Here is a 71,811-nt window from a genome sequence, read left to right on the forward strand (position 1 = left end):
GAGCTGCCTGGCCTGACACCCTCCAGGGTCCCACCATCAAGGTCTAGTTGTTTTTCTCCATTTGCCTATTTGCCAGGGTGTTCCTGCGGTTATCGATGTCCGAAGTTCTCATTATTACAGAGACCCTATGGTTTACACCGTGGGAAAGGACCATTTGAGAGTGTAGGGAATATTGAAGAAAGCACAGAAATGGGTTTCTGTGCCCACAAGCCTCTGGGCTCAAGGGTCTTATTCCAAACTGGGATTTCCAAATAGGGCCGCCACATGAACTGTTCCCAGAAGGCTCCCGGACTTTTCATTCCGTCTACGAAAAGGGGGTCGCACCACCAACCTACCACCAACCCTGCCTGACTTTTGGGGATACTGTGAAGAGTAAATGGGACAAAGAATTTGGAAGAAGGTTCCAAACAACAGGCAATGCAAATGTGAAGTATCATTATTTGCATTTCTGCAAAATGGGAATAAGTAGTGTGTGCCTGAATCTTAGTTAGGTACTGGTTGAAATACAAGCCATCCTTGATCCTGTCATCAGATATGATATGGTGCTCTTTCCCCAGCCTCTCTATCTCTCACGTTGCTGCTGCCTATAAATGTTACATACTGCCTGCGTTATTGTCACTGTGCGTGTGCATGTGTGTGTGCGTGAGGGAAAGAAGGAGGGCAACGGGTGGCCGCGTTTAACCTCCGTGCTGACTGTGTGAAACGCCAGCGGGAGGAAGACCTGTCCGATCCAAGCCCCGACTCGTGCGAGCGTGCCTGTTCCCCCGCCCGCAGCCCGCGGCGGCGCGGGGCGCAGGAAGGCGGGAGGAGCCGAAGGTGGGGGTCGGGGCGGGCGGCGGAGGGGTGGGCGCCGCTCGGAGGGGCCGCCCGTGAGGGCGCGGGCCAATCGGAGCGCCCTCTGCCAGCGGCCAATCACAAGCCGCCTTGCCCGGCAAATCCGCCCGGCAGTGCCGGGCGGGGCCGCCGGTTACACTTCTGAGCGCCTGCTGGAAGCCTCGGGGCCGGGGGGACCTGTGCGGAGGAGCCGGGGAGGGCGATCGGGCAGGTCCGGCTTACGGGCCAGCCCAGGGACACGCATGAAAGCGTGAATCACGCTGAGGGTGGTGCGCCCGGGCGCTCTCGAGCGGACAGAGCCCCCGGCGTGTCGGTGTGTCGTGTGGGCCCCTGCCGTGTGAGTGGCTCCCGGCGTGGCTGCTGGAGCAGGACGTAGGACGTTCAGTTTCTGTCCGATTTATTTCGAGGGGCCTCCGTTTCCCCGGTCCCGAGCGGGAACGTAAGAAGTTTAAGGAAGCTGGGTCTGAGCAGATTAAGGGAACAGCGGCTGGATCGGAGAGGGTGGGGACTGCGGGGGCTGGGGAGCCTCGTCCTTGCCCCGCGTCTTCCCGGGGCACGAAGGCCTTTGGGCAAGACTGGCGTGACAGAGGTGGCCCGGAAATGCTGGAGAACCTGGGCGATGATGATCGCTGAATGAGTGGCCCTGGGCTGAGCTTGAACCGCTGACTGACAGAAAGAGATGCTAGCGTTTAGGAAGGTAAGAAGGAAACTCAGAATGGGGACCATCTGCTCCCCCAACCCCAGCGGGACAAAGACACCGGAGGTCTGCAATGCCGACTGGATGGCCTCCCTCCCGCCTCGCCTCCACCACGTCCCGCTTTCCTATCTGGCGATTCCAGGTATTCCTCTGTTCCTACTCCCACCCACTCTGCTTCTGCCATTTCAGTGTGGTTAATGGGGTTGGGCTCCCTTTCTGTTGTGCTGAGAAAATAATGGTCACTGACCTTAACTAAACCTCTTTTTATTTCCAACTAAAAGCTTAACAGTGAAGCAGCTGCTGTAAAGAGATTTAAGTGCGCTGCATCACTGGCGAAAAGGGGATTGAGAACGGAAGCCCCATTTCTGGTTTGTTTGTCTGTTTGGGTCTTTTGTTTTGCTCTTGAATAGACTTAGAATAAGAACATTACCTTCTTAATGTTGGGGCCAGGGTATGTGAGGGATGTGTTTTCTTGTATCACTCAAAATAAAAAGGAGAGATCGAGGTAATGAATAAAAAGTCATGAACAATTTTAGATCTGGCTCAAAATTCACACTGTAAAGTGTTTTCTGTCTCATTTATCTGACCTTGCATAGTGGAGAAACAAGAAACAGATCAGTATTTCAGAAGAGGTTCAGAACTAGGACTGGGTATCCAAGCACATATTATTGTTGTTGGAAAAGCCAGAAATAGAGAACACAGGTGCTTGTCACAGCCAGTCGCTAGGTGTGATGAAGAAGTGGTGTCTGAAGCTTTGTCTACACACACACAGGTGTCCGCCTGGCTGATCTAGAACCGAAGGCTTGGAACCCACTTCTGCACCAGCCGCTCTCCCTGCTGGGGGCTGTGTACTGTGACAACACGCTCGTTAGGTGTGTCCTTTTCCTTCCATCCAAAAGCTGATTAAAGCTGGGTTTCCAGGGAAGGAGGTTGACTACAGTGATCCTCGTATTGGATGCTGGGCAAGGTCTAGATTCTGATACTTGGAAAGCACTGCCAGGAGCAGGGGAATGGACCACTGCCAATCCTTTCTCTCCCCTGGAGACATAACAACTGCCTTCACCCCTAGACTACCAGGCAAACTCCCAAACATCCCTGGGAGCAGTCTGCCTTTTGGTGGCAGACAGGATGACCTCATGCAACCCCAGGTCTTTGCTTTCTATGCGTGAGGAAGAGTTGTGCCGGCTTCAGGTGCAGCCTTTCCCGAGTCGCCTCTTCTTTTGGAGGTCTTCCAGGTTCATTGTCCTCATAGGCTCTTGTTGCTTTTGAGCAAGGAGAGGGTTGCTAAATCCCTTTATAGTTTTGATCACTTGTGTTTTATCAGCCACTGACTACGGCTCTCTGGGAAATACCAGACGGTGGTGCCTCAGAACAGGTCTTTTCCTTATATAATTGATGCCTGTGGAGTCATTGCTGAAATGATGCACAGGCCTCTTTTAACATGAGTCATTTGTCATTAGGCTTTTTGACGGAATTGTTTTGTCAGGTGGTATGGCCAATAGAATGTGTTTGCAAACAGAATGGCATCTTAGGCAGGCACAAAATGACTCTGTCGTTCGGGGCATGTCCGGGTAGGCTCAGACTTCCTCCTTCCTGCTGTACTTTGGACAGTTCAGACCACAGCAGCAACTCTGCCCATGATGTGGCTGTGTACTCTGACCCCATGACTCCAGAAAGGAGCTGGGCATTTGTTCTGTAATCTCTAGGGTTTCTCCCAGTTACTAGAATTGCCAGAGTTAGCAAATAGTGGGGCCTGCTGCTGTAACTGGAAATTCTGTGGTTATCCACCAAGGGGACACAGAGATTTGTTCAGCCACTGCTTTGTGAAGTCCTGTCCTTCTAAGCAAAAAAAAAAAAAAAAAAAGTGCCCTTGACTGCTCAAAAGATATTGAACTCATTGCTGTGAATGCCCTTTTCCCAGCAGCGGATGGGACTTGAGTGTATGTAAAGATATAAAGCTCGGAAGATGAAAACCACATATTAAATTCTAGCCATTTGTGAACCCTTTCCCCCTCCTCCCCGGCCCCTGCACCCCTTCCTCGACACTAGTTCTCCTTTCTCTACCTTGAGCTTCATATTCCCCAGCTAAGGACTAGCAGTCTAGTTCTGCCAGGCCTTGCTGAGAGATTCTGAAACACAGACAGCCATTCGGGGAGTGGAGGCCACCATCTTCCCCCTTGTTTCTCTTTTCCTTTCCCCTCCTCATCACCTTCATCATAATAGTTATTATTCACTGAGCACACCCACATAGCACCTTCTGGCATGTACTACCTCAAGCCCTTACACCTCCAGGTGGGTAGTAACCTCATTTTAGAGATAAGACAATTATTGTCCAGATAGATTAAGTAATTTTCTCAAGATCACTCAGTAACAAACAGCAGAAGTAATATTTAAGCTCCTATGTAATTGGCTCCAAAACCCATGAACTCTCCCTGTGCCCCTAAGGAGGCCCTGGGAAGTTCAGAGCAGCTAGAGGGAGGGAAGGCGGAGAGTTCTGTAACTGAAAACTAGTTTTCAGACTGTCCTGTGCAACAGATGAAGGAACTTTTAAAACTGGGTGATTTTTTTATCTGACCAATTATATATCACTGTCTAGCTAGATATATACATAGATATGTATACATATTATATATATATTATCTATTATATATATATATATATATATCAGTTTAGTCGCTCAGTCATGTCCGACTCTTTGCAACCCCATAAACTTCAGCACTCCAGGCTTGCCTATCCATCACCAACTCCTGGAGTTTACTCAAACTCATGTCCATTGAGTCGGTGATGCCATCCAACCATCTCATCTTCTGTCTTCCCCTTCTCCTCCTGACTTCAATCTTTCCCAGCATCAGGGGCTTTTCCAATGAGTCAGTTCTTCACATCAGGTGGCCAAAGTATTGGAGTTTCAGCTTCAACATCTGTCTTTCCAATTAATATTCAGGACTGATTTCCTTTAGGATTGACCGGTTGGATCTCTTTGTAATCCAAGGGACTCTCAGGAGTCTTCTCCAACACCACAGTTCAAAAGCATCAATTCTTCGGTGCTCAGCTTTCTTTATAGTCCAACTCACAACCATTCATGACTACTGGAAAAACCATAGCTTTGACTAGACAGACTTTTTTTGGTGAAGTAATGTCTCTGCTTTTTAATATGCTGTCTAGGTTACACACAAATGTATGTGTACATTGTTGTTTAGTCGCTATGTCATGTCTGACTCTTTGCAACCCCGTGGACTATAGCCTGCCAGGCTCCTCCATCCATGGGATTTTCCAAGCAAGAATACTGGAATGGGTTGCCATTTCCTTCTCCAGGAGATCTTCCCAACCCGGGAATCGAATCCGTGCCTCCTGCATCAGCAGGCAGATTCCACAGAGCCACGTGGAAAGCCCAATTTACATCCCTGTCCAGAAACAGAAGCCAGTAAGATATCCCCACTTGGAAATGGAACCCAGTAAGTTTTAAATTCAAATGTAGTGCTTAGACTTATTCTGTATGTGCCAACCCAGGGTGTCTTTACCGTGGGTCAGCTCTATCAGGGTGGGAGTGGGGCAGCAGTGACATGGGAAAGGGCAGGGAAAGGCAGGGGTTCTGACCTCAATGGAAGAACTGGGATGCAGTTCACTGTGCCAGATTTGAGTGCATCTGTTGCATTTGCCTAGATCATGATGGGAAAGAGCAAGCATGAACGTGCACCTCTCAGCAAAGCCTTGATGTGTTATTTCGTGCCCACAACTGTTAAGAACACCTGTTAATGACCAGTTTCACCCAGACATATTGACCTATCTTGGAGAAGAACCTCAGAACAGTTCTCCCTGCCCACTGCATAGAATAATTTGAGACCTTAAGGGTGAAAAATCTGGAAAAGTCAGATTTTTTAATTAAAGCTTTAAACTCTACAAACAATTTTGTTCATGTTAGTGAAAGCATGATTTTTTTCTATGGACTGATAGGAAAATTTTTCTCTATAATGTGTGTGGTTTCCAATGAATTCTTCTCTATATATTTTAGTGCTATTTCTTTTTTTAAAAAAACATATTTTCTCTCTTTTTAAAAATAATCTATTTGGTCTATTGGAAAGCGCGTTGAACATAAGGGTCTAGAAATTTGATGTTGTTGATTCTGGAGGTTTGATACTGTGGAAGCATCTGGATTTCTTAGGGCTTAGTTTCCTCATTTGTAATTAAAATGAAATGTAGAAAAGTGAAAGTGAAAACCCTTCAGCCATGTCCAACTCTTTGCAATCCCATGGACTGTAGCCTGCCAGGCTCCTCTGTCCATGGAATTCTCCAGGTAAGAATACTGGAGTGGGTAGCCACTCCCTTCTCCAGGGGATCTTCCTGACCCGGGGACTGAGCCTGAGTCTCCTGCCTTGCAGGCAGGTTCTGTATCGTCTGAGCCACCAGGGTAGTGTCCTTTCCAAATGAAAAATTCTTTGATTAGTTTGAAGGTTTTTTGTTTCTTTTTTTGCCTATTCACCTACAAACACAGAAAAATGACTAGGTCATTTTTGTCTGAAGGTTATAACTTTTTTATGCCTTGCAGAACAAGAAATTATTTTTGGCATGTGCAGACAAGGACTCACAATTGCTAGAATGAAGCAAAGTCTTCTCACTTTAGCATCCTAAAACAGACTATCAGTCAGTCAGTTTAGTCGCTCAGTCATGTCCGACTGTTTGTGACCCCATGAATCGCAGCATGCCAGGCCTTCCTGTCCATCACCAACTCCCGGAGTTTACTCAAATTCATGTCCATCGAGTCGGTGATGCCATCCAGCCATCTCATCCTCTGTCGTCCCCTTCTCCTCCTGCCCCAAATCCCTCCTAGCATCAGGGTCTTTTCCAGTGAGTCAACTCTTCACATCAGGTGACCAAAGTATTGGAGTTTCAGCTTCAACATCAGTCCTTCCAATGAATACCCAGAACTGATCTCCTTTAGGATGGACTAGTTGGATCTCCCTGCAGTCCAAGGGACTTTCAAGAGTCTTTTCCAACACCACAGTTCAAAAGCATCAATTTTTCGGTGCTCAGCTTTCTTTATGGTCCAACTCTCACAACCATACATGACTACTGGAGAAACCATAGCCTTGACCAGACGGACCTTTGTTGGCAAAGTAATGTCTCTGCTTTTTAATATGCTGTCTAGGTTGGTCATAACTTTCCTTCCAAGGAGTAAGCGTCTTTTAATTTCATGGCTGCAATCACCATCTGCAGTGATTTTGGAGCCCCAAAAAATAAAGTCAGCCACTGTTTCCACTGTTTCCCCATCTATTTCCCATGAAGTGATGGAATGAGATGCCATGATCTTAGTTTTCTGAATGTTGAGCTTTAAGAAGTAGAGTAGTTCAAATTGTACATACTCTGAGTACATTTAAAGAAACCTCATGCTCAGGCCTGTGGGAGAATCAGGCATCAAACCTACTGTCAAACAAGCTTACAACTTAGAGATATTTACACATACACACAGACACACAAACACACACACACACGTGTATTCACCATATACAATTTTAAAAAACTAATTGGGTTAAATATTAAAACAGAGATGTAAATAGTGTTACAGATGCACATAGAGTGGAAGGATTATTTTCAGCTTTTAAGAGTAGCAACTCGGTCTTCCCTGGTGGCTCAGATGATAAAGAGTCTGCCTGCAGTGTGGGAGACAGGGGTTCGATCCCTGGGTCAGGAAGATCTCCTGGAGAAGGGAATGGCAGCCCACTCCAGTGTTCTTGCCTGGAAAATCCCATGGACGGAGGAGACTGGTGGGCTATAATCCACAGAGTCGCAAAGAGTTGGACATGCCTGAGCACATAGAATGAAGAGGTTAATTTCAGCTTTTAAGAATAGAAACTACTTTAAAAAAAAATAATAATAACATTTGACTTGGAATTTGAAGAATGGTCAGGATTTCAAGAAATATGGCCTGGTCAGGATTTCAAGAAATATGATCAGGGTTGGGAAGGAAGCTTTCCACTTGAAATAAAAGAGTTAAGCTTAGGAGTGGAGGTGTGTTTGGGAAAAGGCTGGATGACTGCCTCTGCTGCCCCTCAGGAAGGCTTCGTTAACATCTGTATCGTTGCACTTCTCCACCCGTCTTCTTCCGCATTATCTGGGTACAATCTGTACCCAGAGAATATGGCTTGTTGCCCTTAACAATCCTAAGTCCTAGCACAGGACAGCGGCTCCATCACTGATAACGCTGAGTCAGTCGTCAGCGCATGGAACAGGACAGTAACAATACTGGAGAAGTGGCTTGCAGCCCCCATCATGTTCAACTGTGATCAGAGCTAAACCGAATAGGCAGGTTAGGTTCCCCTTCTGTGAATGCCGTATGGAACACTCTGAATGTTTTCCAATCGGTTTCGTGTTATCTTTGCATAACATTACTGTAGCTCCAGATAAGGCTCATCACTGAGCCCCATCGGACACGGAGATTCCGAGTCAGAGTCAGACGGTCAGCAGGATCAGAAGCAGGTCTCTGGTGTCACCGCTGCCCTGGGAACAGTCCTTCATCCCGCATCCTTTCTGTCTTTCCTCTTCTCTGGTCAGGTGTGAGCGGCTTGTGTTTCCCCTGTGGCTGCAGCCTCAGCCTGCTGCCCTTTCTTCTTCACTCTTCCCCTTCCTTCCACCGACCCGCCTGTGTCCCAGCCTGTGTCCCTCTCCAGCACCAGCCCTCGTGCAGACCTCACTGCTCTCAATTCCCAGAGCGTTCTCTGCGCTCATCTGGCTCATCTGTGCCGCCCTCTCCTCTTTCATCCTTCTGGAATCCTGTCCTTTTCCTATGCAGTCCTGTCCGCCTTTGACTACTGACGGTTCCTATAGCTCTTCTCCTGTGGCCCCACACTCACTTCCCACATGTGTGCAGGGAGACGGAATCCCTGTGAGAGCAGGACGGAGGGAATCACTACTCCAGTCCTGCATCTGGAAGTTGGGTCAGGTCTGGTGCATCTCACCAGGATGGGGACCCTAAAGGGCGCAAAATCCACTGTGGACCAGAAGGGTATGTTGGCGCCACTCCGGGGATATCACAAACCCTGAGCTGGCCCTCAAGCAACTCATTCGCCTACAGAGGCTGTGGAATCTGAGGCTGTGGAAAACCAAGGACCAAGCCGAATCTACCAGGGCTGACCCAATCAAGGAAAAAAAAAAAAAATCACACGCAACCAAAATCGTATCTTAAGTGGGAGGACATTTTTGTTGCTGTTGTGTTTCATTTTCTTCTTCCAGGTGGTGATGGTGAGGAATAAAAAGAGGCTGTGATTTAGTGTTTGTATTAGTAGGTTTCTCTTCTAAGAAGGTTTTTCACTTCCTGAGATCCTTTCCCTGCCCCAGTCACACGAAAGCCACAAGAAATTCAGGAATCCCGTGTATCTGTAAGAAGTGGAATCATGGGTTGGTCTGGAGTCTGAATGCTAAAGCCACACTGTCTGGATTTGAATCCCAGCTCTGCCCCTCATGGCTCTGTGACCTTGCACAAGTTACTTTACTTCTTCATGTCTCAATGCTCACTATTATCTCTTCAAAACAGAGGTAATAGTGGCACTACCTCATCTGGTTAGTTTGAGAATTTAAATAAATTCATAGAGCATGCTAAGAACAGCATCTGTCACAAAATAATGCATCTTTTTAAAAAATTAGTCATGATAGTCATTTATTGAAAGCCTGTGTCGGGAATGGACAGCAAAAAAGAGTTGTAAAATGCTGTCTGTTCCTTCAGGTAATCTGCAATCTCGTTAAGGGGCTGACCTTCCGATTAAGCCATGTGGCTGCATGTTCTCTGTCTGACCATACCAGGGTAACTTGAATGGTCCTCCCTTCAAGGGGACTTGGAGTTAAGGGAAGGCTACCTGGTGGGTAGCCCAGATTGTGAGTACCAAAAGAGTCTTAAATGCAGTCTGTGGGGAACTGATCAAGAGAGCCAGAAATCCTATTCAGCTACTTTATCCCCCTGTCCCAAACTTTGTCATCTCCAGCCGTCCAAAGCCTTTGGGAAAATTTGACTCTCTGTGACAGGACCATGTTGCAGAATGCTCTCCTCGTGGCCCCAGAACTTATACTCCTAACCCAGTCATTTTATCACCAGATAAAGAGTAGGAATATTGCAAAATACTTTCCTTTAAACAAATCTTTTCAACACCTTCCCCAGCAGTGGAAAGCCTCCTGATCCCTCCAAACACATGCATCATCCACATATGCAAATGCACACATCCTGCCCACCCCCAAACCCATACACAGCCGTGCCCTCAGCCTCACCCCCAGGAGAGCCTGCCATCGTCTCCCCTTTCTAAAAATCCTGCAGGACTTGCCCACTGACGTTTCAGATCCCACGAGCCTGCTGCCGTCACCTGCATGCTGCTGTTTCAGACCGCTTCTGAGGCGGGGGAGACACGTGCTCTGACCTGCTCTCTGCTGCTTGTGACAGGCTGGCTCCACAACTCTCCCTGACACAGGCACACTAGAGGGAATGGTCGTGAAGCGCTCTAGCTCCTGTAACTTCGCCTCGAGAAAAGCACAAACCACTTTGTAAATGCTGACTAACCCTAATTAGAGTTTCATACCAGGCCTGCAGAGGAGGGATTATTTATAGAAATGGTAATAGGTGGGTGTATTTGTGTGTGTGAAAAGAATTTGAACACACGTCAAGAACCAAATTTAGGTGGAGGAGACCTGTGACTAAATCTGTCTGAGTATTTACACACACGTGATGAGTAGGAGTCCTTCCACCTTCTCACATCTACAGAAATGTGGGAGTTAGGTTGCTGAATGCCAGTGAGGCTCAAACAGTCCCTGGGAGGATGGCATTTGTAGATCTCTGGGTAGTTCCCAAGTCACGTGGGTTGGCCACAGAGACCTATACCACTCTCAGGGGATGTCTAGCTCGTGTTATCTATGAGACATCGGCAGTCTTTTTTGGATTCCTTGGCTACTAAGCAGTTGACATTTTCTAAGAAAATAACAGGGTTTTGAAAAGTAATTTCTGGTTATTCTAGAACTATTGGCTGGAGGCCATTATATCTTCTCAGAGAATATTCTATCACTATTATTTTTTTCCTCTGTACAGACCTAACAAAAATCTAAGTAAAGAAAAAAAAATACAGGAAGCAGTTGTACCTCATAATGCAAATGTCTTGGAGCTTGGAGGTGTAAGCAGTGATGGTGAGAATGGGCCGTCCTAGACTCTGGCGGACTGAAGGCTTATATACTGAAAGCAATATGCTAAAGTACTGAAGCCAGACAAAAAACACACGCTGAGCAGATAAAGGTGAAAGCAGATGGCAGCATCTGTCCATCCACTCCTCCCTCCCTGTTCTCTCTCTCCCTCCTCCCCTCCCTCCCTCTCTCCTTCCTCCCTGGTTTGAGTTTAGGAGATTGCCCCGGCAGGAGGTGTCTGCATAGACCACCATAGGAATAACATGAGCACATCATGTCAGTTTAGCTAAAAAAAATTACTGGTGTTTGTTTTGCTTCTCCTTCTCCTTTTTCTTCTCATTACCTGTATTTTTAAAAAGTTTTTCATTTAAAAGGAAAGTATTCAAAGGATATTAAGTGGCCCTTTTGTGTCAGGTACTGTGTTAAATTAGGTGATAGAGAGATAAATAAGATTATTCTCTCTGCTCCTAATGAAGTTCTGATCATAAAAGTAGAAAGCCAAAGTTCAAACATTATGGATAAAAATACACAGGACACAAAAACACTCAGAAAACTGACATATATTCCATTATTGGTAGGAGGAGGAAAACTTGGTAGATTGGACTTCCAAGAGGAGATCACCCTGGGTTGATATAAAGAGCATAAACAGCAACGAGTGTGTATCCAGTTGTTACAGGTAGAGAGGAGAGTGAGACAGTGCTGGGGTACCAAGGACTGGGAGATCACGTTTCCTTGAGGAAACCCAAGCATCGATTTCATTTAAACAAAGTAATGGAGATAAGCCCAGGAAAGTAGGCTAATGAGCCTATGTGTCATGCCAAGATGAAACATTAAATGTTATCCCAAAGGCAAAAAAGCAGCTAGTTAAAGACTTGATCAGGAATGGATTTAAAGCCCTAAAATAACTGCATAGGGTGAAGAGAAACAAAATGGCCCGTCAGTTATTAGGGCTGTTGAGGGGTAGTATGAGAAATTCATTATTTCTTTCAATCTACTTAGTACATATGTGTTGATTATCTTGCATATGCCAGATCCTCTCCCGGGCACTGGTGATTCAGTGATGATCAACACGGACATGGCTCCTGCCCTCAGAGAACTTACAATCTAGTTGGAGAAATGGGCATTTAATCAAACGGTTATAATACAACATGCTACGTAAGATGATGGGGGAGGTAAAGGTTGCTGTTGATAGAAGCACACAGCAGGGATATCTCATGTCCCTGGGAAACAGGGACACCCCCAGAAGGAAGTGATGAATACACTGTAATCTGAAGAACACGTCAGGACCAGCCCGCAGGATAAGAGGAATAAGGCTAGGAGTATCCTAGGAGATAAGGGTGAAGACCTTGAAGAGAGAAAATGGCCCATTTAACAAAACCAGATAGTTCACTGTAGTTTACTGTAGGCAGACGAGGGAGCCAGGAGCAAAGTGACAGATACCGAGAAGTCTTGGAAGCCACGTTAAGATGATTTGACTGTACAGTCACTCAGTCCTGTCCGGCTTTGTGACCCCAAGGACTGTAGCCCACCAGGCTCCTCTGTCCATGGAATTCCCCAGACAAGAATACTGGGATGGGTAGCCATTCCCTTCTCTAGGGGATCTTTCCAACCCAGGGATTGAACCTGGGTCTTCTGCATTGCACCAGATTCTTCACCGTCTCGACCACCAGGGAAACCCTTAAAGTGATTTAGCTCTACCTTATAAGGCGCAGGAAGAGTGTTAAGCAGATGCATGACAGAGAAGCTTTGTGTTTTGGAAAGATCACTCTGGCTGCAGTCCACAAAAAGTATTTGAGTTGGGAAGTATGGGAATCAAGGGGACAACTTAGACTGTTGATGAGCTCGTCCAAGTGGGAGATGATATTGACCTGAGGAGGATAGTGATAAAAGAGAATGTGGATAAAAAAGGATGTGGATAAAAGAGAAAGGACAGATGTGGGAGATGTGTAGAAGGAAGTGTCAGCAGGTCTTGGCAAGTCATTGGAGGGTCAAAGAGAATGTACAACTGTTTGGGGTAACTGGGAGGAGGGAGATGGTATTCCCAGAAATAGGGATACACAAGTTTTAGGGTTTTAGGGGTGATGGAGAGAAACAGATATGTTTAGTTTGAGCATGCTGGGTTTGAAGTACCCATAGAATATTTCAGAATTGGGAGAAGAGATAGATGGCATCCAGTGGAAATTATTTCCAGAGCTAAATCTTACAATTTGCCCAACCTCCTACGCTCACTCACATCTGTTGTTATATTCAGTGTAAGATGATTTGAGTTTGAAATTAGTGTCTTCATTATATTTATATATATGTGTGTGTATACATATTTAGATTTCAACTAAAACTTTACTTCTTTCAAGAAAGCTATCATGAACTTCTAGTCATAGATAAGTGATGCTCCCACCCTCCCGAGCGTGTTCGCTGTTCTGCTCATTCTGTAGGAATCCTGTCATTTCTTGTTTCGTTCCTTCCCTACCGTGGAGGCAGCTTGCAGTGGGGGAGGGGAGGGGAGCTATGTGCACCACGCCACAAGCCATCTATGAAGTGGAAACTTTTTATTAATAGTTACATTACCACATTATCAAATACCATTTATTTTACACAGTGACTTCTAGGGTTACACCAGGAGTCTTAGTAAAAGCGGGAGAATTTTGCAGTTGAGTATTTAATCTAATTTTTCTCCTACTCTGAACATTTTCCTGTTCTCCCTAAACCTTCGTATTATTTTTTCTTTTGTGTTGAAAGGAAAAGTTACTAAAGTATGATTATCTCAGAGCTGAGAAGCCTCATCAGAGGGTGACCAAGTGCCCTTTGTGAGGTGTTATTTCACCAAAAATTATGCCATCTGTTCAAAGACAGATCAGGGTTGTAATTAGCAAAATAGAGGAAGACTTTGTTATCAATGAGTTACCTCTACAGTATCTTATTTGTGTATTAGTGTCTAGTGGACCTTTAAGGAAGAGAAAGTCTTTCAAAGAAAGATAATTACCCACCTATATAAAATGCCTCCCATACATGGAATTGAAAAACACTTTGACTTGCATAAATCGTAGAATATTTGGAGACTGTCTCAGGCAATGAATTCCCTCGATCCCCTGCAGAGTTCTTAGGAGGCTTGGCTCCCCCTTGAGCCCCACAAGGACATCTCCAGGCCAGAAGTGGGACTGTCTGGACAGGCCTTTGAACCAGAGAAGCTTTACTTGCATTTGTTGTTATGTATAAATATTTCACTTGACAACATTCCAGGTCTGAAAGCACCATGAGAACCCCTGATTTATTTCAGTTTTCTCTGGCTCATCAAGCCGCTTGGGCTAGACCAGGAGCAGCTCTCTGGATTCCCAGACTGAGGTCTGTTCTCCGACAATGGCATGGCCTTTGGCTTCTCAGAACATGAAAAATATGTTGATCTACATCTTCTGCTTCCAAATGTTCTGCCTTGCTTCAAAACGCAGTTGCTTTTTTGCACTGTGAATAAATATGAATTAAATAGGCAACTGATTAAAAATTAAATTGGCTACATGGCTCTCTCAAATTTTGCTGAAAGCATAATGGTTATTTTTAATACTCTCCCACATGCCCCATCAAGTATGATGGATCAAGTTTATACCATTGGGTTGGTAAGCTTTAAAGATATTATTCATTGGTTTGGGAAACTGCTAAGCAGTCCCCTGATCATGAACCTTGGGTCTGTGTTGGCTCTATTTTGTACATCCTAAAGATGCCTCAGCCTTTCAGCCCTTATCAGAATGGAGTCAAGTTCTCTATAAATGTGGATTTCTTTTTCCCCCAAGGACCTAATTTAGGTGCATAAGACAGGAAGCCCCAAGGAGATGTTATTAAAAGATAATTTACATGAGCTTAAGTTGCAGGAAATCTACTCTCTGAGACTTTTTCTTTTAAATTTTGCAATACCATATTTTATTCTAGCCGTTCCTTTCATCATCCTTTCTGGTTTGTTTCCGTCCTCTGTATTTTCTAACACATCCCTCTTCGTTGACCCAGATAACTCAAGCTAGAAGGACAGATAGAGATAAGTGGAGCTGGGGACACTCAGGTGCTGGGGGAGGGAAGGTGCAGAGCGTGAACTCCACCTGTTTAAGGAAGATGGATGGACCAGAGAGAAGTTTGGGAAAGGATGAGGAGACCTCGGCTCGTCTGCCTTAAGCATACCTTTAAAGAACTATTCACTTAAACAGGCATGCTTGCACTTCTTCTGTGTACATGTACTCAATACCTACTATATGCCAGAAACTCACTAAGTATGGAGATATGGTCAGCTGTCCGTGACAGACGTGGAGATAGTTACCAGCAGTGTCCTAAGCAGCACAGGGCGAAGAGCAGTTAGATCTGTGTGGTTACGTCACGTGAGCTCACAGGCGAAGGACTGTGACCTGAGTCACACGCAGGTAATTAAAGTGGAAAGGCAAGGGACAAGGAGATTTTCCCCAAAGATTCTAAGGGTTTTTTTTTTAAACAAATATTTTGCTGTATTTAAAAACCATCAGGCTCAATTCTCTACATACTTTTGCAAATAAGTGTGTTCTTAGCTCAGGCCACAGACCTATTTTAATATGCACAATTGCAGATAAAATTTATTGCCATATTCATAAACATTAAATAAGCAAGTCATAATACAAGGTGCTTTCCTATAAAAGCTGCCATAAACATCTTTAGCATTTAAAGACATGTTCATTCTTATGTCTGTTCTCAATATTTTTTATCTAGTTGTCGTCCAGTCGCTAAGTCATATTGGACTCTGTGACCCCATGAGCTGCAGCAAACCAGGCTTTTCTGTCCATCACTATTTCCCTGAGTTTGCTCAAACTCATGTCCATTGAGTCAGTGATGCCATCCAACCATCTCATCCTCTGTTGTCCCCTTCTCCTCCTGTTTTCAATCTTTCCCAGCATCAGGGTCTTTTCCAATGAGTCAGTTCTTCACATCAGGTGGCCAAAGTATTGGAGCTTCAGCTTCAGCATCAGTCCTTTCAATGAGTATTCAGGGTTGATTTCCTTTAGGATGGACTGGTTTGATCTCCTTGCAAGCCCAGGGGACTCTCAAAAGTCTTCTCCAGCACCACAGTTTGAATCCATTCTTAGGCACTCAGCCATCTTTATGGCCCAAAGATGTGTGTATCTCACATCCATACATGACTACTGGAAAAACTATGCTTTGACTATATACACCTTTGTCAGCAAAGTGATGTCTCTGCTTTTTCATACACTAAGTTTGTTATAGCTATTCTTCCAAGGAGCAAGCATCTTTTAATTTCTTGGCTGCAGTGTTGTCCACATTGGTTTGGAGCACAAGAAAATGAAATATGACACTATTTATACATTTTCCCTATCTATTTGCCATGAAGTGATAGGACTTGATACCGTGATCTTAGTTTTCTGAATGTTGAGTTTTAAGCCAGCTTTTTCACTCTCCTCTTTCACCTTCATCAAGAGGCTCTTCACTTTCTGCTATTAAAATGGTATCATCTGCATATCTGAGGTTGTTGATATTTCTCCCAGCAATCTTGATTCCAGCCTAGCATTTCGAATGAAGTACTCTGCATATAAGATAAATAAGCAGGGTGACAATATAAGCCTTGACATACTCCTTTCCCAATAGGGAACCAGTCTGTTGTTCCTGGTAACGTAAGGTGGTCTGGTATTCCCATCTCTTTAAGAATTTTCCACAGTTTGTTGTGATCCACACCGTCAAAGGTCTTAGCATAGTCAATGAAGCAGAAGTAGATGTGGTTTTTTGGGATTCCCTTGCTTTATCTATGCTCCAGCACATGTTGGCAATTTGATTTCTGGCTCCTCTGCCTTTTCTAGATCCAGCTTGCATATCTGGAAGTTCTCTGTTCACTTACTGCTGAAGCCTGGCTTGAAGGATTTCGAGCATGACCTTGCTGGCACGTGAAATGAGTGCGTTTGTACGTAATTTGAACATTGTTTAGCACTGCCCTTCTTTCACTGGAATGGAAACTGACCTTTTCCAGTCCTGTGGCCACTGCTGAGTTTTCCAAATTTGCTGGCATAACGAGTGCAGCGTCATCTTTTAAGATTTGAAATAAGTCGGCTGGAATCCCATCACCTTCACTAGCGCTGTTCATGTCCATGCTTCCTAAGGCCCCCTTGACGTCACACTCCAGGATGTCTGGCTCTAAGTGAGTGACCACATCATCATGGTTAACTGGGCCATTAAGGAGTTTTTGGTATAGTTCTTCTGTGTATTCTTGCCACCTTTTCTTAATGCCTTCTGCCTCTGTTAGGTCAATACCGTTTCTGTCCTTTATTGTGCCCATTTTTGTATGAAATGTTCCCTTGGTATCTCCAATTTTCTTAAAGAGATCTCTAGTCTTTCCCATTCTATTGCTTTCCTCTATTTCTTCGCATTGATCACTGAGGAAGGCTTTCTTATCTCTTCTTGCTATTCTGTGGGACTCTGAATTCATTTGGGTATATCTTTCCTTTTCTCCTCTGTCTTTCGATTCTTTTCTTTCCTCAGCTATTTGTAAGGCCTCGTCAGACCATCACTTTGCCTTCTTGAATTTGTTTTTCTTGGGGATGATTTTGATCATCACCTCCTGTACAATGTTATATCTGTCCATAGTTCTTCAGACACTCTGTCTACCGGATCTCTTCCCTTGAATCTTTTTGTCACTTCCGCTGTATAATCATAAGGGATTCAATTTAGGTCATACCTGAATGGCCTAGTGGTTTTCCCTACTGTCTTCAATTTGAGCCTGAATTTCGCAATAAGGAGCTGATGATCTGAGCCACAGTCAGCTCCAGGTCTTGTTTTCTCTGACTTAGAGCCTCACAGTTTTATCTTACATCTATATTTAATTTTTATTCACATCAGAGGCAATATATAGAAGTAGTTCCAAGGGTGGTTTCTCTTTTAGTGGCCCTGGGATCAAATCCTAGATAATAGTTCAGTTCAGTTCAGTCACTCAGTCGTGTCCGACTCTTTGCGACCCCATGAACTGCAGCATGCCAGGTCTCCCTGTCCATCACCAACTCCCAGAGTACACCCAAACCCATGTCCATCGAGTCGGTGATGCCATCCAGCCATCTCATCCTCTGTTGTCCCCTTATCCTCCTGCCCTCAATCTTTCCCAGCATCAGGGCCTCTTCAGATGAGTCAGCTCTTCACATAAGGGGGCCAAAGTATTGGAGTTTCAGCTTCAGCATCAGTCCTTCCAGTGAACACCCAGGACTGATCTCCTTTAGGATGGACTGGTTGGATCTCCTTGCAGTCCAAGGGACTCTCAAGAGTCTTCTCCAACACCACAGTTCAAAAGCATCAATTCTTCAGCACTCAGCTTTCTTTATAGTCCAACTCTCACATCCATACTTGACCACTGGAAAAACCATAGCCTTGACCAGGCGGACCTTTTTTGGCAAAGTAGTGTCTCTGCTTTTTAATATGCTATCTAGGTTGATCATAACTTTCCTTCCATGGAGTAAGCGTCTTTTAATTTCATGGCTGCAATCACCATCTGGTGATTTTGGAGCCCCCAAAAATAAAGTCAGCCACTGTTTCCACTGTTTCCCCATCTATTTGCCATGAAGTGATGTGACCGGATGCCATCATCTTAGTTTTCTGAATGTTGAGCTTGAAGCCAACTTTTTCACTCTCCTTTTTCACTTTCATCAAAAGGCTCTTTAGTTCTTCACTTTCTGCCATAAGGGTGGTGTCATCTGCATATCTGAGGTTATTGATATTTCTCCCGGCAATCTTGATTCCAGCTTGTGCTTCTTCCAGCCCAGCGTTTCTCATGATGTACTCTGCATATAAGTTAAATAAGCAGGGTGACAATATACAGCCTTGAAGTACTCCTTTTCCTATTTGGAACCAGTCTGTTCCATGTCCAGTTCTAACTGTTTCTTCCTGACCTGCATACAGATTTCTCAAGAGGCAGGTCAGCTGGTCTGATATTCCCATCTCTTTCAGAATTTTCCACAGTTTATTGTGATCCACACAGTCAGAGGCTTTGGCATAGTCAATAAAGCAGAAATAGATGTTTTTCTGGAACTCTCTTGCTTTTTCAATGATCCAGCAGATGTTGACAATTTGATCTCTGGTTCCTCTGCCTTTTCTAAATCCAGCTTGAACATCTGAAAGTTCGCAGTTCACATATTGCTGAAGCCTGGCTTGGAGAATTCTGAGCATTACTTTACTAGCGTGTGAGATGAGTGCAGTTGTGCGGTAGCTTGAGCATTCTTTGGCATTGCCTTTCTTTGGATTGAAATGAAAACTGGCCTTTTCCAGTCCTGTGGCCACTGCTGAGTTTTCCAAATTTGCTGGCATAGTGAGTGCAGCACTTTCACAGCATCATCTTTCAGGATTTGAAATAGCTCAACTGGAATTCCATCACCTCCACTAGCTTTGTTCGTAGTGATGCTTCCTAAGGCCCACTTGACTTCACATTCCAGGATGTCTGGCTCTAGATGAGTGATCACACCATCATGATTATCTGGGTCATTATGTGACCTCAAATAAAAAGTTTGACTTCACATAGAAAGTTTAACCACTCTGTGGCTTAGTTTTCTCATCTTTATATGGAAATAATTGTAGTACTTATTTCAGAAGTGCAAAGTAAGAGGATGCGCAGTGTATAAGACTGCCCTCACCCTGACACCAGTTGCAAGTCTGGGGGTCTTCAAGGTCACTCTTAGGTTTGACAATTTGCTAGAAGGACTGACAGAACTCACTGAAAGCTGTTATACTCAGTTGCTATTGAATACAGCTAAAGGCCACAAGTTACAATCAACCACATGAAGAGTCCAAAGAAATCCCAAACGTGGAACTTCCAGTTGTTGTCTCCTCTGGAGACGTGGGCAGAGCTGCTGTCCTGGTATTGATACGTGATGATACACACAAAGCATTGCAAACTGAGGAAGCTCACCCAGTCCTTGGCGTCCAGAGTCTTTGCTGAGGGTCCACCTGCCTGATCTCAGCATCCTGCCCCACAGAGGTCAAGCCTGTTCCTGCCTGACTCAAAACCCCTGTCATAAATCACATCCTCAGACTTTTTGATGCTGTCCCAAAGCTCTCAGGTAAACAAAGATACTCTTATCAGGCAGAATATTCCAAGGGCTTAAGAGATTGCCTCCCAGAGGCCTAAGACAAAGACCAGACCTCTCTTTGGACAAGATTAAATTCTTCTTTTTTGTGTGTGTGTGATATGACAAAAGAATCTTTAATATAGTTTAGAACAGGTTACAATGACTAGTATTTTCCTGGTTGCAAATCACTAGGTCTTACTGATACGAACTACATTTTCAGGCCAAGACTTCAAATATACTCTCCATTTCATAACTTCAGTATTACACTTCAAATATCGCTAATTGTATACTCAGAACTTTGGCAGATTCCACCCTGAATGTCTTGATTTTTTTTTTCATTTATTTTTATTAGTTGGAGGCTAATTACTTTACAATATTATAGTGGTTTTTGTCATACATTGACATGAATCAGCCATGGATTTACATGTATTCCCCATCCCGATCCCCCCTCCCGCCTCCCTCTCCACCCAATCCCTCTGGGTCTTCCCAGCGCACCAGGCCCGAGCACTTGTCTCATGCATCCAACCTGGGCTGGTGATCTGTTTCACCCTGGATAATTTACATGTTTCGATGCTATTCTCTCGAAACATCCCACCCTCGCCTTCTCCCACAGAGTCCAAAAGTCTGTTCTGTACATCTGTGTCTCTTTTTCTGTTTTGCGTGTAGGGTTATCGTTACCATCTTTCTAAATTCCATATATATGCGTTAGTATACTGTATTGGTCTTTATGTTTCCGGCTTACTTCACTCTGTATAATGGGCTCCAGTTTCATCCATCTCATTAGAACTGATTCAAATGAATTCTTTTTAACGGCTGAGTAATATTCCATGGTGTATATGTACCACAGCTTCCTTATCCATTCATCTGCTGATGGGCATCTAGGTTGCTTCCATGTCCTGGCTATTATAAACAGTGCTGCGATGAACATTGGGGTGCATGTGTCTCTTTCAGATCTGGTTTCCTCAGTGTGTATGCCCAGAAGTGGGATTGCTGGGTCATATGGCAGTTCTATTTCCAGTTTTTTAAGAAATCTCCACACTGTTTTCCATAGTGGCTGTACTAGTTTGCATTCCCACCAACAGTGTAAGAGGGTTCCCTTTTCTCCACACCCTCTCCAGCATTTATTGCTTGTAGACTTTTGGATAGCAGCCATCCTGACTGGCGTGTAATGGTACCTCATTGTGGTTTTGATTTGCATTTCTCTGATAATAAGTGATGTTGAGCATCTTTTCACGTGTTTGTTAGCCATCTGTATGTCTTCTTTGGAGAAATGTCTGTTTAGTTCTTTGGCCCATTTTTTGATTGGGTCATTTATTTTTCTGGAATTGAGCTGCAGGAGTTGCTTGTATATTTTTGAGATTAATCCTTTGTCTGTTTCTTTGTTTGCTATTATTTTCTCCCAATCTAAGGGCTGTCTTTTCACCTTGCTTATTGTTTCCTTTGCTGTGCAAAATCTTTTAAGTTTCATTAGGTCCCATTTGTTTAGTTTTGCTTTTATTTCCAATATTCTGGGAGGTGGGTCATAGAGGATCTTGCTGTGATTCATGTCGGAGAGGGTTTTGCCTATGTTCTCCTCTAGGAGTTTTATAGTTTCTGGTCTTACATTTAGATCTTTAATCCATTTTGAGTTTATTTTTGTGTATGGTGTTAGAAAGTGTTCTAGTTTCATTCTTTTACAAGTGGTTGACCAGTTTTCCCAGCACCACTTGTTAAAGATGGACAACATTAAATTCTTAACTACACAACAAATGTGTTTAAGAAGTAAGATGATCCTTGCAATGGGCTTAGAATATTGCCTAGTAAAAAAGAAGCATAAATTTTAGATATGTAGCTATTATCATTAAAAATCCTTCTGATCCTATAGCATCCTATTAGATACTATAGGAAATTAACAAAGTGCAGTATATAATCTTATAGGAGAGATGCTAAGATTCAAGTGAAACCAATAGAAGTAGAATGAGGTGAGTACCACAGTGATGAAACAAGCAACGTGTGTTAGGGACCAGGAGAAAGGAGAGGTTGTTTTCCCGTAGGGGTCAGAGGAGAGCGGAGCTCACAGCAGCTGAGCTGCCCTGAGGGGGGGAGCTTCCGGATCAGGGAGGAGGGCGGGCCAGACCGAGGGACCCGAAGGAATAAACCTGGAGGTAGGAAAGCAAGTGTACCCTCAGGAAACAGGGGTAGGAATGCGATGACCTGCAGAAGCAACCAGAGGAAGACATGGGAAGCGCTGGACAGACAGGCTGAGAGAGGTTTTCAGCCTGGTACTGAGCACCTTATGCCTTTTCCCGCAAACACTAGGGAGCCAGTGACAATACCGGCCCTAAATAACACCCTGAAAGAGAATGTGCTGGCTCTTTTCTTGTCTCCAGTCTTCCTCACCCACTTCACTCTTCCTCCCAAGACGCCCCACTTCACTTGGCTAATTACAATTCCTCCTGAAGACACAGCTGGGGAACTACCTCTGTGCACACTTCCATAACAGAACACGCGCTCACGTCCCCGGGACCTGCGTTCCTCTCACTCTGCACAACTGCCTCTTGTCATCGCTGTGTGCTCAGCGTCTGTACTTGTTCAGAGGAAGGGTCAGGGAGAAAAGGGAGCAGCTGGAAGCGGAGAGAGACATGAAATCTTGAAATAGCAAAAGAGAATTTAAAAAGCAGATGTTTCTGGTTAATTTAAAGATAAAGTAAGACACACAGAAAGTGACTAATAGTGCCTACAGTGAGACAGAACCTGTCGGCACGGCAGAGTCTTCTCAAGGCGTCCCAGGGCGTTGGTAGTGAGTACTGTAGTAACAGACGAAGAGCTTGCTTACAGAACACTTAGAAAGCACTTACTAGGCACCAGGTAAGCTCTGCTCGATTTATACGAACCCAGTAAATCTTTACAACTCAGTGGTGTAAGTACTTACCATTATCTCCATTTTTACAAAGAAAGAAATTGAGGTACAGAGAAGTTAAGCAAATTGCAAGAGAAATTCTGCTAACAATCCTAGGATTGTAAAAACTTGGTCTTGCCAAATTCACTTAATTGCATTAGAATAAAAGGCATCCGTAGAGTTGGAGATTGACCTAACGGGGCTGTAACTTCAGTCCTTTGTGCCTGCTGGAATAAAGGGCAGTGATCTTTTCATCCGAGGCACATGTTTCCACGCCAGGCCTCTGATGCCTGAGCGCCCCTGAGGACAGTTGTGTTTGAAGGACTGCCTGCTCACCTGTTCCGGCTGAACAATCACTTGTAGTTTTTTTCCAAGACCTCACATCTCGGAGGCTTCTTCTGGACTCAGAACAAAAGCAGCCCAGTGGTTGAAGGGGACTGTGTAGTGATAACCCCGCAAGCCCCAGCAGAGAAAACGTCTTTCTGCCTCTCGGCGGAAAGGCCAGCAGAGGCTTTCAGCAGGCGTGTGCCTGTCAGAACATGGTCCCCCTGGGTGGCTGTATTTTCCTTCACTTTCCCTGCTGTGTGCAATGTACAAATTTCCTTTAAACCCATCATTTCTTGTAACTTAGACCACTTCTTGTTTGATTTTCCCACTCCCTTTTTGCTTTTCTCCTGTCAGAGCTCCTGACTTAGTCCGTCATTTACAGGAAAGAGAAAAACCCTCTTGTTTTGAGGGGATCTAGCAGAGGAGTTAAGAGTCGGACTCGACTGAGCGACTTCCCTTTCACTTTTCACTTTCATGCATTAGAGAAGGAAATGGCAACCTACTCCAGTGTTCTTGCCTGGAGAATCCCAGAACAGGGGAGCCTGGTGGGCTGCCGTCTACGGGGTCGCACGGGGTCGCACAGAGTCGGACAGGACTGAAGCGACTTAGCAGCAGCAGCAGAGGAGCATCCCTGGATCTCAGCTATTCAGTAGTTTGTTCAATGAATCTTAAAATAACCCTGCCCTGTGAAAAATTTCAGCCCATGCTAGGTAATTAGGAAGGTGTTTTTCTCAAAGCCCCCACCATAAATTCCATAGAAATGTCCTACAAAGCAATCAAATGCCAGTTGATCAGAAGTAAAGGAAACTGTCACCAAAACACTAGAGAAGCAAACGGCTGGCCAGAGTGTTCAGCTGCACCGCGCAGATCTATCCCTGCCAACCTGGCTCGGTGAGAGGGGAGAGAACTCCTCCAGCAGTTCTCAGATGAGCCAAAAATAATACCACTGCCAGGCCTGGGAATGATTCGCATTTTGCAAATAGATAAATCAATAAGCCCATTTTCAGTTGAAGTGTGCGTTAAGACACTTTAGTGTCTGACTCTTTGCAGCAGGCTCTTCTGCCCATGGGATTCTCCAGGCAAGAATACTGGAGTGGGTTGCCATGCCCTCCTCTAGGGGATCTTCCCAATCCAGGGATCCAACTGGTATCTCTTATGTCTCCTGCATTGACAGGTAGGTTCTTTACCACTAACGCCACCTGGGAAGCCCAGTTTAAGTATATCAAATATGAAAGGAACATATCTTACTTCTTTGCAGTGCTTAATAATCCTTGTTAAAATAGGGTCATAAATTCCTTTAAGTGTTAATGAGTTAGGATCCTTTGATTATTTAGACAGAAGAGATCCTAAAGCTCATTTCACTCACCTTCCTAATTCTGCAAAGGGAGAAGGTGAACTCCACTCTGAATCTAAAAGCGCAAGTTCATAGAAGTAATCAGAGCAGAACCCACACTGGGATTCAAGGCTGAGGTCTGTTAACCACAAAAAAAGAAAGAAAAAAGTCCTGTTCTCAGATGAAAGAGGGTTAGAGTGCCCTCTTGTGTTGCTACACAGAAATTCTTCATGTCTTTACAAAGTTTAAAATCACTTTAATCTCTCCACAAATTTTACTGCATTGGGGTGAGTGTCAGATATATACCTCTGGAAACAAATCCTGTAATCGCCATGTTATCAGAAGTAAATGCACAATGCATTTGACCTACTCATCGGTAAAGATATGGAAACAATAACATCATCCCCAGAATGGTTTTGTATGGATTCAGGTCTGGCAGACCTAGGTTTCTGTTCCAGGCAGCCACTGGCAATCTTGGTAACCTTGAACAAGCGGCTTAACCATTCTGAACCTCAGTCCTCTCATCTGTAAAATGCAGATAATCCCTGCCCTGCAGGACTGGCAGAGACCAGATGAGATCTCTGACATTTGGTACACAATGAAGAATAAATTGAAATTGTTAGTCATTTTCAAATGTGAGCCCCCACCAGGGATCAATCACCAGCAAGTTCATAATGAAGGAACTGAAGTGTGAACACCAGAGAGTGAACAGAATGTCCTTGGGATGTTTTTAGCTCTTGGAATAAAGGTTTCCATGTGCCCTGAGGGTCAGAGGGAGTACATTTGTAATGAAATATATACTAAATGTATTTAGTACATATTTAGTACATTTAGTATACAGGCAAAGAATCTGCCTGCAGTGCGGGAGACCTGCATTTAATCCCTGGGTTGGGAAGATCCCTGGAGAAGGAAATGGCAACCCACTTCAGTATTCTTGCCTGGTAAGTCTGATGGACAGAGGAGCCTGGTAGGCTACAGTTCAAAGGGTTGCAAAGAGTCGGATATTACTGAAGGACTAACACATACTTTGCCTTATATACTAAATATGTGATTCTTCCAAAATAAATTCTTCCTTTAGATGTTAAAATGGAGCTAGGCCCAGTGGCTTTACCACAGATGGGCTCTCCTGTAGAGGTGACGCCTGTTCTTCGGCACTGAGAGCCCAGCAAAGAATAAAGTCTGCTCTAAAAGAAAATGTTTGAAAACCAGATCTTACTCAGGGCCCCGGTCCAGTTCTTTTAGTAGTCTTTATCTGTTGAGAGGGTAGCTATATTAAAATCAGTAAAGAACAGAGGTGAAAAACAATAGCTGGATGAATTCATCCTTTGGTTTTCATTTTCCTTAACTCCTTATTTATGAAACAAGCTCTCTCAGCTTATGTGTTCCCACAAAATGGCACTAAATCAAGTCCTTTTATCCCAGTGAACTTTCAAAGGTTCCGTCCTCCCTCCAGTGATTCTCGCAGCCGTCCTATTCAGATATGTGGGCGGGAGCTGTCATGTACAATACAGGGAGACTTGGCCTTTAGATGTCGATGGCGGTGTGGAGTCTGGGATTCTGTCAGTATTTTTCTTGCGCTAGCATTGCAGAGTTGCGAGAGGCTGTCCAGAAGCGTCCTGGTGGGAAGCAGGCAGGGGAGAGGAAGCCCTCTCTTTCCACCGACCGGGCGGGGCAGGGAAGACCGGCTGGGCTCTGTCATCCCCACACTTAGCCTGGATCCCGCAGTCGCTGGGGCGTGTGTGTGGATCAGATGAGAGGCCGAGCAGCTCTGCCGCCTTGCCCCTGGGGTCGCTCATCCTTTCGGAGAATCCGTTACTTCACAGAAGACAATCGCAGCACGCGAGGCCGAGGTATCTGTCGCTGGTGGAAAGTTCACCCTCGGGCTCCCTCCGGGCCGTAGGGTTGGCGCCTCCCGCGCTGCTCCTGCCTGCTCGGCGGCGGCCCCGCGGCTGCAGACCCGGCGCTCCTCGCCGCGCTCCAGGCCGGGCCGCGCGCCGCTCCTGCTGAGCTCGCTCTGCGGGCATAAATCGCCACCGGCCAGTGACGAGGTCCCCGACTCGTAACCGGACGTCTCCTCTTCGTGAGGATTAACTCAACATACTCAGCGGCAGTCTTCCAGCTGCAGCAGTTACCTCGATGGCACCTGCGAAGCGCTCAGTCCCGGATGCTCATCTCATTTCTGCCTTACGCCTTTGTTCTCCTATACATCGTTTTTCTCCGTAGCATGCCCTTGAACATCTATATCCTGCTTGCTGATGCTTACCGACTGGCCCCCTGTGGTCCTGTGTCAACTCCAGCAGACCATGAAAAAAGATTTTTCGTGGAGGGAAGCCTCCCTCGGTTTCAATGACCCGCTCCCCACCCCCCGGGGAGTTCTGCCTGTCCGGCCCAGCGCCAGGCGGGAGGGCGGAGGCGGAGGCGGGAGGGACGGTTTGGGGGCGGAGGAGCCCCGTGTGACTGGGCCTGGAAAGCCAGGACCCAGACAGGTATTTGCTCCTGACGCGTTAATATCACGGCACCCCTCGCGTTGTCACTTTGAACATCTGTCTTCATGGTGTGGGCCTTCCTGGTGGCTCAGTGGTAGAGAATCCACCTGCCACTGCAGAAGAGGAGGGTTTTGACCCTGGGTAAGAAAGATTCCCTGGAGAAGGAAATGGCAACCCCCTCCAGTATTCTTGCCTGGAGAATCCCATGGGCCCAGGAGGCTGGTGGGCTACAGTCCGTGGGGCCACAAAAGAGCGGACACAACTGAGAGACTAAAAAGGAGCAACAGCAGAATCCGTGATTGGGATACGGAGGCGAAATTGTGCCACACCTTGGAAGTCTCTCCGCCTGTCTGTCCTCTCCCGGGCCTCTCTGCTCAGCCCTGCCGCCGGGTTCCCGCTTTCTCTCCCCTCCTTCTGGCCTCTGGGCCCCCCTCCCTTTCCTCTGCAGAACAGGTCAGGTCCTTCCAAGCTTCTGTCTCCAGATTTGCACACCCCCACCCACTGCTTCGTACTGCTGCAAGTATGTCAAAAGCCATTAATACCAAAGATGAATATTTTATTTGTGCCTCACAAACAAGAGATACCACAGTTATCAGGACGGCTCTGCTTAGAGAATAGCGTGAACTGAAAATGACTTTTTTTTTCTCTTATCACGTGTTCATATTCAAAATAAAGAGTTTACTATGTGCAATAAAGAGAGCACACGCTCTCTCTTTCTCCCTCTTTTTTTTAAACATCATGCCCATTTTGTAAGGAGTCTCTGGTGAAAACCTATATCAACTGGCATCAAATCTGTAGAGACTGTCCCAGCGATTCTTTCACATCCCTTCAGCCCCTGCTCTGATACTGTGCCCCCCAACACAGATCTCCCAGGCAGCCCACAGTGGTGGTCAGGGGCGGGAAGATGCCCGGGAGGAAGATGAGCGAGTGACAGCCTTCCCGAGAAGTGAGAGCCAAGTAGTGCTCCATCTGGAGTCTGGCTGGACTGCTGCTCCCTGGAGGGCCCGAGGGGGGTCCCTCTATATTCTTTGTCACTGTTGAGTCTGAGAGTGGACCCTGGCTCTGAGGGAGTGAGCAGTTTCCAAGTGGCTGTTCTTTGGAAACCTGACCTCGTCAATAAGCTCCATTCAGAACTTGAGATATATGTTCCCGGTCATTGTAAAACTAAGCAGTGGTCTCTCCAAACCTTAGAAGAATATGTAGAGTTCTTGATCAAATGATCTTAAGTGGGAATGCTTTTTATTATCTTAGTCTTAGTACTTTGGAAAAAAATTTTTTTTAATTTCTTAAAAAGCACAGGTTCTTTAAAATGCAAACACTTTCAGTGAAATAGTGTATTTGAGCACCCAAAGCTCATTTTTTGCTCATTTTCTAAGAAATACTCTTAGAAAATTTCTTAGAAATTATATGAAGATAGAATCTTCTGATCTCTATGTAAATCAAGGCATACAATCCTCTTATTTTCTCAGAAAACTCTGGCCCTTTGAAATGAATGAAAACATTGCCAGATTATCTCCCAGAACTCTCCAAGATGGATGGACTGTATCAGGAGAGGTGTTGTTCAGCTAGGCCTCTCATTTTCTGACCCCAGCTCCATTTGAGATCTGTTCTCTTTTCTTTTCCTCCTTAGGAGATGGGAGAACATTGCTTCTTTCTTTGGCTTGAACACTTATCTTTTCTGTCTTTATAAAGCCTGCTACTGCTCTCTTCTCTGCTGTTCGCACTGGTCATCATTGGATCTAGTTGAGTTTTTATTCCCACCCAGACTCCTGCTATTTATCTGAATGACCTAGCTTCATTCAAATAGAGTGTAAGCAAGATTTTTGGTCTTTTGTGTTTGGGCACCTTCAATATCCTCTTGCTGTATTTTTTAGATGAGGAAGAGTCTTTGCAGCTAAGATCTTATTCATTTTCCTGGAATAATTTTTGGTATGTATTTTACATTAATTTAGAAAAATAAATTTGACATCCAGTACCATTTTATGCAGGATCAGGTCCGCTGGGTAACTGTCAAAATGGCTGCACCTGTTTTCTTGCAAACTGGGCCTCAGTTTACAGGGTATAAACTAATAATCAGTGAAAGAAGGTGAAATTACAAATCACACGGCCTAAAGTTCAAACTGAGATGAAAATATACAAGCCCTAATTGGCCACTCTGATGGTCCGTAACAGAAAATGCATGTCGATTCATTATATGTTTTAAGACCAGGCTTGCAATGGGCCAGATCAATTTTATTTTGACAGACATATTAATAGTATGATGAAGTCCTGATAAAAATTGGGAGTTTTGATGGCTCTTTTAAAAAATAAGCTCAGAATAGTAATTTTCTTTAAGAGAAAATTTGCAGAACGATGATCATGTCTCTTAGAAGCTTTTTGTTGATATTAGTAAAAATATGTCTATGAAATAGTGGATTTCTCTCAAATCCTTTATATGTTTCCAAGTAAATGAAGCATGTTTTTTTTTTTTCTCCTGAATAAAAGTTTTTTCTGGATTTTATTTCAGATGGGCCATTTTAGTGTCAATATATACACAGAGACATGCACATAAACACTCAACACTGAGAGACCTTAGTTCCAAACCTCTGTAGATATCCCTACCATGAGGTTTTGCTATCTAAATGTTTGCCATAACAACATATAAGTTGTATTTTACCTGGAATTCACTACCTAAATGAAAAAAATCTCATAGTGAATTCACACATGTGGACTCGCAAAGCATTTAAGGCGCCGATGCTTCCAGGCCAGGAGATGGAGAACGTGTCACGTCCAGGGCCCAGCTGCTCTTTCATAGGCTCAGCCGCGCACTAGTGCTCTCAGCTTGCCACATTACCAAGTGGAAAAGTCTTCTAAGAAAGCCAAACACATGAAAACAAACACATGAAAAGATGCTCAACATCACTCATTATTAGAGAAATGCAAATCAAAACCACAATGAGGTACCATTACACGCCAGTCAGGATGGCTGCTATCCAAAAGTCTACAAGCAATAAATGCTGGAGAGGGTGTGGAGAAAAGGGAACCCTCTTACACTGTTGGTGGGAATGCAAACTAGTACAGCCACTATGGAAAACAGTGTGGAGATTTCTTAAAAAACTGGAAATAGAACTGCCATATGACCCAGCAATCCCACTTCTGGGCATACACACTGAGGAAACCAGATCTGAAAGAGACACGTGCACCCCAATGTTCATCGCAGCACTGTTTATAATAGCCAGGACATGGAAGCAACCTAGATGCCCATCAGCAGATGAATGGATAAGGAAGCTGTGGTACATATACACCATGGAATATTACTCAGCCGTTAAAAAGAATTCATTTGAACCAGTCCTAATGAGATGGATGAAACTGGAGCCCCTTATACAGAGTGAAGTAAGCCAGAAAGATAAAGAACATTACAGCATACTAACACATATATATGGAATTTAGAAAGATGGTAACGATAACCCCATATGCAAAACAGAAAAAGAGACACAGAAATACAGAACAGACTTTTGAACTCTGTGGGAGAATGTGAGGGTGGGATATTTCAAAAGAACAGCATGTATACTATCTATGGTGAAACAGATCACCAGCCCAGGTGGGATGCATGAGACAAGTGCTCGGACCTGGTGCACTGGGAAGACCCAGAGGAATCGGGTGGAGAGGGAGGTGGGAGGGGGGATCGGGATGGGGAATACGTGTAAATCTATGGCTGATTCATATCAATGTATGACCAAAAAAAAAAATAAATAATAATAAAAAAAAAAAAAAAAAGAAAGCCAAAAGCCTGTGACTAAAATCGGTGAACCCAAGAGGCCTGAAGAGCCTGTACATGCAAAGAAAAAAATCAAAGTGTAAAACATGCTGAGAGAAGCGAACTGCATAAAGTGGCCATGGTCACGTCCCTAAGGACTATGCACTACTATCTTCAATATGTAAGAAAATTCAGGAAAAACTTCTGAAGAAAACTTCAGAGAAACTGGTGTTTGGTATTCTAAATGCTTTCTGTTATAGAAAGATTCTTTATGGATGGTTATGTAAGTGTTGGAGTGTTTTTGTGATATTTATTAGAACTGATGATCTTTCCAGGTGGCTCAGAGAATCCACCTGCAATGCAAGAAACGCGGTTTTGATCCATGGGTCAGGAAGATCCCCTGGAGAAGGAACTGGCTACCCACTCCGGTGTTCTTGCCTGGGATAGCTCATGGACGGAGGAGCCTGATGGGCTGCAGTCCATGGGGTCGCAAAAGAATCTCACACGACTTACCGGCTAAACTCTGGGTCCTTCAGGGCTGTGTAGGTGGAGGAGTGACTTGGGAGATGCCTGGTGGGAATATTTAAAAGATAGCGAGGAAAATAAATAAATAAATAAATAAAAGATAGCGAGGAAAGAGACAATTGAGTTGATTCCCAACCCATTAGCGCTCTCGGGGCAGGGAACGGGAAGAGGCCCTCCCACTTCCGGCTCGCCTTGTGAACGGTGCCCCGTGGGAAGAGATCACTGGTGGCGACAGACAGGCCACTTACGGATAAAAGAGGTTCAAGGTCAGAGATCCAGCCAACAAGTCAGCTGTCCACGTGACCACTAGGGCGTTCTGTCTGGAGTGCTATCTCTCAGCCTGGTTTTCTTTATAGCCATATGCTAAGGAGAACTTTTGGCCATTTCTATTCCTGCTCAGTGCCCCCACCCCCAAATAAAGACGTTTTAATTCCACAGGTACACTGCATGGTACATCTGTTTGGGTATTCTCTGTATGCTTTACCCGTAAAAAGAAGGGTTTTTCACCCCCCAAAACCTATGTTTGCTTCCTTTGGGCAGTGTCACCCCCACTGGGAACGCATAGTCTAGAGGCCCCAATACATTGAGTGATGTGAGCAAACGCTGGGTGAGAGAGTGGCCTTCAGTAAACAGACCTGGAGGGGGCTCATGAGCTTCAGGGCTAAAGGGCCCCGAGGGCAGGGTAGTATCTATGGTAGGTGAGAAGAAATTTTCCTAAATATATGAGATCACGTGTTCTTTGACCTGGGTCACCATCCCCACCTCCCCAGATGCCACCCAGAGGTGCATTAAAGAAGATTTACTCTCTTCCTCGTTGTTCAGTCACCAAGCCGTGTTGGACTCTTTGCAACCCCATGGACTGCAGCACACCAGGCTTCCCTGTCTTTCACTATCTCCTGGAGTTTGCTCAAACTCATATCCATTGGGTCAGTGATGCCAGTCAACCATTTCATCCTCTTCCTCTTATTCTTCACTTAACTCTTGTTTCATCCTTCCCTCTGTGTTTTTAAGTGTAGTCACTACATAATCTAAAATGCCATTGTGTTGTTGATGGTATGTATCATGATGGTATGTATTGTTCATGGAATGTATGTGACTTGAATTGTGTGTTTTATTTAGAGACCGGCTTCCCAAGAAGCTTGCTTTACACTCTTTTTAATTAAGTTCAGAAAAATGGCTACTATTCCAATTTGCGAGAAATGGGTAGTGAAAGTGCTTTAACTAAAAACTGTTGTGTGTTCACTTGAGATCTCCCAATTCCCAAATAACACCCCTTAGAAACAGTCAAGCAGCAGTTGGTGTTCCAGATAAAGAGCAAACTGACTGTCCCCTGTCCTGACATAGCAGCTCATTTTCTCCTACCTGGTCCCTAAGCCGCTTGAGTCATGTCAACTCTGAGACCATATGGGCTATAGCCCGCCAGGCTCCTCCATCCATGGGATTCTCCAGGCGAGAATACTGGAGTGGGTTGCCATGCCCTCCTCTAGGGGATCTTCCCGACCCAGGGATCAAACCTGTGTCTCTTGTCTCCTGCATTGGCAGGTGGGTTCTTTATCACTTAGTTACCACCTAGAAACCCCAGTGCAGTGTAGGAGGAAATACCTAACATAGGATAAATATCCTGCTAACCTTTTCTTGTTCAAATATCTTTTTCCTTGTGATTTTGCTGCTTCAGTAACTTTATTCTGAACTCAGTAACCCAGTACACATATAAAATGCCCTAATTAAACTTAAATATCCTCATATAATGACTTACTAGAAGGCATGATAAGGAAGGAAGGTGCCCCAATATTTTTCTTTTCTTGCCAACAAGCTGTGATTTTTCAACTGGTCAAAAGGCTGGAGGCATTCCTAGAACAAAAAGATTGTTAAAGAGAGCTGCTCCTCAGACATGCGAAAGGCAGTCCAGCAGATTTTCATCTGAAGATTTGAAAGTACTGGAAGACTGACCAGAGAAACTGATCCCAAGAAGTCAGAGAGCCTGTTGGCAAAGGGTAATCTTACATTTATAAGCAGGGGCGCCAAGCCTGGGTAGACAGAATCACCAGGGGAGCTTTTCATGTTTTTCCTCCTCAACTCCCACCCCAGAGAGATTCTGACTTCATAGGTCTTGAGTGGGATCTTGGGCACTTGTGTTTCCTAAAAGCTCCTCCAGGGGATTCTGATGTGCATTCAAGGTTGAGAATTACTCCTTTAGATTGCAGAGTGCTTTCACATACATTATGCAGGGTTTTATATACATAAAGAGAGGAAGTAGAAACATTTTAATGCCTTTTTATTGTATAAAGGAAACAGGAAGGACAAGCGTGGTAACTGAAAATGAAAAGATTACAGAAAAATGTTTCCAAAAATTGGAGGAAAATACCTCCACCTGTGTAGGGCTAAAATTAGGGATGATATCAATCCATGGAGTGTAGAACATTAAGGAAAGGCCTGTTTGTTCATATTTTCTGCTCTGTCGGAATATTCTTGAGATGACAAAAATTCCCTTCCCAGAAAAGTTTAAAAATAGTTATCCAGTATTTAATGACTATTATTTTCTAAAACCTTATTTAGTCCACTCTATAAATGATAAATATTAGAGAAGTAAAATGTTGGTTGTTAGATGAAAAGTTTGTTAGAAAATATCATGTTACTATTTCCATGTGCATTTGGGGGCTGTGCATATTATTGGTATGTATGGACAGACAACGTGTCTTCACAATGATCCTTGCAGCTTTCAGATGGTTATAATTAATAATTCTGCAGATAAAAGTGGCAAGTAACAACTTGGTTGTAGCCAGCCAAGATATAGAGCCTACTCTGGGCTCTCTCAGCTCAGAGGAAACAGAAGTCAAGTCACAGTGAGGAAGAAGAAAATAAGTTGTGATCAGCAAGTAGGATATTGTGCTTTGAGATTTTAAAAGTGGGCAATGACAGAGCTTAGGCGGTGACCCAGTGGGAGAGTGACGGCTACTGTCAGCAAGGTAGAGGCTAAGCTGTTATCTCCACATCAGCCAAGAAGCTGGGGAGGAATAGTGCTTCAGGTGCAGGAAAGAAAATCTTCCAGACCCTAAGTGTTTAAGGTAAGGAATTTCAGGTTATCACCTCTTTTTCCCTCTAGTTTCCAAGTGACAGAGAGTGACTAATAATAACAGTAACAATAGTTAAGCACTTAGTATGCATCAGCATTGTTCCAGGCACTTTGCATGCATTCCAACATTCACAACAATTTTTGTGCCAATCAATATGATCATGCCCATTTTACAGATGAAACAACTGAGGCATAGGGTAAGCAGCTTACCCGGTATGAGTTTTAAACACTGGTGAACAGAATTGGGATGAGAGAATATTTTATGAAAGCTATCAGCAAAGCAAGTGCGTAGAGTCTGAGGAAGGGGCCTGGTGAGATATGAGGCTGGAATAATACACGAACTTTGTTGAGGAGAGCCCTGAACACCAGTGACCAGAGTTTGAACCTGATCTGTGGGTAGGAGGGAAATGACGTGATCAGCACTATTATCTTGAGATGATCGACTTTTAAGTGTGAACAGATTAGAGCGGCTGGACTCAAAGGACAAGTCAGGGCGCTGTTGGTCCTGCTTATAAGACAGATAGTGAGGTGGGTGGCAGGTGAAGGTTAAAGGAAGAGACATGTCTGATGTCTTTTTTAGAAGTCAGATACTAAGATTCAGTAACTGGTTGGATGCAGGGGGTGAGGAAGAGGGAAGAATTTAGTTAGAATCCAAAGCTTCAAATCTGAGTAACTGAGTGAACTGTTGACAGATCTAGCAGAGGCATTTTGTGGGGATCAGAGGGGCCGCATGAGTGGCTGGCTTTATGGAGTAAATGGAGAATCCGTCGTTTGTCGTGCCTACACCTGCAGGCAGGTGTAGCCGGAAGACCACAGCAGAAGCTGAACACATAAATTTGGAATGTTAGAAGAGTCTGGGCTAGAAATGAAACTTTTTGGTGTCATTTGCATAATGGTGCTGTGATTAGAAGCTTGGGAAGTGGATGAAATCACTGAGGGTGGGAAAAGGAAAGAGTAAAGACCCTTGGAAACTTTAAACCGGGAGACAGGCAAGAGGGAGAAGAGCCAGCAAAGGAGGCCAGAGGAGAGCAAAGAAGGACAGGGGCCCCTGAAGAGCAGGAGAGGCCAGAGGAGAGCGGTCAGAGGAGGACAGGGGCCCCTGAAGAGCAGGAGAGGCCAGAGGAGAGCGGTCAGAGGAGGACAGGGGCCCCTGAAGAGCAGGAGAGGCCAGAGGAGAGCGGTCAGAGGAGGACAGGGACCCCTGAAGATCAGGGGAGGTCAGAGGAGGACAGGGACCCCTGAAGAGCAGGGGAGGCTAGAGGAGAGCGGTCAGAGGAGGACAGGGACCCCTGAAGAGCAGGGGAGGCCAGAGGAGAGCGGTCAGAGGAGGACAGGGACCCCTGAAGATCAGGGGAGGCCAGAGGAGAGCGGTCAGAGGAGGACAGGGACCCCTGAAGATCAGGGGAGGCCAGAGGAGAGCGGTCAGAGGAGGACAGGGACCCCTGAAGGTGCATCGTGCATCACACGGGAAAGGAAAGTGAAAGTGAAAGAAGCTCAGTCGTGTCTGACTCTTTGCGACCCCAAGGACTATACAGCCCATGGAATTCTCCCGGCCAGAATACTGCAGTGGGTAGCCTTTCCCTTCACCAGGGGATCTTCCCAACCCAGGGAGCAAACCCAGGTTTCCCACATTGCAGGCGGATTGTCTACCAGCTGAGCCACAAGGGTAGCCCAATAACATATACAAAAATGTAAGAAGGTTCCGGAAAAGAGCTGACTTAGCAGACCCTCACAGAGGCCAGGAAGACTAAAGCCATTTGGAGTTGTCGATTGCAAGGATATAAGGATCAAGCGTAGCAACACAAGGGTAGGAGGTTGCTTCCAACTGGAAGGAGAGAGTTGATCAGGGAGACGAAGGTCACAGCACTGGCCTGTTTCAAGAATTGGACAGCCAGGAAAAAAGAGGACAGTCACTTGAAGGGGTGAGACGTGGAAAGTGATTTGTTCTGTTCTTAAGATAAAGAAGACCACTTAAATCTATTGTAGTCAGAGATTAAAAAAAAAAAAAGCCCTGGAGAGGTTGAGTGAAGATGCACACATACTTTCAGATGGTAGCAGCGAAAACCCTTCCTGTGGCAGAAATGGCCACAGAATGAAGTTCTAAACCATTTCCTAACCTTGTCATAAAACAAGCCAGGGCTCACGGAGCCATGATCCTGACCAAGTCCACGCAGCAGTTGTCTCCGAGAACAAGGCGATGGGGTGGGGTGCCGGTGGAGGGGGTTCCACTTCTCTGGGGGAAATGTGTGAATTTAGTCCATGTGTCCCAGGGCAGAGGGCGAAAAGCGGTCCTAAAGACAGTCTGGAAACTTTTTTTTTTTGGCTGTGCTGGGTGTTTCTTGCTGCTCAGGCTTTTTCTAGTTACAGCAAACAGAGGCTTCTCTTGTTGTGGAGCGCGGGCCAGGACCAGCAGGCTCAGCAGTTGCCCTGAAACACGTGGCATCTTCCTGAACTGGGTATTGAACCCATGTCCCCTGCATTGGCAGTCGGATTCTTAACTACTGGATGACCAGGGAAACCCCAAGACAGTGTAAAGAGTAAAATATCTTCTTTCAAGGTTTAGGGAGATGAGGAAACTTTGATAATAAATCTGGGGTGGAAAATATTAAGATTTTCCTTTTGTAAGTACTCTTTGCACAGTCTAACCTTGTAAATACTCTATGTGAGGGTTGGGGCATTTTCACCTGGTTTTTCGAAAAAGAGATAGTTAAGCGCACTTAAGCGTCCGGATGTTATTGTTCTCACTCTACATATGTGAGCTCAACAACCTCCTGGAAAAAGTTAGGTAGGAAGGCAAAAATATTGACAGTGGTTAATGGGCGAGTGCGGGCTTTGACTGCTAGAGGCCTCGGAAGGGTAAACGCGATCACACAGGCAGCGACCAGCCTGCTCCCTCGTCCTGTTCCTTCCCGTCCAGGGGGTGGCCGTGGGCAGGGCTAGGCAGCTGGAACAGAAGAGGGAGCAAAGAGGTGCAGAGAGACTCCGGGTTCCCCGGGCACGCACGCCCTTCCTCTCCGCAGGATGCGCTGGTGCCCACTGTGTCCCCAGCGATTCAGAATCGGTCCCTGGGGCCCACGGCTGCCGCACGGCGGCCCAGTCCTCAGACGCAGAGAAAAGCCCGAGGTTGTTAGCACGTCTCCCTCCGGACAGGAAGCTGGGCTCAGCATCAGCCAGAGAACGCCAGCAGGGATTTGCTCTTCTCCACCCTTGGATAGTGGCTATTCCCTGATACCCAGGGAAGAATTAAGTGCAACGCATAACTCACACTGTATTACACACTCAATCCCAAACAGCTGGGCTGCTGATAAAATCTGAAAAGAAGCGAGAACTGGCTGTCCTCCATCTATGTATAATGTATTCCTAATAAATCTCTCAGTGAAGAGGTATAAAGAGCTCCTATTTCTGCTGCAGCCCAGGGAAGCAGAGCATTCGGCGGGGATCCAGAGTCTCATTAGCAGAGACAGCGAGTATGGGAACTCCAGGGGGACTCGCTCCACGTTTCTATTGGTATCAGCTATTTTTTACCTGAAACGTGCTAGTAATTTTCTTGCTCACAAAATTCACTTTGCCTGAGGACTGATAACTATGCTTTTTCTTAATAGTTACTGAATACCCTCATGTTCTAGAGAATACACAGCAATACAGCGTCGCTTGCCACACTTTTTTTTGTTGTTTTTTGGCTTTATTTCTAAAAAGATAAAACAGCAAAACCACTCCCAGAATGATTTATTTTCAAGAAAATGGAAATAATGAAACATAAAAGAGTAGAGTTGTATAAAATCCTACATTATGTATGAAATACCCACTCTAAAACTTGCTGAGAAGCGTAACTGGTGACAGCCAGGAGTATTCTGTGTGAATAGAAGAACTTTGATTCTGGTGTGGGTCGTAGTGATTAAGGACAAGATCGGCAGTGTCAGAACACAACACTCTCCTCCTAGATTTTGCCTGCAAAGTGCAGCTCCCTGTGAGGAGAACCCTGGGGTCAGAGCCACTCCCCAAGCCAGCCAAGTAACAATGGCTGACCCGGATGGAAACTGCTGACAAAACGGAAGATATTTGTTGAAGATAATTTTTACTTGTTACTACTGAAATACTTTCTCACTATAGTTAGGAAAGTGTCTCTCGTGGTCATTTGGACTTTATAACAGTAAGATCATCTCAGTGTCCAGGAGGGTCCTCACCCTCTTTAAGGAAGAGAAATGCAACATGCACTTGATCATTTAATAGCAATTTTGGCTTATTAAGAGATGATTTCAGAAACAGGGGCATATAACTAATAAGGCTCTTCAGAATGTTTATATGATCTGTTAAGAAATCATTACCACTGACTCATTTTTACAATAGGAAAATAGTATATACAAAAGTGTAAGAAGTCAGTTTAAAAAAAATAAATTCTGCCTTTCTTAGAATTTAAATGCCTGTCCCAGCATTACTGAGATGGACACAGAGTTGTCTTTTCTTTCAATGCTTGCTTGAATAAAGCAGCTGCACCACCATTAAACATTCTCCTATGAGGGACGCTTAAGCAGCCTCAGTTTGTCTCTATTAGGAATATTCTTCAGAAGACATCTTTATTTTTCCAAACATTAGTTTAGTTCTTCAGAATAGATTTCCTGTTGAAAATGAATTTTCTGAAATGAAATTACTAGATTAAATGGTGTGAATATTTTAAAGCTCTTCTCAAACATTTTTCTAAGTAGCTTTCCAAAAGGGTATTTATTAATTTACCTTATACCAGTAATGTATGAAGTGATCATTTTACTCCTGGCTGAAAAGTGGAAAGTGAAAGTCGCTCACCTGTGTCTGACTCTCTACCACCCCCTGGACTCTATACAGTCCAGGGAATTCTCAAGGCCAGGATACTGGAGTGGGTAGCCTTTCCCTTCTCCAGGGGATTTTCCCAACCCAGGGATAGAACCGTGGTCTTCCACATTGCGGCGGATTCTTTACCAACTGAGCTATGAACGAGCTGCTAATAAGACTGCATTGCCTTTGTTTGTGTTTATTTCATCCCTTGCAAGCTTGGAAATTTTTGCCAGTATTTGTTGTCAGTATTCTGTGTGTGTACTTGGTTTTTAATTCTCATCTTTTCGGATTATCTGTCCCAGCTCAGTCTCAACACTCACCTCCCCTTTGTTGCTTTGTGTAGGCTCCCATGATTCGTTCAGCTACTGGGTCGACGAAAAGTCCCCAGTGGGGCCTGACCAAACCCCAGCGATCAAACGCCTCGCCAGGATCTCCTTCGTGAAGAAGGTCATGAAGAAATGGTCTGTGACTCAGAACCTGACATTCCGAGAACAGCTGGATGCTGGGATCCGCTACTTTGACCTGCGTGTGTCTTCCAAACCAGGAGACGCCGACCAGGAAATCTACTTCATTCACGGACTTTTTGGCATCAGGGTCTGGGATGGGCTGATGGAGATCGACTCGTTCCTCACACAGCACCCCCAAGAGATTGTCTTCCTGGATTTCAACCACTTCTACGCCATGGATGAGGCCCATCACAAACGCCTGATTCTCCGGATCCAGGAGGCCTTTGGAAGCAAGTTGTGCTCAGCCTGCAGCGTGGAGAGCATGACGCTGCAGACGCTGTGGGAGAAGAAGTGCCAGGTAGGAGGGAGCACAGAGAAACTTCCAAGGGCAAGAACGGAGCTCTTCCTGCTTTTTCTGGGCCACCAGCTCTAAGACGTCTCACTCCAGGGCCCTTGGGGTAGAAGGCGTAGAGTGTTTGGGATAATAAAGTCTGGTTCCTGGGCTGTCAGATGGCGCCAAGGGCTCCCCTGGGCACCACTGAACCGGGATTGACACCCGCCAAATAGTTACTCCTTGTTTGGCAACTGGTTGAGCATCTAAGTTGACTTTGAGTGACCTGGCCAGAACCAGCCCAAGGCAGAGCTGTGAAATAGGACCAGCTGGCCATTACCATTTTTCTGTCTCCCATCCAGTCTGTTTTCACCCTCCTCATTCCCCTAAGGGATAATCTGTCCCATGGTGCCTTCAACTCACTGTCAGATCATCCCTGACAAATGTTAATTGATAGGTAGAAGCATCAGCTGACAAAGGCACAGGAAGTGACTCATCTCAGAGGTGTTAACATTTTTAAGGGCGTTTCAGTCCGTGGGGGAGACAGTGTTCCAGAAGGAAAGGCCCAGGGGACCAAGGCTGGAAGAGCACCTCCAAGTCGAGAAGAGCCCCGACTTAGACCCGTGCTGCAGAGACTCAGGGAAAGGGGTGTGGGCCTCAGGCAAACTCTTCTCTGGTCTCAGAGGACAGTGACGGTGGGAGAGGAGAGCTTCAGGAATGGTCAGGCTCCAATATAGACTCTTTGAAAAGGAAAAAAGACCTTTCATTCACAGTTGCTCCCTTACTCACAGATGCATTAACCAAAACATCTTAAAGAGGCAGTTATTTTTGAACTGAGAGAAGAGCTTTTAATTAAAAATCAATTTAAGATTACTCATTTGCAAATATATATTGAACACCAAGTATGTGCCAAGCTCCTAACTAAAACACTTGGGTTAAATCAGTAAATAAAACAAAGATCCTCCCCCTGATGGAGGTTTCATTCAGGTGGCGGGAGATAGATTAGGTAATAAATATGACAAATACAGTCTATAAAGTGTTAGAAAGTCATGGGAGCAATGGAAAAAGAAAGGCAAGCAGCGTAAAGGGGAGCCAGGGTTCTGTGGGTTGGAGGGTCGGTCACAGTTTTAAATAGTTTGATCAGAGTAGCCCTCATGGAAAAGATGGCATTTGAGGGAGTTAATCTATTGGGGGAAGAGCTTTCCCAGCAGAGGAACGAACCACAGCAGAGCCCCAAAGCAGGAAGGCGCCCGACATTGTCGAGGAAAAGCAGGAGCCGTGGGGCTGGAAGGCAGGGCCACAGAGGGGTCAGAGAGGTAGCGGGAACCATGAGGGCCTTGAAGGACTTGGCTTTTACTCTGAGTGAGGGAGGTTCTGGGAGGGTCCCAAGCCCAGGGTGCTGTGGCCTAACGTAGGTTCTGCTGGCATCCCTCCGGTTACTAAGAAGAAGCTTGGAGTAGAGACGGAAGGGAAGTATGGACACCAGACTCTCAGTGGGAAGTGGTCAGATTTTGAATCCAGGAGAAATTAGAGCTAATAGGGTTTCCGCATTGCTGGGACCACGAGGTTTCAAGGATGACTCCCAGACGTGGCCTGGGGAGCGAGAAATGCTAGGCTGCACTGCACACCCCTGACTGGCCCCACAGAGCCTGAGCCTCTGGGTCTACGAGACTAAAGAGTCAACCTCGGTGTCTGTTAGTTAGCTAAGCTATCTTTCTTCACTAAAGCTTTCATAAGTGATATTTTGCCAAACAGTTACCATGCCTCTCCCCCAAACATAAGGGTTTTTTTGTTTTTTTTTTACCTGTTTGGACTCACAAGTCTGATTTGGAGAAATTTTTTCCCAGTGGAATCTGGCTCTTACAACGTTAAGTAATACTAGTAACAAGAGCAATAATAACATTTATGGGATTTTACAGTGTGCTAAGTAGAGGGATTACCTCGTTAAATTCTCTCACCAACATAGGTTGATATAGGTTGTCATTATGATCCTTATTTTACAGATTTGAAAACTGAGGCTTTCCCAGGAGAACATTGTTGGCTAGTGGCAAGACTCCCCAGAGTTCCCACAGTTCTCCATGCTTTCTCAGGGCTGTTCACACATCGTGGTGATTTTCACAGCCAGAGTCATAGATTATGCTAGCAAAAACACTTTGGCTTTATTTATAAGCCTCTATTATCATAGGTTGGAGAAGGCAATGGCACCCCACTCCAGTGCTCTTGCCTGGAAAATCCCATGGACGGAGGAGCCTGGTGGGCTGCAGTCCATGGGGTCGCTAAGAGTTGGACTCGACTGAGCGACTTCACTTTCACTTTTCACTTTCATGCATTGGAGAAGGAAATGACAACCCACTCCAGTGTTCTTGCCTGGAGAATCCCAGGGATGGGGAGCCTGGTGGGCTGCCATCTATGGGGTTGCACAGAGTCGGACACGACTGAAGCGACTTAGCAGCAGCAGCAGCATTATCATAGGTTTTCAGAGGGTTAGCTGAATGGGAGACAGGGAAGATCTGTGAATGGGCCTTTGAATATGAGGATTTGGGTAAGGTTGAATTTTGAGCTAAGTTGGTAAACAGGTTATAGTTTTATAATTTTGTACACAGGCTGCCATATTGCATACTAGATCATTTAGAAATTTGCAAGAGAAACAGGTAATTTCAGGAGTAACGAATCATGTGGGCCGTGAATTTCTAGCAGAGAGTAAAGCTCTGTTATAGTTTTAAGTGTGGACTAGTCTATATCTTTCAACAACCAACACCCCTAAAATTATGACAGAAAGAGACTGTGATGACATGTCAGAAAAAGGGCTCATGGCATCAACTTGAATTTCAGGGCTTCCTTGTTCCACTTTCTTTCCCAGCGATTTCCCTGCCATGCCTCTTAAAAGCTGAACAGAGAGATCTCCAGCAGAGCGTCAGCCACGCTGGTGGTTAAACTTTAAATATTCATTATGTAATGAGCTGCCTTGCATGTAACTCCCAGAGTATTTTATTACCATAATTTAATGGCAAGAAGTGTACAACCATTCAGTCACATTTCATTTACTCCATATGCAATTACATCCCAGCTCACAGGTATGTGCTGGTACATTAGTGGCTATGGGTTTTGAGGGTACAGTGAATGAAAAGATTTCATCTACAACTTGGCAGTATTTAGAATCTTAAGGAGAAGGTAAGAAGAATATGTGACACTAGTGAAATATAAGCCAACTGATATACAATCACAAGACGAAACTGCCTCAAATGTACTGTATGTAGAAAAGGGTTTGTAAGCCATCAGTTGAAAAATAGTATATAGTCTAAATCTACACCCCGGGGCCCTTGGAAAGAATGATCAAAATAAGAAGAGGTCAATTAAAGAATAATTCTTACAGGAAATGAGATTTTAAATCTGAGTCTCGGGAGAAAACCGGCACGTGAATTGCTGAGCTGGAGGGAAGAATATCTCAGATGGGAGATACAGCAGAGTGAGGTAGGGAGTCTGATGCCAAACACAGGCCCTGGGCAAGCTGTGGCCCCTCGAGTTCTGTAAAAGGGGTCCTGGTGTGCTGGGCCAACCTCCTACTGTAAGCAGAAGTTATCCCTCTAACCTTCAGGATCAGATTACTCGAGAGGCTCCCAAGGAAAGGCATAAAGCCCCTTTTGTAGCATGTGTCCTTTTTGCACATTCTCCAAGGCAGAGTAGAGAACGGCACTGTCCTTTCAAGCCCTGACCCTCTGCCCAGGGCCCAGGAGCGCAGGAAGTGGTCTGATGGGCCGCGTGGAGGGATCACGCCGCCTTCCGCCTCTCCTCCCACCGTCCACTTCACAGCCAGCTCTTCACCCTTGTGGACGCTGCAGACCCCGGCCTTCCAGACAAGCCAGCTCCAATGCCAGCAGGAAATCCCCCCCAGTCTCCCAGGCAATCTGCTTACGATGAGCCTGTGATTAACCTCATTAACACATGTGTTTACCACGGACATCGTTAGTAGTCAGTCAGACGTTACTCAGAGCCATTAAACACAAGGAGTGCAACCATTAGTCTGCTCCAAGCCCGGGGCCTGGCGCGCCCTTTCTCCAGGCCCTCCAGGGCAGTTAGGCTCCTTAGTCACCAGCTGAGTGCGCCTCGGAAACAAGACCCACATTCAGAGTCTTGCCCTCGGGTGCCTGGAGGATTATGCTCTTGGGCCAGCTATCCAAGGATTGCAGTCCGGGGAATGTAAATACACAGGCTGGACATTCCCTCAGGAAAGAGTCCCTGCCACCCAGGAGGAGAGAAAATATAGTACTGACCCGGGTTCAATTCCTGGGTCGGGAAGATCAGCTGGAGAAGGGATGGGCTGCCCACTCCAGTATTCTTGGGCTTCCCTTGTGGCTTAGCTGGTAAAGAATCCACCTGCAAGGCAGGAGACCTGGGTTCGATACCTGGTTTGGGAAGATTCCCCTAAAGGGGAAGGCTACCCACTCCAGTATTCTGATCTAGAGAATTCCATGGACTATGCAGTCCATGGGGTCACAAAGAGTCAGACATGGCTGAGCAACTTTTACTCACTCACTCTGGAAACCTAAGCAGCAGAGCTCTGGACTGGGAAAATCCCTGTCTCTCAGCTGCCTTCAGAAGCTAATTAATGCTGCGATGTAGCTTGCTAATTATTTTAACAATATTGCTAGTATCACCACCATCCTGCGAGGTCCCCGTGGAGACTCATCCCCTGCTCGAAGTCTTCCCTGTCTTCTGCAGCCCCTGCTGTCCCTCACCTGGCAGGTTTCATCCAGAATCAGCACACACACCTGAAAACCCGAGACCTCCCAGATTAGTTCAGTGTGTGGATCCCAACCCAAGGGCTCAGGGTCAATTCCGTGAGCATAGGAGTCATAACTTACACACAGGACCAACCGCAGAGGTTCTCCACCTGGGGTCCAGAGATTCCCAAGGGAAGGGAGTCAGGGTAGAATTGAAGAAGTCCGTGAATTTGGATGGTGAAAGCACTGCCTATTCACTCTCAGACTCTAACTGAGTATCAGCATAACCACTGATAGGAGTGTGACTTATGAATTTCTCTCCTTTGTTTGTTATGAACGTTTCAGGTTCTTATCTTCTATCACTGTCCCTTCTACAAGCAATACCCCTTCCTGTGGCCTGGAAAGAAGATCCCAGCACCTTGGGCCAACACCACGAGTGTGCGCAAGCTCATCCTCTTCTTGGAGACCACATTGAGTGAGCGCTCCCCCCGTGGCTCCTTCCACGTGTCTCAAGCCATCCTCACGCCCAGAGTGAAGACCATCGCCCGGGGACTGGTTGGCGGCCTCAAGAACACCCTGGTCCACAGGTAGGAATAAGCTTCCTCCCACAAGTGAGGGTTACAAAAAAAAAAATCTCTTTATCTTGATTTTCTTCTGAATGAACAGCAGTAAAACTATATACTTTGAAGATTTAAAATAACAAAATTCCAAAAGCATAGTATTTGAAAAAGCTGCGCACTAGAGGTGACCTGCAGGAACCGTGGCCAGAGGATCTCTAAGTAAAATATTCTGTTGAAATGCACATATCATACCATGAAGACTCTAAATTTCAATACAAAAGCAAAGCACTTTCAGCCTCCAGCAGTCTGCTCCTGTTCATGTCGGGCTTGCAGTTCTGTCTCGTTCTGGCCCCTGCCCTCGAAGCTGCCCAAGCGCTCACGCTCCTATGAAGCATTAAATGAAGCTTCTGGGTCAGGTGCTCTTGACTCAGAGGTGGCCCACCCAGGGTTTAGGGCATCCTTCTCCCTTCCTTAAATGACAGTCCTAAGAAGCAGCTCGGGATGCCATCCACCACGTCAGAGCTTCAGATACATCCTTGGAGCAGAATTGATCCTGACTGTACAGTTAGGCTGGAGAAGCTCCAGAAATGTTGTATTAAATGATGTTTTTTATCCTGGACACTGATAAATGATTAGGTGTTGTCAAGAAAAAGGATGGCTTGTATATATGTACAAGTATGTATGTATGCCTATGCCTGTGTATAAATGCAATGTTAATAAATATGTCTACCCAATAGGGCATCCCTTGCAGCCAGAGCTGAGAATGTTAATGTATTTGGGTGACAAGGGATACTTACAAGAATCACTTCGCTCCCAAGTTCTATTCTAGGTGCTGAGCGCCGGTGTTCAGATAATGAAAGATCCACCCAAACAATGTGTCCCCGTCTATCTGGGTAGTTTGGGCAGCGTGACTTCCTGTAACAGGAGCTCTCCCGGCTGCGGTTTGGATGACAACCTGAGACCTCCTGAGTCTGCTGGCCGCGAGCAGAGCTGGAAACCCCTCTCTGTGTGGCTCTGCTGTCCTCACTGCGTTACCGGTGCTGAACTTGGGAAAGAGTTTCATAAACCAAGATCAGGATTATGAGCTTTCCTTTGTATAGTATATGCTCACATACCCGTACCATTTCCTTATGCCTTTGGTAAATTTGTAGAGTAATATTATTTATTTATTTATTTATCCAGTGATGAATAGGAGCTAGATCCGGAGACACAAGATGAATAATCTAGTCTCTGCCCCCACAGATGTACATTCAGTGAGGAAAAATAAACATGTAAATTTCTGTGTAACACTGAAAAAAGTGAAGTGAAAGTCGTGTCCAAGTCTATGCAATCCGCCAGGCTCCTCTGTCCATGGGGTTCTCTATGATAAAGTCTGTGCGGAGAGTTGTACTTATACGGGAGAGAAAGTCTTTAAAGATAAGGATTGTTATATCTTATTAGCTCGATATATCTTATCCCCCGGAGGAGGAAATGGCAACCCAATCCAGGATTCTTGCCTAGAAAATCCTGCGGACAGAGGTGCTTTGTGGGCTACAGTCTCTGGGGTTGCAGAGTCAGGCATGACTGAGCACACACTCACGTGTTGCCTGGAAAGTCACGTGTCAAAGTCGTAACCCCCAGTCCCTCAGAATGTGGCTGTATCTGGAGAAGGAACCTTTAAAGGGGTAGTTAATTTAAAATGAGGCCCTTTGGGTGAGCCCTGATCCAATCTGACTGGTGTCCTCGTACGAGGAGGAGATTAGGATATGCAGGGACCCCGGGGATGGGTGTGCACAGAGAACAGACTGGTGAGGACACAGGGAGAAGGTGGCCGTCTGCAGGTCAAGGGGAGAGGCCTCAGGAGAAAGCAAACCTGCCGACACCTTGATCTTGGACTTCGGACCTCCAGAGCTGTGGGGAAATAAACTTCTGGTGTGCAAACATGTTCTTACAGTGGCCCTGAAAACCTAACGCGGTCCAATTACAACAGGCTGCCTTTGACAAGTTTCCTGAGGACTCTGAGCTGTGGTTTTTCTCACCAGTTAAATGGGGTTGGTAACACCGCACAGATCGTGGAGTCTTCTCAGGAGAGTGCCTCCCACAGTGCCCGGCACAGAGCAGGCTTGCCGAGCCCATCCCCGCAGTGGCTCAGCCTTGGTCTCAGCGGGCCTCAAAGCCAGAGGGACGTTTCTGAGCTGCTCTGCAGCCTGTGAGATTCGGCGCCTCACCACCCGTAAGCAGCATGTGGCTCAGCCGTCTGCACTGAGCGCTCCGTAAAGAGGCCTTGGGGAAGGCTAAGAGTTAAGAAAACAAAGCCGCTCCTGCTCACAGTGGGTTCTGCATTCTCCTTTCTTTGTGCGCAATCCTGGTTATCTGATCCTTGCCCTGGGGAGGCTGCTTCGAGAACCCAGAGGTGACGCAGGCTCCGGCTTGAGTCAGCCGACGTGCCTCCACCCAATGTTTCAGCCTCATTTCTCCGTGATGACCAGAAGGTGGCACCTGCATTTCATACTTAAACACAGACAAGCAGAGGATTTTTCTCCCAAGAAGGCTTGAACGCATCAGATTCTGTGCTGCTGTGGCCTGCTCGTGGGCCACTCCTTGTTCCAGATCTGTCTCCAAAGGAAGCCTGCATTTGTGACCCTCCCCTCTCAGGACACAGCATTTGTGCTTTAGGAAAGTTTCCTACCCCCGCCCTCCAGTCTACTATCATGATTCCTTCTCCCAACGCGTGCACAGTACTTACTACATCCCAGGCCCTCCCCTGAGCCCTTTACACATCACTTTATGTGCCGGCTTTATCTGTGTTGTATGTGCTGCGCCAAGTCGCTTCCGTCGTGTCCGCCTCTTTGCGACCCCATGGACTGTAGCCCACCAGGCTCCTCTGTCCATGGGATTCTTCTCCAGGCAAGAATACTAGAGTAGATTGCCATGCCCTCCTCCAAGAAACCTTCCTGACCCAGGGACCAAAGCTGCATTTCTCATGCATTGGCAGGCGGGTTCTTTACCACTAGCACCACCTGGGGAGCCCCCATTACTTTATTTAATCCCCCCAAATCTATATGAAGTATTATTATGGTCCCCATTTTACTGGGGGAGAGACTGAGCCACAGAGACTTTGAATAGGTTATAGTCAAATCAAGGGTGTTCTTAAGTCTTCAGGAGTCCCAGTTAGAAACGCACATACCCCTGTGATAGTGGCCTACTGAGTCCTCATCAGCTGTGAATCTAAACATGCAAATCAGTATATGAGACGTGTCTTAGCCCATGGCTGACTGTAGAGTCCGCTGAGCAAGGGAAGAGAGCCAGGACTGATCACAGCCATCAGGATAAAAGGGAAAGAAAGAGAAAGGCAAAGCGCCGCGTGGCCTTGGCTGGGTCGCCTGGGGGAGACTGAGGAGTCGGCTGAGCCCGCAGAAGAAGGAGGGCCGCTTCCGGGAATGAGGAGCAGAGACGGTGACAGCCAAGGACAGTGTCGCCCAAGGAAGAGGAACGGGGCCATCAAGAAAGAAACTCGGCTTACTGTCGGATTTTACCAGGAGAAAAGCCTTCCTAAAAATGCTCCAGTCCCCTAACCAAACATCAGCCCTGGCGTGTGTCTCCCTTACGGCACCCTCAGTATTGCAGGCGTTTAGTGAACTATCTCACCATCATGCAGAACTCAGCGCTTCATCACCCCTCCTCTCTGCCACCCATGGCGCTTACACTCACCACCAGCAGGAACCATCACATTAAACTGTCATCCTTTGTTTACACCTCTGAATCGTGAGCTTCTTGGGACGTAACATTCTGGCTTTCACATAGAAAGTCCTCAAATTATAAAGTGAGGCTGACTGTCTGTCTGTAGACAACTTGTGAACAAGCATTGGTCTGTTAAGAAGCCACACATACTGCTGTATCCATATGGCAAAAGTGAGCCTTGACCCCTACTTCACACCATATATTAAAATTAACTTGAGATGGATCTTAGATTGAAACATAAAAGCAAAAATTATAAAACTGTTAGAAGAAAATAGGAAAATATCTTGTGACTCGGGAGCAGGCAGAAGTTTCTTAAGTTATAGAAACCATAAAAGAAAAAAAAGATAAATTAGACTCCATCAAAATTAAGGAATTCAACTCACCAAAATAGGCCATCGAGAAAATTAATAAGCAAGCTACAGGTGAGGATAAAATAGTCAAAAAGCATATTATCCAGAATATATTAGTAACTTCTACAACTCAACAGTTAAAAGAAAAAGAGCAAAAGGGAGAATGGATAAAAGAATTAAGCAGATACTTCCCAAAGAAGATACATAAATGGCCAGTAAGTACATGACAAACTGGTCAACCTCATTAGTGATCAGAAAAATGCGAAGTGAAATACCGTGAGATAACTTTTTACACCCACTGGAATGGCTGAAATTAAAAGAAACTGATAGCAGGAAATTTGAGAGAGAATGTGAAGCAACCAGAACTCTCACACTTCGTTCATGGAATGTACAATGAAACGGCCTCTTTGGGAAAAGATCTGGAAGTTTCTTATAAAACCAAATGTAAATTGCACATATAATAAAACAACTTCACTCTTTGATATTTACCCAAGAAAAATGAAAATAAATATCCATAAAAAGACTTATATAAAGATGACCATAACAGTTTTATTCACAATATCCAGAAACTGGAAACAGCCTGTTTACCCATCAATAAGAAAGTGGATGAACTGCAGTGTATGCATACAGTGGAATACTGTCTGGTGATTGAAAAAGAGAACAAGTTGCTGATGTGTGCAGTGACACAGATGACTTTCAAAACCATATGCTGAGTGAAAGAGCCTTATACACAAGAACAGAAAATGCATGGTTTATGTGTAGTTCTAGACCAGGCACATTTAATCTGTGGTTAAAAGAAAATCATTATGAGTATCGCCTCTGGGAGAGTGGGGGCAGGGATCAATGGGGAATATGAATTCAGGAACTTTCTGGGATGCTGGCAATGTGCTCTACATTGAGATGGCTATGGGTTATGTATATACATTTGTCAAAACTCAACTAGTGTTCACTTAAGATTGGTGCATTTTATTGGGTACAAACTTTATGTCAAAAGAAAAATTGAAAAGAAATACTGAGCCCTAGTTGATGATCTTCTTACTGAGGTATTGAGGGGAATGCTCGTGGTGCTAGTGGTGAAGAACCCCCACCTGACAATGCAGAAGACGTAAGAGATGCATGTTCGATCCCGAGGTCGGGAAGATCCCCTGGAGGAGGGCATGGCCACCCACTCCAGGATTCTTGCCTGGAGAATCCCACGGACAGAGGAGCCTGGCGGGCTACAGTACATAGGGTGGCAAAGAGTCAGACACGACCGAAGCGACTTAGCGCACACGCACATATAAATGTTTGTAGTTGGAATTTGTCACAAAATACAATGTGGATTGATAGGGTCACAAAGAGCTGGACACAGCTGGGCAACTGAGCATGCCTGAGCACGATGGACAGATGTGTGGTAAACAAGCAGAGTAAAATGTTAGAGGTGGGATCTAGACGTTTGATGTGCTTCCTGTAAGTTTATTTCAGTGTTGCAATATGTTTATAAAGTTTTCATGATAAAAAAATTTCATGGTAAAAAAATTAAAGAACCCTCCAGTAAGTAGGCTCTTGATCTTAATTTTTCAAGGTCTGGTTGACATTTTGTCTCTTTGGTGCTTGAGGCAAAGAATGTCCTCTTCCAGCACAGAAATTCTGAAAGTACAGGTGTCTGATGGAATAGACATCACTCTGTCCCTGAAAGAGATTATTTAAATAGACCAATTTGGAGGCAAGTGTGGGGGTTTGCAGTTTACGCCTCTATTGACATGCTTTTGTTATATTAACAGAAATGTGTTCTTTGCTTTTCTAAACACAATTCTCTATTCTCTCTTGCCCCAATACGCTCCTGCATAGGAATCTTCCTGCCATCCTGGACTGGGTGAAGACTCAGAAGCCTGGAGCCATGGGAGTCAACATCATCACCTCTGACTTCGTAGACCTGGTGGACTTTGCCACAACAGTCATTGAATTGAATGACCTCCTACAGGAGGATAGAGCTTTGGCTAAATGCTGATTTAATTTTTTTATTTAACTTAATATTGAAGTTGTTGATCCAGGCTAGAGTTCTGAAGGGCTTCCTATTGGCCCCTGGGCAGTATGGTGAAGTGAGTAAGAGGATAGGACATTTTTTTCCCTCCTCACAGGGTTATTTGGATAAAATTATAGGGCTATTATTTGCATTTTTCCCAAATGAGACTTTTTAAAAACTGAAGTCCAAGGGAAGAAGCATGTTTCTTATGGTCAAGGTCAGCATCTCCCTAACGGCATAAGATGTTGAATGTAATATGGAAGTGGGATCTCCAGTTTCCACTGGGGTGCTGGGTGTCCCCTCATTGGCCCGGATCCCTGTTGTCTCCCGGATGCTGTATTTGAGCCACAGGGAAGGCCGAAGAAGAAAGGCATTCCTGATCCAAAGGATGGCTCAAGGCAGGTGTGGGCTGCCTTCTGGGGTGGCTCACTCGCCACCCTGGGGCTCTGAAGGGAGAAAGGTCAAGCACCAGTTTTCTCTGGGTGTGTTGAATATCACTGCTTCCTCCCCACGTGTAAGACGTATCTGTCACCAGGGCCTTTCAGCTACAAGCTGTTCTTGGCATGCTTGTGCTTAGTATTGGCCACCTTCATTCTTCAGATAAACAGTGCATACCATCCCTGGTATCAGAGAGACGTTTCCCACTTTTAAAACACCGATTCCTCTCCATTTCTTTGACCCATTCTTAAAACTGAAAGGAACAACAGTGGTACAGCTTTTCAATCTGAGGCCCAACAAGAGACAGACACGCATGTCTGTTGCATGCCACATGTCTTTGATCTAATTCTGTAGGTCTTCCCGAAATGGCTGCTGGGCAAGTGCCTGCATCATGTTGGCAAAGTCCTCTTCGGAAAGGGATGTTCCAGCCAGGTTTTGGAATTGCATTTCACTGCTGTCTGTCTAGAACGCGAGTCTGCTCTGTGGGACTCAACACTGATGGAAGGCAGCTTGTCCATGACACCATGGAGGCAGACACAGGATGCGCGGGAAAGTGCAATGGATTTAAGGAGGCTCCAAGTGGGTATGGAGCCACTCTGTAAGTCCTTGAACACAAGACTACCTCGGGAACCTTTAGGATGACGATTTGTCATCCAGCGAGTAATACCCAGTGTCAGAACACTTCCTGTTTGTGTCTTGATTGTTCTACTCTCTGCAGGTTATTCTGAGCCTACTAACCACTGCAAGAGGGCTTTGAAACTCAAGAGGGGATTTTATTATTATTATCGTTATTTTTGATTGATAAGAGGTGCTTAACCACAAAGAGCCCTCTTTTGTTTTATTTATTTATTTATTCATTTATGTATTTATAGATTAACTATCTTCAGTGCTTCTTACTTCAAGAGCACTCACCAAGGAGCTTCCTGAACTCTTCTCAGCAGGCCAGATGGCCCTCAAGAGGACCGCACATCTCAGGACCGTGAGTGACTTCTGACTCCACTGTAGAAGCTGTAGACATTCTGGTCCCCCCTAGTCATGCCGGGGACGGTGTTCATGTGTAGATGTGGTCCAGATGTGCAATGCCTCTACCAAGCCACACATTGGAGCAGAAGATGAAATGGGTCATAAGGAGCTCTCGGTTCTGGAGGAAAGCCCTCTAGAAGAGGGGTGAAAAGGAAGGAAGTAGGAAGAATGCTGGGCACAGAAGTGTGAGCGCTTGAGTGCGCCTCACAACTCTCTGAGAATCCCTGAGGAGGTGCCAGCATCTGGATCCTGAAGGTGGAAAGATAACCTGGAGTCCTGGGCAGCTGTGTGCATTTATACAGATTGTTGGACACCCTCCCAGCAGCTTCCCCATCGTGTTCTCTGACGCTCATCGCTGGACTTTTTGCATGCTGCCTGCAGCGGGGGTGTCCGAGCTGAGCTACTGCGAGCACACACACCCCCCCGATGCTTGGTCCTCCAGCCAGTTTTGCTTAGAGTAATTTAAGCCCCAGCCTTTAGCTTCCACAGCTTGAGAGGTCACAACACAAAGGCTTCTGGGGAAATATGGTTTAACTATCCCTTCCCTTGGATTTGAATCTCTCTCCAAAGAGATTTCTGGGATTTTGCTCTTAATTTTTTAAGGCTTTCTGTGGAAAGGCAGAAGAAAGTGAGAGCCCTCGCTTTCTTAATCTTCCTTCAATTCTGGTATTAAACATCAGCGATAAGCTCTGGAATGCCCTAGCCTACCCTCAGGGTTTTATTTGTGTTGTCATTGTTTCATTTTGGTCTTGATCTTAGTACTTGGTCAACTGCTAAGGACCAAGGATCATTTCCTTCCTTTTAATGCTTTGTTACTTGGCAGAGATATACGGAGGCAAGAGGAGAATTATTCCGCTCTGTTTTATTTTAGCCTCAGCTTTGCCCAGGTGCTTGGTGCTATGAGGCCAGGTGTGTTGACAGGTATCTACACAGGATGCCAATGATACCCAAGGGCTGCTGACTGTTCAGTGAAATGTTTACTTGATTTTCTCCTTTAGTGTTAAAATATATAGTTGCACTTCACTTGGGATAACATTTAAGTGCACCTCAGTATTCGCATGATAAAAAAGCACAGAAAAAGTACCAAGGCCGCATGCGTGGAGCCTTGCTCTTTGAGGAGGGGCAGGTGCTCACTCCTTGGTGCATGCATTTTGAAATTCTGCGCAGGGAGTTCTGGGAGATAGGAGGAGGATTATTTACAGTTCATCCTTGATAAACATCCCTGAATTGGCAGAATTGCTGCTTTAAGACCCAGTTGCTTAATATGTTGTAAAGGATGTGTGTGTTCTGCTCCTTGACCTCAAGTCAAGCAGGAGACTCAATGATGGGACCAACCGGAAAGAGACTTTAGGTCTATGACTCCTTCTGCTACTGCCAACAAGAAAAAAAAAAAGTGACCCAATCACATTTCTTGTTCTCACAAGTTCTGGGGAGTTTTCAGGTCAAACAAGGCTATAGCATTCACTCAGGAGAAACTTCAAGATCAGAGAAAAAGCCACTTGACTGAGCCAAAGAGAGCTTTAGTTTCACAAGATTTGGGGCCACGTTTATTCTGAAATGTATGCTGAGTTTTCCCACAGTTCCCTAGACCACTTCCCACATAGCCACACCACCGTGGCTTCCTGGCAGAGGGGACCGTCTACACGTGCCGCAGGAGGAAGAGCACCACCCCTGTACACCCTCTGAGCGCAGGCATTCAACCTAACTACCAAGAACCTGAAATTTGGGGGGAGCTAGCTGACTGCGGTTTGCAAAACAGCAGACAACATCTCCTGTCAGATGATGTTGTAGAGCCGTGTCCAAAGGCTTGAGCTTTGAGCCCTTTAGAGGTACCCCTATGGTCTCATGGGTACAGAAGATAGTCTTAGGACTAGAGGGCAAGATCAAGATGGAATTAATGGAAGAGAGTGAACAACTATTGAGGATTAAGTTTTAAATTAATGGCAGATCTAAGAGGTTTATGCCAAAAATTATATATTTGCTGTATTAGACTCTATAGTAATTAAGTTTAAGTTTCCTCCTCAGCACTGAGTCCAGACCCTTGAATTCTTAAGAACAGTTAAGCCACAGCCCAAACCCATGATTTTATATAAACTCAAACAAAAGCACAAGATCTGAGCCCAGGTAATGATAGTTCTTAAGAGTCCTCCTTCTGATATGACCTTATATTCGCATCAAACACATTATCTTTCTGTTCAAGAAGACAATGTAATGGAGCATTCTGGAATTTAATGATTTTCTGCTTTCACTTTTTTTCTGAGTCTTATGGTAAGAAAGTGCTGCCCACAGGGACGTTATTATTACATACAAGCCAGCTGGGAGGCTGAGTGCCAAACTAAAGGTGGAGAAACAGAAGAGATTAAGATGGAGATTCAACTGCTGCTTTTTCTAGGAAGCAAAAGTCCTACACAAATTTAGGCCATCTTATAGAATCTGTTCATGCTACAGCTGAGGTTTTTGTAATGGTCTTCATTGGCTCATTGCAGATATTTACTGTTAGGTTCCGGGGGCAATAGAACAGCTAATGATCAAGGCACGGCCTTGAGAAACCACCCCGGCCCCCCACGCCCCGCTCCTTGCAGAGCAGAGAAGCACTTCTGTGCTCAATCTGCACAGATTGCTTCTTTCATCTGGGATAAAGATGCTGTCTGCAGTTTTGCAAACCACAGTCGACTAGCTCCCCCCAAATATCAGGTCCTTAATAATTAGGTTGAATGCCCGTGCTCAGAGGGTGCACAGGGGTGGTAATCTCCCTTGTTTGGCACGTGTAGAGAAATGTTACTTGGGTTCATTTCTCAAGAGAGTGGCTTAGGATGACAGACCTTGTCCGTCAGTAGCACCTTTAGTGACCTGTAAGATGAGATGAGTGAGACTGAAAGAAATACCTGAGCTTTCCTAAATACACACTAAAATAGTCATGTTATGCCAAAAGGGAGTGAATAGAAGTTGGTAACATCAAATGCACAGACTGAAGGAAAGTTTATTTTGTATGGCAGAGAAATGTCTGTCCCCTAACAGACATATTCTAAATCCCCCTAACTTCCCTCTTCCTCATACTGCCTCCTAGTATATTCCACCAGAGCTTTGTCACTCACAGGTGTTGCCTTGGGACACACAGGAGTGAGCTGACTGGGTGATTAGTGGTTTAGCTGGAAACTTTACCTTTCATTCCAAACACAGCTCTTTCCTGTTCCGAGAGCGCCACTGTCTCCTTACCCCTGGCTTCCCCAGCTTCCTACAAGAAACAGTGATGCTAACAGCACTGCCATCACTGAACTGGTCCTAAACCAGAGGAATACAATACAAAATGCTATTGACGTTGCTGAAATAGCACAGTCTTAAGACACTGTAACAATACGATAACTCTGTCCTGCAGTGGATATAGTATTCTGTCTTTACTCCAACAAAACTTGTTCTTAGGACTTTTCAAATTTGTTTCTAAGCCACATAGTTTGGATAAAATCTTCTCTTCACTGGAAATTCGATCTCACAGTCTACTGAGGCTTTCCATCAATAATCTAGAAGCAATCTCCATCTCTTTCCCTCTCATCTCTGTCATATATACCACTGCCTCCTCATGTCTCCTGGTCATCCTCGATCAGCTGATGATTACTGTGGATGCTGGCAAAACTTACAGTAAAAAGCACATGCATTCAGCAATGTGCAGACGCACTCTGACCCCAGCGGCGTTTGCCCCTTACCCTCCTCCAGTGCGTCATTCTGCACCCCCACTCCCAGCCCATCACTAGAACTTGACCTGATTGGAACCAGAACTGGGGCCAGTATGCTTCATTCAGATGGCTGGGGCTTGCTCATAAGCTTTGAGCCCAACAAGAAGCACAGCACTTTGAAAAGTCAAATAGGCCTTCCGTAGCTTTGTACGTTTGCAGTTTTACACTTGTTATTGGTTTAGAGCACTAATAACACTTCAATCATAAATCTATGGTATCGATATGATAAATCTTAGAACATATTCTAGAAACAGTGGTACCTTGCTGCTATTATACTTACTAAATTCCTGATAGTAATAAGTATTACATACAGATGATGTACGGCATTATTTGTATTGTGTATATGCCAAATGTAATACTTAACCTCACTGACTAGAAAATACAGAGATTGTCATAGTGAAAATAAGTCTTGGTCAATTCAGATGATAATGTGAATCTGATAGATGCTCTATTATATAATATATTTTGTCCTCTATGCTTGTTTTACATGACAATGCATGCTGTTTGCTAAGTAGAAAATAATAATGTTATACCAATTTTGAGGTTAGAAAATCTTGCATATATACTGCTTGACACTCTGAAATGTATTTTGTGGCATAATTATCTTATTCATATTCATTTCACATGGCTTTTTTCCCTCCTAGGAAATAATTGTTCAAATATATCTCTCTCGTCTTTCTTGTAACCTGGATCAAACTGTTTAATTCAACCTAAAACATTGTAAAGCCAGATTACCTCATTTTAACTGTGAAAAAAAGTTTAATAGGTATGATGACATGATGTTTTTTCTTGTATTTTATTTGAACTACCTAAATAGGCTTAAACCTCAGAATAAATATAACTCTGGCAGGCACTTTTCCTTTGTTGGTGTGCACAATTTATTATTGGTTCACTTCTAATTTTGTTTTAAAAAGGTACAGACTCAGCATCAATAAAATACCTGATTATAGTATATTAGATGAAGACCTTTTCAGCCTTGTCTCACACATACTGGAATTAACTGCACATGCCTGGGATTCCCAAAATGAGCCTTGCATGAAATGTACACACATGCTTTTCCAAGCTTCACCCTCAGCACTTCAGCTATTTCTACAAGGCTTAGGCTCAGTCCTCTTGACATTCATGCTCTCATCTGACTAACACCTTTGTCCCGTGTTACTCCGAGTGGTTGCCAAATGCCCAGAAATAGAACAATGGAGAGATCATGTGTTTGTGCATGCAAAGAATAAATAAAAGTGGGCCTACAGTTTCTGTTGGCAATAAAGATTTCAATATTTTCCTCATTCATAATTCTTTTTGATAGTGTATCTGAGGCCACTGAGTTTTGGTAAAGTTCTCTTTTTGCCCTATCCCCTACAAAAATAATAGGTTAGATAAAAGTCCTATTTATAAGTTTAACAGAGATCAAATTTAATTCTAAGTAATCATTTCTTGAAGTTGAATTTTAGGACAGGTAATTAGGGATAATTATATTTCTATTCAAGTTATCACAACAATTAAAGAAAATAGTTATATTCAGAATTTTATGCCTGTGATTTTAGTGATTCTTGAGTAAATCTACCATACTATACTTTGGTTGGCTTTGATAAGCACCATTTCCAGTCATTCCATTTGGTTTTAATAAAAAATGGCAGAATGTAGACAGGGCTGGGTCCAAACAGAAGCGAAGGAGGCATCACCCGCATGAAGGAGCGTGCTCAGGCCGCAGTGATGTCCGACTCTTTGTAGCCGACCAGGCTCCTCTGCCCATGGAATTTTCCAGGCAAAAATACTGGAGTGGGTTGCCATTTCCTACTTTAGGCTATCTTCTTGACCCAGGGATCGAACCCATGTCTCTTTCATCTCCTGCATCGGCAAGTGGTTTCTTTAATTAGCACCCCCTGAGAAGCCCATAACCTGCATGGTGAAAGTGCAAGATTCTGCTGGTCTAACTCGATTTCTGAACATACACTTGCGTTGAAACATTGCCCCAATGACAATGGAACCATTGTATTATGTATGAACTCTTTATTATCTAATCACAATTTATCATATTACTGCTGGGTTATAAGCATTCTATTTAGCACAGAAACTTAAGAACAGGCATTTCAGAGATGCGTAGACATGGGTTTCTATGTCAACTCAATCACACCGTGGCCATGTGATCTCAGGCAAACTAAAGTATCTAAATGTATAGAATATAGGACTAACAATATGTACTACAAAGGGTTATTGAGAAGGCCAAATAAGAGAGTATGTGAAAAGCGTATAGCACAGAGTCTGGCAGGTGGTAAATACGTTGGCTGTTAGCCTTAGTCCTAGGGTGGGGACTTTGCATCTACCCTTCCAAAGAGCGCTGAGCACAGCCTCTTCTACATGGTTGACTGCTAGCCACTGTGTCCACTGGAAAATGATTTAACAGAAACCAATTAATAAGAAAGAAAGCAGATAAATTCAGACAGTGTTGCACAATCACTGGACCAAATATGCATTGCTCAGAGAATAGGATTCACATCACTGGTGGTCTGTAAAATTATGCAGGGTAGAAAGTGGCCACACCCTAATTAACATTAATATCATTAATCACTTAACCATTCTGATCAGTTGAGGGGAAGGTCTCAGCTTAGTGACAAAAATCTCTTCGACGCTTGTTTATTCAGCAAAAACCAAACCAAAAGGTAACAGTTTCTGTGAAGTGTTAGTCACTCAGTCATGTCCAACTCTTTGCGGCCCCATGGACTCCAGCCTGCCAGGCTCCTCTAATCCATGGAATTCTCCAGGCAAGAATGCTGGAGGGGTTGACATGCCTTCTTCCAGGGGATCTTCCTGACCCAGGGATTGAACCCTGGTCTCTTACATTGCAGGTAGATTCTTTACCATCCAAGTAAGCAAATATTAAATAGCATTTTGTTTGTATTGTATTTATCTTTTTTAATTTTTTTGTATTGTATTTGTTTTTGTGGTTGCCTTCTCTTTGTATCAAGTGATCAGGGTTTTTCAAAAGGGATATAAAATTCCCTTTCAAATTAAATTTGCATTTTTAAAAGAGTCCTCTGTGAAGAAGCTATTAGAATGACCTAAATTTATGTTCTTTCCCAGGCTGAAAAAAAATTATAATTGATTCTACCACACTTTTGCCAAGAATTGGGTTTGGCTGGGCTCTTTTTGGTTGAACATCTTTAACTCACTAACTAATTATATAAATAAACTGCTATTTGAGATAGGAAATCACCTCTTTTTTTCATAAGGGAACTTTCTTCATGTTTCCTGCAGAAGTCTGTGCTCAGACTATCCTCTCTCCACATTGTCCAGGGCAGCAGTTTAAACTCAGGAGAGAAAGTTTTGGGGGTCACTCAGTTCCATGGACAGCTGTACGCAGTCAGTGCTCAATGTGGAGACCAAATCCGGTTCCTCCAACTTGGAAAGTTTCCTTTTCTGTGTCTCCCTGAACTTGAAATGCCTGAGTATCCTGGATTTTTGTTGTGGATTCTCCCCCTGCCCTGCCCCAAAGGAATTCTTCTTGATCAGCAGTATGTTCTTTGTTTACCCCTCTGCAGAGCCGCTCACTATGACTAAAGGAGTGTTATTATCTTTAAGACTTGAAACCTTTCATTCTCAGGATGGAGGGTTGCAGTGGAGGGATCGTGGCCAAAACCCATGTGCCTCAAACCTCACCCGGGATGGGTGGCCTGGGTGAGCGCCAGTAAACCAAAGCGCTGCTCAGTCCAGGGTGTTTGCACAGCTGGGCAGAGTCTGGGGGCAGGATGGATGGAGGGGGCCCCAGAAGTGTCAGCCTCTGTCCAGTAGCATCGTGCCATCCAGAGAAGCCTTGGGCCAGCACATGGCTTTAATCTAAGGGGACTGGGGTCTAAAGAACAAGATCTATCCTGTGGAGAAAGGCCCTGAGAAGCTGAGCGCTTGCTGAACAGGGAGGCCACTGAAAGTGCTTCTTTGTTTAACCTGAGAATATCTCTGCTTTTTTGGCCTGAAGACTTTCCTCCCTGATCCCCAGGGGGTGTTTTCTCAATCAGGACCCAGAGAGTTTCATTTCTAGGTCTCTGTGAAATGTGATATTAGATTGCCTTTTACAAAAGTATCCCCCACCAGCAGCCAGTGGGTGTAGAAATAACTTGCCACACATCAGAAAAGATTGAGAGAAATGTGACAGTGATATTTATGACTGAGATTTTAGGATCTTATGACTTTCGATGCGGAAAGGACCAGAGAGCATTTGTCTCAGTGCTAATGTTACAGGACAGAAAACAAAACCAGAGGGACCTGGCCTGGGGCAGAGCTGGCAGGAGAATCTGGTCTCTGAGCCCTTTTCCATCATTTTTTAACTGCCCCCCGAGTGCCTAATGTGCAGGAAAGAACCAGAACTCATGCGCTGCCATTTCAAGCAGGTAGATCATGGTAATAAAAAGCATTCACATGTGGAATGGGATGCTAAGTGAGCGAGTGAGCATCATGAAGAGCCTTCCTGAGAGAATCTGTATTTATTTCATATTGCTGTTATAACAAATTACCACCAGCTTAATGGCTTGTGTGCTGTGTACTAAGTCACTTCAGTCGGGTCCAACTTTCCACGACCCTAAGTACCATAGTCTGCCAGGCTTCTCTGTCCATGGGATTCTCCAGGTAAGAGTACATGACTGATTCATATCAATGTATGGCAAAAACCACTACAATATTGTAAAGTAATTAGCCTCCAACTAATATAAATAAATGAAAAAAAAAAACTTGTTGAGCAAGTAGAACGTATGTTCTCACACAAACAAAGAAGTAAATACGTAAGGTGACAGAGCTATTAACTAACTCAACTGGGGAAATCCTCCCACACTATGTGTGTGTATATATATATATCAAATCATGCTGTACACATTACCTTATAATATTGTCAATTATACCTCAATAAAGCTAAAATACATACACATATGTCACACACACACACACACACACACACACTCCACACACACACACGCAAAGAAGACTGGAGCGGATTCCCATGCCCTCCTCCAGGGGATCTTCCCGACCCAGGGGTCAAACCTGCATCTCTTACATCTCCTACATTGGCAGGTGAGTTCTTTACCACTAGTGCCTAGGAAGCCCTAAAATCCTGACTAGACACCTATTCATTGCCTGACCATTACCCCTTTCAGCCTCTGTCCCCTCATCCATAAAAAAAGAATAAAATCTCAAGGCTATATTTATGAGGATTTGTGGCAATATATATAAAATGCCTAAACTATAGTACAACCTCAGTAAATGATAACCATACTTGTTCAAGGTACTTCCAGATGATTCTCCCGGAGAATCAATAAAAGACATTTGCTTATTAAATTCCAAAAAATTTGATAAAGGGACCTCTATATTCCCTTCTGACATTGCTAAAATAAAAAGGAATGAAATAAAAGGGACTTTCCTCCCAGATATGATTGTCCTGTCTGCTTCACAGAGCCGCCTGTCAGGTATTTGCTTATCTGGATTGTCAAATAACTAACAGATCCTGTCTTTTGCCCGCTGTGGTGCTGCTATCTGACGTCACTCAGGTCTCTGGTTGGGTTTGAGCAGGACTGAGAGTCTGACCTGGTATGTAATGATTGGCCAGTCAGGGCAGCTGAGACCAGCACGGGATCCCGCCCTCATATCTGTCAACATACCTGGTTGCAAGCAAATTACTGCTCGTGACCACTCTCTGAAGGAGCCAGAGAGGCCAGGAAGGGAAACGCGGGGGAACATCTAAACTTTGTGCTTGGAGAGAATGTAGAAGCCTGTGTCCATGCTTCTTCCAAACATCCCAAAATCTTCCACAAAGACTAGAGCAGTTGCAGACCACCACTGCTGAATCAGGAAGGAAGCTGAGGGAAGAAATCAGATCGAGAAGCAGCAGTCAAGGTAAGTGCTCTGTCTGCTCACAGGCACTTCTCTGAAAATCACAAAGCTAACACTTGATCCAAGCTTGTAGCCAGAGCATCTCATGATGTTCTGCTGAAGATGAGGTCAGGGGGTGTGTGTATCGGGCTAGTCCAATCATTTGTCCACTAACGTGTTCTGAAGAATGGGCTGTAATTTCCCTCCAGTTCCTCTCTCCTTTGAGAGTTGTTGTTGCTCTACATATTTCAAAAGATTTTTAATCTTTCATTACAAAAAAAAATCCTATTTATTGAAATTCTTCCATTGGTCATGACTTTGTTCCAGAATTTTGCTTGCATGGATTCAAGATACACCAGAGAGGACAGTTAGCGATTACTCTGAGGAACACACTGTCCATGCAGACTGCCAACTTCAAACGGCAGGTCTCTCAAAGGGCCCTGTTCTCGTCTCTGCTCTGGAACCTAGGGAGTTAAAAGTCTGGAAATTGCTGGAGCAGAATCAAGCCTATTTACCTAAGCTGATCACCCCAGGCAGCACGTCAATCATTTACTGATACCAAGCTGTTTCCTACCTTCAGGGTCGCCAAAGCCCTTGCTTGATTCTCTTTGCGTGATTCTCTCTAAAGAATAGACAAGAGGCAGCATAGAAGGTATCTTTCTCTGAAGTTGTAGCCTGTATTCTTTCCAGACCAGAGAACATTTTTATCCTGCCCAGAGTGGTAAATGTCACAGGGCCCTTCTCAGCTCGATAATAAACAAATGTGAAAAAGATTCAGACACAAACTGGATATCTGGTACCACCTCAGATATAGGAGCTTGTGGCTGTGGAGAAGCATCTCCTGCTGCTGGAGGTTTATAAGAGAAAACAGACTAGCTCTAGAATAAGCTATTCTAGAGGGGGGACTGAGGTTGCTACATAATTCTCAAAAAGCATGGACCGTCTCCCTCCAAGTGCACATTCTGGAAATACGCTATTTTTAGTGAGCATGACCCGCTCTTCTCTAGGTCTGAATGTCACTCGTCTTAGAAATACTGTCCTGTCGTCACTGCACATGTCTGGCAGTTCTGTGTAATGGCTCCTGGTTCTTTTAGTTATCAGAAACCTGGTAATAAGGAGGCCCTATCTTTTTTTTTTTTTGAACTGCCTTTGGGGAAGGAGTTGGGCCATGTGTGAGACCAGGCAATGTTGGATACTACTCTTATCAGGCATTCTTGGAACTGAAATGATCCCCTTGTGAGGTTTGTGGCAGAAGTTTTAAGTGGCTCCTGAGGTTAACTCAAGGCAGGAGTTGAGGCCATTGAGAGTGCAGCCCCGGCAGAAACCCCATGTGTGATTTTGGATGAATCTAGGGCTAACTCCAGGGAATGTTCTGGAAGAGTTATGAGAAACTGATAGATTTCTGTGACAATATTATGCTCAGTAAAATGTGAAGTGCACATCTGGCCAGTTTCCAGATTCTTAGAGACATGATGGGGGTGGTCTGAAAGAGGGAGGAGGCTGTCAGCACTCCAAAGGCGTTGGCCAGACTCACCCACAGTCCTGAAGCGCGTGTGTCCCCCGCTACATCTCACCTGTCCTCTCTGTGAAGCATCGGGCTTGACACCAAAATGCTGGTGGCCCCTGGAGAGCGCACCCAGCTTTTCTTCCCACTTGATGCATATTGGTTGTATTAAGTGGTGGAAGACTATTCTTGAGGTTGACTAGATTATATAGACAGTATTATTCCTTTGACATGTCAGGAGTTAGAACTCAGAAGATAATTATTATATTGAGAGCCAGGGTTCTCATTTTTGCCTCATTCCCAACCCACTGTGTTCCCCAAGTGGTCATGGAATTAAGCACATGCAGGAGCTTAAACTGGGAGAGTCACTGGGGAAAGCAAGCTGGCTAACAGAGTCAGAGGTTCTTCACTGGCTCTTGGATGTGCCGTGTCGCCGGCCCACTGGGTACCACTATAACCAAGAGGCCAGCCGTTGACTGGACCTTCTTTGAGGAGGGGGAGGGGAGGAGTGGGGGAGGAGCAAAGGGAAGTGTTTCCAGTCCTACTGGCAATCACTGGAGTCCTGAATGCATCCTAAAGAAACCTAGGCAATTCTCAGGCTAGGTCTCTGCCCCTGTCTCTTCCAGAGATTCACGAGCCCCAACCAAAGTACAACATCTGCACCATTTCCAGAGAAAGAAATTACACCATCTTAATCTTTCTCTGGTAACTCAAGGATTTAATTACTATCTCGCTTTGCCTCGCTAATATCCACTCAACTGAACCCAAGAAATGTAGATAGAATGAGGCTTGCACTATTTTTTCAGATACATCCTAAAAATTAAATTGGCTGTCTGGCAGACATTCCAAAGCAGCCATAATTCCTAAGCATTTACAAGATCAAGGTAAAAGAATGCCATCATGAGACGTGGTTGGTTAACAGAGAGTTTCATTTCTTTTACTGACCCGCCTCATACATACCTAAGAGTGTGACAGCAAAGGCATTAAAAACAGAGATTGCATCACCAAGTCCACTGAACGCCCTTTTCTAATGCATCTGGCCCCACATGAACTCTGCTCACATACTATCATTTTTGCTAACTAGAATACTAGGATAAAGAGAAAAGTTGAAGCTGAAATAGAGGGACAAATAGCAACATTTCACCTTTATCTGGTGCTTCTTAGGACCAAGAATTGAACTATTGCTTTTATCTTTTTTTTTTTACATTTATTCCCTTTAACAAATTTACATACTTGCTCAAGTCACAGAGCTAGTGAGAGGAGGTAAAATTAAGTTGGAGTCTGTCTGACTCCAAAACCCATGTTCTCTACACTCTGTTCTGGGAAAAATACTCACCAAATAGTATCTGTACTATTTGTATTTTAAGTGTAAAAGACTCAGGAGTCCTCTCTAAATTATTTGCTTGGATCCTCAGAGTACATATTTATGGCACCTCCACCTCCATGGTGTCTTTGATCCTGGAGAGGCATAAAGATCAGTATCACAGTGGTTTTCCTCTCTTCCAGAAAAGTCACTACAACATGCACATAAACTATTGCCCACACGTTAGTCCATTAACCTCTTTCTGAAACTGTGAGAGAAAATTGTTTCTCTTTCCTGGTTCACAAACATTGTTTAGTTTGCTTGATTTTAATGTAACACACAAATTTTTCATGTGTTATACTAGGAATGTTTTTGAAGTTTATTTCTGCAGTCAAATTTCTGTCTTTGAGAAAGCTAAGTATGTCAAAACTTTCCAATATGGTTTTATTTAATCTTCATAAGAGCCCTGTAAGAGGAGAGTCATTTTCCAATGATATCCTTTGAGATAAGGAACCTGAGACTCATTCAAGGTGAGTGCCCTTCTCAATATCACTCAGCAGGCAAGTCCTGGACAGCTTGAGACTCCAAATTCTTTGCTCTTGTTTTTTCCTTTTACCCAAACAGTTCTCTGGATTCCTAGGGCTTACAAATGGTAGGAATGGAATACACAGCTATTTTCAGAAATTAAAAATGCTGAATGACTACACAGTCTGTTCCCTGGCTGCAGAGACCCACTCAGATAGCGACTGCTTGGGGCTAGGGTCACTGTGGTAGTATTGTTATTCTAATTAGATTTTCATTGAGTTTTGGAAAGAAGACACTAATTGTTACTTGATAAAGTCTGCCTCTAAGGCAAAAACCTTTCAAACCCATGTGTCTATGAGCAAAGTAAGAGCTCAAAAAATTCTTGCTCAGAGAAGCAAGGGGTAACAAATCACTGTCCCTTAATCTATTCCATGCCTGTGGGATGGTGTACATGTGTATGGCCTATAGAGCCCCCATGGTGTCTCTTGATGTACACCATTCCTTTCTCGGTTAACTCCATGACCAGACGGATGTCTCACGGGTCAAGCAGTTGCCAAATGATAGGAAACCTAAGGGGACTTCCCTGGTGGCTCAGATGGTAAAGAATCTGCCGGAAATGCGGGAAACCTGGGTTTGATCCCTGGGTCGGGAAGATCCCCTGGAGAGGGGAATGGCTACCTATTCTAGTATCCTTGCCTGGAGAACTCTATGGACAGCGGAGCCTGGTGAGCTACAGTATTCCTCTCAATGAGTCAGACACTACTGAGCAACTAACACATACACACACAGGAAACCTGAGGAGGTCCTCCTGCAGGTTGAGACTCCATCCTAAGTACAGTCCCAATACCTACAGAAGCCAACTAAAGTTACAGGAGGAATTCTTGTGCCTATAACTTCATTTCAGTCCTAAAATGCTCCTGTGTGGCAGTCTTGTCCACATCCTGGCTGTGGAATTAATGTGCATCTTTGTCCCCAACTTGTCCTCATCTCTGTGACCTCAGAGGGGCTAAGAATCTTGGTGCAGGGTAACCCATATGATTTGTTCAATGAGAAAACAGAAAAAACAAAACTTCTGCCCTTTGCTCTACACCAGCTTGAAAATTATTTCCCTCCTTTCTACAGCTCCAAGGTCAATTTTCCCTTGGGAGCAGCTAAGGAACTAAAGGTCACAAAAAGTTGGCAATTCACTGTGCCTTGGAGGGCTTCCCAGAAAGCAAAATGAAAATGAGATTGTTTTCACATAAGACCTCTGTATTTGGAGGACAGGATTCAAACTGTTTGAATTTGCAGTTTCACTGTGCACTTAGGTAACCCCCACAAAGTCCAGTATTGTTTTTTTTTTTTTTTCCCCTCAAGCCAAAACAATGTCAGAAACACTTCCTGCAGAGAACCCTAACTAGGCAGAATTCTTTTCTGTCTTTTCTGGGCTGATGTTTTCAAGGATTCATTTCTTAAGATAAGTCTTATATGGTGCATTTAGTTGGAACCCTTGTTGATTTCCGGATAATGATGGCTGTCATCCACAGGGCCTGTTTTGTGATGATCTCATTAGATTTTACAAGGGAAGCAGCTGAAGACCCATGGTTAGTACATGAGCAGGTAGCAAGAACAGGGAAAAGCCAGAGGCTGCCAAGAGATGTTACAGAAAGCAGGTTTCTTTCAGACCAAAGAAAAACCCATCTCTCAATTCCAAGGAGATGTACCCTGAAGTTCAAACATATGTTTTTCACAAAATTTAGCTCTGCTTCCTTAATAAGAATTTCAAGTACAGGCAAGAACCAATGGCTAGACTTTCCCAAACCTGACTGTTCTCTACCAAAATTCATCTCTTTTTGTTCCTCTTTGCATAATGGAAGTATCCTTGAGAAGAGATAATATTATAGAATGCAGTTGTATAGGTAACTTGAAAGCCCAGCGTGGGCGTCCTGGTCCTGACACCACCATGACCTGCTCTGCGCCTTGGTGCCAATGTCTAAAGCGCTTGCTGAGTGTGCGTGCTGAGTCGCTTCAGTCCTGTCTGACTCTGTGCGACCCCATGAACAGTAGCCCGCCAGGCTCCTCTGTCCATGGAATTCTCCAGGCAAGAATACTGGAGTGGATTGCCAGGCCCTCCTCTCTTGCTGGTGACTCAGTTTCAATTCTTTACCATCTGCCTCCTCCCTTTGAAGACCCACAAACGTTTATTAACAGTTCCTCATCACTTCTGCAGTTGTCACCCACTCTTTCCCAGAAACACATTAGAGACTATTTTTGAAACAAGAGTAAGTCATCTTGAAGGTTTTAAACCTTCTACAGGTCTTAAATCAAACCACAGCTTCCTTGGAGTCTCATGTTTGGGTCTGTTTGGGTGGATATATATACTTTTAATTATGTGTACAGTCCTCTAAAGATTACAGGTGCTCAATAAATATTCACTGGTGATGGTAAATTAGTAATTGACTATAAATTTAGTAGAAAAAGTGATTTATTAAAAAAAGAAAAAAAACAACACTTTGGCGTTTCCAGAGATGACCAAAAAGTAAACTAGAAGTAATTAACTGTCTTGGAGAGGTGGGGGGACTGGGGAATGGTGCCCTGAGGGTTACTCTCCTCCTGCAATCTGGGAACAGAATGGCCAAGCAGATTAAAGATCCTGGTTGTATTCAATTTTGCTGCTATTATTTGCTAATCGTACAACCCTCAGCAAGTCACTTCAGCTCTCTTGGCCTCAATTTCTCTTTTTCAAGAATAGTTTTTATCATTCTGAATGTCTCCTCTAGTTTTAATATTCTGTCTTCTAAGAAAAACTGGAGAAATTAAGCTGGGAAAGCTCTTTTAAAAATGGACACGGTTGGGGAAAGGAAGGATGGAGGAGCGGAGAGTAGCGCTGGCATATACACACCTGCGTATGTGAAGCAGATCACTAGTGGGTAGTGGCCCAGGGACCTCAGCCCCGGGAGCTGTGATGGCCTAGAGGGATGGAGTGGGGTCGGGGGGCGGGGAGGAAGCTCAAGAGGGAAGGGCTACATGTGCTCTAGTGAAGCAGACGGTTAAGAGTCCACCTGCAGTGCAGGAGACCTGATGTTCCATCCCTGGGTCAGGAAGATCCCCTGGAGAAGGGAATGGCCACCCACTCCAGTATCCTTGCTCGGAGAATCCCATGGATGGAGGAGCCTGACGGGGTACAGTCTATGGGGTTGCAAAGACTCAGACCCAGCGAGCGACTAAGCACTCATTACAGATTCACGGTGTCATAGGGCGGAAACTGACACAAGATTGTAAAGCGAGGCTACTCCCGTTTTTAAAAAAAGTAAACACAAAAATGATCTTTATCTCTCTGGAGCCATCATCCCTATCTCTTAGGTAAGAGAATCTCGAATGGGGGTGGGGCAGTGAAAAACCTCAGAGATGTAAGCTCGAGGTTGTTACAAACTGGAGAGGCCAGCATTGAGCTTTCCTGGGGAAGGAGCCCACTCACCTAGAAGGCAGGGACTCACATCAGAATTCTCCATGCAGCTGCGACCCTGGCACCGACTCTCAGCTGTACCTCACCTGCGTGTCATGAATGTGAGTTCCAGAGAGCGGCAGTCACGGCTGTTATCCTCCCTCTGTAAACAAACAGAGGTCCTTAGAGCTGACGTGACTTGCCCAGGGTTACAGAAGCGTGGCAGTGAGTCAGATGGAACGATGTGTGTTGGGGGAGGGGGTGAAGTTATAAGCGAAAGGCAGAAGACTCAGGGACAGATCTGCACCTCCTCTGAAGCTCACAGAACAACGGTCCAGGGCTGGGGATGAGCTTTACATTGGCTGTGGGTCCCGAAAGCATCTCTGACCTCCTGCCCCTCCCTGCGCCACCTCAGCAGCCTGCCCAGGGTTACTCACCCAGGTTCTTGCTAACTGCACGCCTGTGCTCATGTCTCTTCTTGTAAGTTTCATGTAAGGCTATTGTAATGAAAGGAGGCACAACGAGGAAGAAGAATCAAAGATCTTCCCCGAGGCCTCAAACCAAAAGGGTGGTTTTCTCTGGAGAGGTTCTGATTTTCCTCTTATATTTTGCAGAAATGAATGTGCATCAGGATGACTGACAGAATTATGATGTTTATTCCAAGCACTGATTTTTTTTTAACCTCAGGTTATTTTAGTCTGCTCTACTTTTCCTATAAAAAAGAAAGAATAATGCTTGCTCACTGTGATATTGTATGAGAGAAAACCGCCCAAAGCAGTACTGTTCAAAGGAAATTGCTAATTGCACCAAGCACCAAAGCATGATGGGAAGTTCTCATAAAGGATGTGTGTAGCATACTAGCCCACACTGGGTCACTTCATCACCACAGAGCATGCCCAGGGAGCTCTAAGGCCCTGAAGAATCACTCTCGTAAGTAAATAATGGCAAAAATCCTTGATCCAACAAGAAAAACACTCAAAGAAATTGGGAATCAATGGTCTGATGTTTCGGTAGCAGCCAGAGACTGCATCACTTTGTGGCCCATTTTCTTTCATTTTTAAAGATGAGAGAGGGAAAGACAGCATTTATAATCACTAAGGGATATCTGGTAGTTTTCCAGGTGATGAGGGAATGGCCTGAATTTAGTCAGAATAGACCAGTTTCCTGGCAGCATCCTCAAGTGACTATTATTCTCAGCAAAGGTCTTCTGGAGTTTTCACATTTCTCAGTTTTGACTCTATTCCTAGTATCTAATTGACTTCTTCTTAGGTAGCCTTTTGGGGAGAAGAATGGGTAGCACAATAAATAATTCTTAGCTGATAGTCTACATAAGCTACACTAACTTTCTAGAAGTCGCAAAACAAACCATCCAAAGTCGCCTTTGGGTTTCCCACCACGTCTCCTCGGCTCAGGCCGGACAGGAAGCGGGCAGATCCACAATTCAGCCATGAACTATCCGTCAGTGATGCCCGAGAGCTAAAATGGCTCATGATTCCAACAATCAATGTCAATGTCAAATTTAGCTGAAATGTAGACCTCAATGTACTCACATCAAGTTAAAAAAAAAAAGTGGGCAAGGTGCTGAAATATGGGTCAATTTTAAATATCCTCTAATATTTATGACCAAGTAACCAAACAACAGTTGTCTTTTTTTTTTAACAGTCACAGTTTTTTATTTTATTTTTTATAATCAGTGAGCACAGTATCACTTCTTGAATTGAATGAATTTCTAATACTAGACTGGAGTCTCTAGACCTGCTAGTTTTCTAGCAGAAGGAAAAGCATTTCAGAGCATGAAGCAATATGAAACTCTGTTTCCCTGCTTTCAAAAAGCCACCTGGCCATATATACACCTCCCTCTATCACTCACTCTGCCCATCTGTGCCTGAGAGTCTGATAGACAGTGAAGGCAAGGAGGGTCATGGCCAGCAGAAGCTTTCCAGAACATGCGGGAACTGTTCTGATAATCCTGTTTTTCACTGCCCATTACTCAAAAGGGAGAAGGCAGTATTGTGAACAGAGACTTTCCTCCCATAAATCTTAAGGCATGGAGGCACCAAGTGTGTTGTTGTAATAGCAGCAGGACAAAAAGAATCTATAAGCTCTGTGTGTGTGTGTGTGTACAATGTATGGAAATAATCTCAATATGAGAAAGGCATTAGATCAATTTTGTGAACAGGAAAATCTTTTGTCTGGACTATTTCTGGGTGTGGGTTCCACAAAATCTAAATACTTGGGTAATTTCTGGAATTAATTAGCAAATGTCTGTCCAAGTCAAGGGCTTTAAAGACTTCTATTAATAGCATACCCATTTCTCTAAAATTGCTACAACATATTTTGATCATTTTTAGAAAAGGCAAAGTACAAGAACCTTTGGCATGTAAAAAATTCTTTTGAGATATCTAAATTAATTTCAGGGTTGGTTAATTATACTGAAGTTCAGATGTCTTCAAGTAACTCTTGGTGTGCTAAATACCATTGCCATCTTATTTTACATAATCTTATAAGCAAGATTAACTAATGAAACTCAAGTAAACTAATCGATTGACACAGTGGTCTGAACATTGTTTGGTTACATACATGCTTAGCTCCCTCTCCAGATATAATCCTTTCTTCTACAGTTAGGCACTCTATGTCTTAATCGCTGTCCATTCCCCAAGGAGGATTATCTGATGATCACCATTTTCCCTCTTTAAACCACTATCTGATACATCTCCAACTGGGATATGACTATCTTCACATGTGTTTTCTCAGAATTCCCACTTGCCCCAAGCCAAGGTCATAGCCACCTGTTGGAATCAAATATTATCCGTCATTCTAGCATAGATCATTTATGGAGTGCCTAAGGTACACTTGACACAGTGCTAAGTGCTACAGATGCAGAGATGAGTCGCTCACAGTTCTGCCCAGAAGACCAGAACCTCATAGAGCAGAGGAACTAGAAAAGGAGCCGAGGCGGCTTGGCGTGAGGCTACA

The 71,811-nt window shown here is 44.7% G+C and overlaps 1 protein-coding gene across 2 annotated transcripts; it reads left to right on the forward strand.

The window, feature by feature from the left end:
* The first annotated feature begins 957 nt into the window (after window positions 1-957).
* PLCXD2 (phosphatidylinositol specific phospholipase C X domain containing 2) lies at window positions 958-57,267 on the forward strand. 2 transcript variants are annotated; one of them, XM_061134224.1, is made up of 6 exons: window positions 958-1,673; window positions 2,304-2,403; window positions 4,844-4,983; window positions 39,248-39,708; window positions 44,748-44,989; window positions 50,863-57,267. In XM_061134224.1, the coding sequence occupies exons 1-6, from the start codon at window positions 1,514-1,516 to the stop codon at window positions 51,020-51,022; spliced, it is 1,263 nt and encodes a 420-aa protein (XP_060990207.1). In that variant the 5' UTR covers window positions 958-1,513; the 3' UTR covers window positions 51,023-57,267. The 2 variants fall into 2 exon arrangements, with proteins under 2 accessions (XP_060990207.1, XP_060990208.1); XM_061134225.1 differs by lacking the exons at window positions 2,304-2,403; window positions 4,844-4,983 and having other exon boundaries at window positions 50,863-57,264.
* Window positions 57,268-71,811: the final 14,544 nt, after the last annotated feature.

The sequence above is a fragment of the Dama dama genome, chromosome 31, assembly GCF_033118175.1.
Source record: "Dama dama isolate Ldn47 chromosome 31, ASM3311817v1, whole genome shotgun sequence".
NCBI lineage: Eukaryota > Metazoa > Chordata > Mammalia > Artiodactyla > Cervidae > Dama > Dama dama.

What these genes read in the sequence shown, in the direction of transcription:
- PLCXD2 (XM_061134224.1), top strand. Translation starts at nt 1,514, where the DNA reads ATGCTAGCGTTTAGGAAGGTAAGAAGGAAACTCAGAATGGGGACCATC. An exon ending in TTCCTATCTGGCGATTCCAG is followed by an intron (nt 1,674 to 2,303) that starts GTATTCCTCTGT and finishes ACACACACACAG; the next exon opens with GTGTCCGCCTGGCTGATCTA. An exon ending in TGTGACAACACGCTCGTTAG is followed by an intron (nt 2,404 to 4,843) that starts GTGTGTCCTTTT and finishes TTCCTTCTCCAG; the next exon opens with GAGATCTTCCCAACCCGGGA.